This window comes from Diabrotica virgifera, chromosome 1 (genome assembly GCF_917563875.1).
Source record: "Diabrotica virgifera virgifera chromosome 1, PGI_DIABVI_V3a".
In the NCBI taxonomy this organism is placed as follows: domain Eukaryota; kingdom Metazoa; phylum Arthropoda; class Insecta; order Coleoptera; family Chrysomelidae; genus Diabrotica; species Diabrotica virgifera.
In genome coordinates, this window is record NC_065443.1 from 314,745,917 (window position 1) to 314,818,005 (window position 72,089).

The window sequence follows — 72,089 nt, forward strand, 5'->3', positions numbered from 1 at the left end:
GTCTTTAAATCCACATTTCTAATGAAGGCCCAGAAACTATAATTTAGAACCATATGCTGTTGCACAGGATTTGTATTAGCATTCAAAAAATAAGAGTAATCCATATCGATTTAATTTTTAAAAGTCGTCTCAAACAAATATTATTTACATGCATTGTTTTGATTTCGCAAATTAGGTGACATTGCTTCTGCAATGTAGAACACTCGTTTTGAAAAACAACGGAGTCAGCAATTATGTACTATTGGTATTTCATGGTCACATTCAAGTATGACATCATAACAAAACAATTACGATTTATTTATAGATACGCAGAAAGTAAAGCAGGGATCATTAATTATTAAAGACCGGATTATATGTTTTTTGCATATCGGTAACCATCTAAGATACAATCAAACGCTTCAGGATGTGGACGAATTATGATAATTAAAGGCGTTTGACACTAATTTAATTTTACATATTTAGAATATTTTCGGTTTTTTAACATATTTTGATGGTTTGAACATATTTTCGACCGTTTGACATATTTTGGCATATTTTTAACATATTTTGGCATATTTTTAACATATTTTGGCATATTTTGACATATTTTTGGCTGTAAACAGCTTGACACAGTTAACCATGTAACAATGGTTAGGTTTATAAATGATGCTTTCATGAACTTTTTCCTTCCCGACATTGTTCCAACTAACAAAATCTTGCTTATGGTTTCCGATGCTGCGTCATACATGGTCAAAGCTGGCCAACAACTAAAAGTTTTATAAAACTCTAACAAGAAGTAAAACCACTTCTATGTAAATTGGTATATTTATTAAAACTTAAAAATCCCAATGGATTGAATAAAAATGTCTCCAATTCAGAACGTTTTCAGACCTATCGGTCCATCATCAGTGAATCTACAATAAAATAAGTAATCCCACTATTAGAATTGAAAGATGGTTGAAATTTTTAAAAGCTAAAAATGTGGTTAGATTACTTACGTGCATACTTGCTAAATAGCCCCAGAACCAAACAATGGTTGAATTTAAAATTCAATTTACATTATTTAAAAATAATATTAAACAGGCTAAACGCCGATGTTACAGGATATTGCCTATGGGAACATGGTGAAACCCTACCAAAACCTCAATCAACCATCTTAGGCCAACTTTGACTATAAAGTGACACTAATGTCTAAGGAACTGTTTGAAGTGACATTGACAGTAGAGAAAAAGGTAGTCGATTTTCAATGATAATTAACCAAAAGGTCATGACCCACAACAAATGATAAAGATTTTAATATCTGAAAATGTCTAACATTTTAAATCTATTGGTTATTGAAAAGAAATTGTGATATACAAAATTAATTTAGAATATAAGATTATTTATATTGACTGTATACCATAACATTAGATTGATCAAATTGATAGAAAGAAAGTAAGCTGCTGTCAATAAAGATAAAAAGATAAAAATAGATGAAGGTGAGAAAAGAGAAAAATCAATATTAGTTGGAAAGTTATTGTACAAAATGAATAAATTGGTAGGCAATTTAATCTAGTCTATATTGTATTGGTGGTTGTATATGTAAAAGGAAAATATTGTTATTTAAAAATGCAAGTTTTTGTAAATAATGGATTTGAGTTAGGATACAGTCAAATAATTAAAAGTGTGTAATATGTGAATGAAAAAGAATTGTAATTATTATGAGATGGTTTATTTTTTAATTTTATTTCAAAAGTTTTGAGAGAATTCTTGTGACAAAGTGTTGGTATGGGAAATTAGAGATAAAGTAATGTATGATTATAGCTGTTAAGTCCAGTTGATACAAAAATGAAATTAAAATGAAAATAATATTGAAAGTGTACTGAATAAAATAAAACCAAAGTAAGAAAAAGAATATAGATATAATTAAATTGTAATGATAATGGATCTGAATGTGAGAACTGAAATCAAGTGAATGGATGTTAGTTGGAGAGGTAAAAGTTTTCTTGGAAAAGGTCAAAGACAAAAAGCAGAGGGCTGTGGTGTAAGGTATAAAGACAAGAATTTTAAGGGAAAGAGAGGGATAAAGAAAAGATGAGGTGTGGAATTAAACAGACCGAAGTAATGAAATGAAAAAGAAGTAAAAAGATAGTAGGGTGAATTAATGAGGTGATGGTTAATAGGGTTCAATAGTTAATAATGTTATTCGGGTAAAGGAGTTTGGAAGCAGTGAAGGAAAGAGGAAATTTTGAAAAAGAAGAGAGAGTAAGTTGAAAGAGAAAGAATAGGATAAAAAGAGGAAGTTGAAAAAATAGGAATTATGAGAATAATTGGCGGTGAATGGGGACAAAGTTGCGGTTAAGGGATGTTTGTCTATTGACACAGTTGGGACTCTTCTTCATGTCCTTGCTAATCTCCAAATCTTCGTATAAGTCTAAACGGAGTGTATTGTTTTGTTGAATATTGTGTATCAACTGGACACCTTCAGGAATCTTAAGTTCATGTTTATTGACTTTTAAATGGTGTGAAAAGGCAGAAGTGGTATCTCTCTTGCTGTGTTCAGCAGATCGGGTAGAAAGGGATCTGTAAGTTCTGCCGATGTAGGTGGCATCACAATCTGAACAAGAGAGTCTGTATACCCCACTCCGGTTCATATAATGGATAGGATCTTTGGTATTAGTTAAACTTTTGCTGAGAGTGTTATTAACTTTGAAAGATATTTTTATGTTGTCACAAGAATTTGAAATGATATGTTTGACTCTTTCAGATAATTTGGAGTTATTGAATGGTAAGGAGGCATAGATGGGAGTAGTTGTGGATGATGTAGAGAAAGCGGATTGTTGTAGTAATTTGAGTTCTCTTTTTTGTTGAAGTTTAGTGATAATGTCTGGGTCATAACCATTGTTGACTGCAATCTGTTTGATAATATTCAACTCTTTGTTGAATTCAGTTACGGATAAAGGAATAGAGTTTAATCTATGTATAAAACTGCGAAAAGCAGAGAGTTTATATGATAAAGGGTGATTAGAAGTAGAATGGATAACATGATCTGTCTGTGTTGGTTTACGGTAGATACCAAAGTTGAAGTGGTCATGTAGTCTGGTAATAGATAAATCCAGAAAGTTAATGGAGTTAGAAGATTCTAGTTCCATGGTAAAGGTGATATTAGGATGGATTTGATTTATTTTGTGAAGTAAGTTGTGAGCTGAATCAGAGTTACCAGAAATGAGGACTAAAATGTCATCAACATAACGGAACCAGTGTAAGATCTCTGGATTTTTTATGATATAGTTGGTTACACTGGTTCCGTTATGTTGATGACATTTTAGTCCTCATTTCTGGTAACTCTGATTCAGCTCACAACTTACTTCACAAAATAAATCAAATCCATCCTAATATCACCTTTACCATGGAACTAGAATCTTCTAACTCCATTAACTTTCTGGATTTATCTATTACCAGACTACATGACCACTTCAACTTTGGTATCTACCGTAAACCAACACAGACAGATCATGTTATCCATTCTACTTCTAATCACCCTTTATCATATAAACTCTCTGCTTTTCGCAGTTTTATACATAGATTAAACTCTATTCCTTTATCCGTAACTGAATTCAACAAAGAGTTGAATATTATCAAACAGATTGCAGTCAACAATGGTTATGACCCAGACATTATCACTAAACTTCAACAAAAAAGAGAACTCAAATTACTACAACAATCCGCTTTCTCTACATCATCCACAACTACTCCCATCTATGCCTCCTTACCATTCAATAACTCCAAATTATCTGAAAGAGTCAAACATATCATTTCAAATTCTTGTGACAACATAAAAATATCTTTCAAAGTTAATAACACTCTCAGCAAAAGTTTAACTAATACCAAAGATCCTATCCATTATATGAACCGGAGTGGGGTATACAGACTCTCTTGTTCAGATTGTGATGCCACCTACATCGGCAGAACTTACAGATCCCTTTCTACCCGATCTGCTGAACACAGCAAGAGAGATACCACTTCTGCCTTTTCACACCATTTAAAAGTCAATAAACATGAACTTAAGATTCCTGAAGGTGTCCAGTTGATACACAATATTCAACAAAACAATACACTCCGTTTAGACTTATACGAAGATTTGGAGATTAGCAAGGACATGAAGAAGAGTCCCAACTGTGTCAATAGACAAACATCCCTTAACCGCAACTTTGTCCCCATTCACCGCCAATTATTCTCATAATTCCTATTTTTTCAACTTCCTCTTTTTATCCTATTCTTTCTCTTTCAACTTACTCTCTCTTCTTTTTCAAAATTTCCTCTTTCCTTCACTGCTTCCAAACTCCTTTACCCGAATAACATTATTAACTATTGAACCCTATTAACCATCACCTCATTAATTCACCCTACTATCTTTTTACTTCTTTTTCATTTCATTACTTCGGTCTGTTTAATTCCACACCTCATCTTTTCTTTATCCCTCTCTTTCCCTTAAAATTCTTGTCTTTATACCTTACACCACAGCCCTCTGCTTTTTGTCTTTGACCTTTTCCAAGAAAACTTTTACCTCTCCAACTAACATCCATTCACTTGATTTCAGTTCTCACATTCAGATCCATTATCATTACAATTTAATTATATCTATATTCTTTTTCTTACTTTGGTTTTATTTTATTCAGTACACTTTCAATATTATTTTCATTTTAATTTCATTTTTGTATCAACTGGACTTAACAGCTATAATCATACATTACTTTATCTCTAATTTCCCATACCAACACTTTGTCACAAGAATTCTCTCAAAACTTTTGAAATAAAATTAAAAAATAAACCATCTCATAATAATTACAATTCTTTTTCATTCACATATTACACACTTTTAATTATTTGACTGTATCCTAACTCAAATCCATTATTTACAAAAACTTGCATTTTTAAATAACAATATTTTCCTTTTACATATACAACCACCAATACAATATAGACTAGATTAAATTGCCTACCAATTTATTCATTTTGTACAATAACTTTCCAACTAATATTGATTTTTCTCTTTTCTCACCTTCATCTATTTTTATCTTTTTATCTTTATTGACAGCAGCTTACTTTCTTTCTATCAATTTGATCAATCTAATGTTATGGTATACAGTCAATATAAATAATCTTATATTCTAAATTAATTTTGTATATCACAATTTCTTTTCAATAACCAATAGATTTAAAATGTTAGACATTTTCAGATATTAAAATCTTTATCATTTGTTGTGGGTCATGACCTTTTGGTTAATTATCATTGAAAATCGACTACCTTTTTCTCTACTGTCAATGTCACTTCAAACAGTTCCTTAGACATTAGTGTCACTTTATAGTCAAAGTTGGCCTAAGATGGTTGATTGAGGTTTTGGTAGGGTTTCACCATGTTCCCATAGGCAATATCCTGTAACATCGGCGTTTAGCCTGTTTAATATTATTTTTAAATAATGTAAATTGAATTTTAAATTCAACCATTGTTTGGTTCTGGGGCTATTTAGCAAGTATGCACGTAAGTAATCTAACCACATTTTTAGCTTTTAAAAATTTCAACCATCTTTCAATTCTAATAGTGGGATTACTTATTTTATTGTAGATTCACTGATGATGGACCGATAGGTCTGAAAACGTTCTGAATTGGAGACATTTTTATTCAATCCATTGGGATTTTTAAGTTTTAATAAATATACCAATTTACATAGAAGTGGTTTTACTTCTTGTTAGAGTTTTTTAACTATATGGTATACAGCCAACCTAGGGAACCTCCCTTTTAGTTTAAAAGTTTTATATCCCAATTTAATTCATGTGACGTGTTTGGCGCAGGGTTTAAACAGAGTGGCGGAAGAAATTCGAAATTCATTTCCTACATTTAATAATTTAATTAGCAACGTGAAGAAAATATTTTTAAAATCGCCTTTAAGGATTCAGATATATAAAGAAAAATTACCAAATACTCCTTTGCAACCGGAGCCTATAATCACAAGTTGGGGAAAATATTTAAAAGCTGCCTGTTTTTATGCGGAACATTTTCTCCCTATAAAAGAACTAATTTTATGTTTTGAAGAAACAAATATTGGTGCGATTTCAACATGCAAATCAATTTAGAAAACAGATCACTGCACAATGAGCTTTGTTTTATTAAATCGAATTATGAATTTGTTTATAAAACCATCCTCAATCTTGAAACTGAATCGTTTCCACTACAAGAGTCTCTTAATTTAATTCAGAAATTTAAGGAAAATGCTGAAGAAGTTTCTGGAAAAATTGGACAATCAATAAATAAAAAATGTATTGAAACTTTACAGAAAAATAGTGATTTAAAATTATTATTACAGGAAGCAAACCAAATTATTTGTGGCGATTTTGATGTTAATACCAATTTAAATGCTGAGATTGTTAATGTTATAAAATTTGCACTAATCACATCAGTAGATGTTGAACAAAGATTGTCAACATACAAATTACTACTAACGGATAGGCGACATAATTTTACTATTGAAAATATTGAAAAACATTTGATTGTGAATTGTTTTTATAAGAAGGAATAAAATGTAGAAACGTAAGTAATAGTAGTAGGTACTAGATAGGTATACATTGGTATATTTAGGTTAATTTTGTCACTATATGTACTTTTTTTTTTGTATACACCGTTCTTAGGCGTCAACGCCCTTCGGTAGGGATCTATGGAGGAGTATCACCAAGCCGGAAGCCCTTATCCCTTCCCGTACCGCTCCTCCATAGGCCGATCAGACGCCAGTTTATTCCAGACCAAGCCGTAGACTCTATTGAGTTTTATACTACGGCGTTGGCCTTTTATAAATTTCATGACCTAGCTGAGGCTCGAACCAGCGACCGCAAATCGCAAATCCACTAAACTTGTCGATCGACTGAGCCCCAGCTAACTGGACCGTCAAGACCGACCACTATATGTACTTACCGTTACTTAATAAACTTTTATACATTTTTTAATGCATATTTTTACTTTAAAATGTTTTTCACATATTTCACATATTTGGAACATTTTTTAAACTTTTAGGGAATATTTTCAACATATTTTACTTATATTTCAGACATATATATGCACATATTTCAGTCAAAACAGGAACATATAATCCGGTCTTTATTAATTATCCCTAATTCATTATTTAGCGGATATGCCAAGGGAATATAGACTTTGTCCATCAACTCGTTACTGGCATATTTAGTGTTGGCAAATAAACATGTCTGGTAAATAGCGTTCAACTTAATAAACCCCATCATCGGGGGTAACTACCCCAACTACCATACTATATAAGGAGTTGAGGACTATCACCTACTAGATGGACTGACGACGGGAAAAGAGTAGTGAGGAACTGGCTACAAGCGGCCCAGTGTAGATAACATTGCAAGAAATTGAGGGCGGCCTATGCCCACAAGTGAACGCGATTGGCTAAATGATATTAGCTAGACGATATCTAACTAAACTACTTTTCACAAAAACTGCTTCACTTATTTCCAGACCATTTTTAAAACGAACATTGGAATAATATATTTCCTCCTCAAATTTTCTATATAGGTATTCTAATATGTACGTATAATTTTAAGCAAAGTTAGAACGTAAATAGAATTGATACTAAAAATAAAATAAAAATTCCATTTTTATTCAGTTGCAATGCGAAGGCAAGACAATCTTATTTTTCACTTAGAATACGGAGCGCAGTCCAGTCCTCTGAGACGACGATTTTCGACTCTTGTTGGAGTCTCATCGGAGAGAACGTAGGCCTGCTACTCCATACTCCAATTGACCAACACCGAGAGTTCATCCCCCACACCGCAACTGACGTGAATGGACTAGGTGACTAGCGTCATCTGGCAATTGAAAGATGAAGTAGTTTTCAATCCTAATAGCAATATTAATAATATTTAATTATGTTGTTTTATATGCCATTAGAGTGAAAACTTAGTCTTTTTGCTAGTAGTTGCAGCTAGGGCATCTATGCCATTTCGTTCGTTGCAATCCGGGACTGCACGCTGGGGTTTGTTTTGGTTGGATCAGGGAGAGCAGCATATGTGCCTCCTGATGAGAGACTAATGAGTTTCGAAACCAATAGGGGTGCTTGCAGCACTCTCTGATTGGACTAGAATATGGTTCGGCTGTGTTTTCGTTTTGCAACGAAATTAAAAATGGTTATTCATTTTTGATTTACATTTACTCTGTGTGGAGTATGAAGGGAACCATTCTCGTTGGAACTTTACCGCGCTGAGCAGATGGGACGTGAATTGTAAATTGTAGAATTCCCTCATCTTCCTTAGCCTCAGCATCCGTATGGCTTGTAAATTGTAGAAGCCTCGGAGGTGTAACCAGAGAAGGTTCCCATTGTTTTCATTCTCGTGGGGTGTAGAATAGCATTATGTTGTTTTATATGCCATTAGAGTGAAAACTTAGTCTTTTTAATATTTAAAAATATTAAAATATTACTAAAATATTTTTAAATTGAAAACTTATTGGTCCATTTCCTTGGTAACACCTCCATGGCTTCTAAAGTTTGCAAGCCAGATGAATGCTGAAGCGAAGAAGAGAAGAGGGAATTCAAAAAACTTACAATTTACGACCCCGTCTGTTCAGCTGGTAAATTCCAACAGAAAATGGACCTAGTTACTCAAAGAAGTAACGATCAATCTAAAAATAAAATAAAAATTCCATTTTTATTCAGTTGCAATGCGAAGGCAAAACAATCTTATTTTTCACTTAGAATACAGAGCGCAGTCCAGCACTATGAATCGACGATTTTCGACTCTTGATGGAGTCTAATCGGAGAGAACGTAGACTTGCTACTCCATACTCTAAGTGACCAACAACGAGAGTTTGTGCGGTGTTGGGAATAATCTCTCGGTGTTGGTGACTTAGAGTATGGAATAGCAGGCCTACGTTCTCTCCGATGAGACTCCAACAAGAGTCGAAAATCGTCAATTCAGAGTGCTGGACTGCGCTCCCTATTCTAAGTGAAAAATAAGATTGTTTTGCCTTCGCATTGCAACTGAATAAAAATGAAATTTTAATTTTATTTTTATATTGGTCGTTCCTTCTTTGAGTAACTAGGTCCATTTTTTTTTGGAATTTACCAGCTGAACAGACGGTGTCGTGAATTGAAAGTTTTTGAATTCCCTCTTGTCTTCTTCGCTTCAGAATCCATCTGGCTTGCAAATTTTAGAAGCTATGGAGGTGTTACCAAGGAAATGGACCACTAAGTTTTCAATTTAAAAATCTTTTAGTAATATTTTAATATTTTTAAAAAGTATTAATATTGCTATTAGGATTGAAAACTACTTCATCTTTAGAATTGATACTGTTTCTCTTATGTCAACCAACACCAATATGGTAGAAATTACAATTGTCAAGTAAAACATGCTGTAAGAGTCCGAGAAAAACTCCAGACAATTCGATGTTGGCATAAATTGAAATAATGCGCTTGGAAACCAAAAGAGTTGTCATAAAATGATTAAATTTAAGGACATTTATACAGTTTAATGTGCACTGGCTGGTTTGTAAATAATTTAACGACATTAATCTTTTTCCATTAGTTGAGTAAAGTCCGCATCTGCACATCCTCAAAGTCTGTTTGACAGACGACAGCCAGCGGCGTATTAAAATTGACTTACTGACGCGTATAATAAGGGCACCGTCGGCAAAAGGGGGCGGCTATTACCTACAAGAAGAAAATATTTCAGCATCCCCATGCGGTGAAATTAATTACTACCTTGTTAAATCTCTTCTGGAAGCCCCCGCACCCTCGCGAACCCCTTTAGGTAAATCCTGCAGGCTCAAAATTTTCGTTTACTACTTAATTATTAATTTTAAGATTAAGTAGACGAGTTTTTCACTGCGGTACAGGCTTAAGACTGCAAAGTTTAGATCGGGAAGTCTAAAGTGTTTACTGTTTTAAAATATAGGTAACTACATAGAAACAGTATCCGTGAAGCAAAAGGGAAACAAACCCTTAAATTAATTAATAATTTATAATAGACTTTTATATTAGACAGTTGCTTTCAGTAAGAATGTAAAGCAGGCCAATAACTACAATAAAGTTTTATTCAAACTCAAAGCTATATTTTAATCAAATAAAAATAATACTAAAAATATAGCTATTTGTATAACAAGGGAGGAAAGTGATTCTTTTCCTCCCGAGAATGAAGTTTCATGAAGAATCATTCAAGGCAGGAAAAGGCACTTTGCTCCCATGTTATACATTTGGTTTTTCCACCTTCCTCAAATAACAAGTCATTTTTTCATTTTTACTTAATTTATTTATGTAACTAACCAACAAAATTTATTAGAACTAAAACTAACAAGTAGGTACAATATAACTGTCAACTGTCAAATATAAGTCAAATTATTAATGTAAACATTGTTAAATCAAAATAACAATTTACTTTTTTTACCATTCTGCAAAATACAGGGTGTTTTATAAATAAACGTTAAAATGTATAGATACTTACGTAATAGAAAATAGATATTGTACAGGGCCGTCAATAAGTTATATTTCATGAATGAAATCACTTTTACTTTTCCTCCCTAGGGAGGAAAAATACTTTTCCTCCCTAAGGAGGAAAAGTAAAAGTGACGTCATGGTATTTCATTCATGAAATATAACTTATTGACGCCCTGTACAATATCTATTTTCTATTATGTAAGTATCTATACATTTTAACGTTTATTTATAAAACACCCTGTATTTTGCAGAATGGTAAAAAACAGTAAATTGTTATTTTGATTTAATAATGTTTACGTTAATAATTTGACTTATATTTGACAGTTAACTGATATATTGTACCTACTTGTTAGTTATAGTTTTAATAAATTTTGTTGGTTAGTTACATAAACAAATTATAGTCTAAGAGCTAGTGAACCCTCCGACTAACGGTCGACCTGTAAGGCTAGAAATTTTTCTAGTGATAATTCATAGCACACCAAGGCTAAAAACCATGACCTGGCAGGCATCAGCGGTGCACGTGTATCTACCAGGTGAATCGAAAAGTGCAAATTTAGGGGGTAAAATAAACTTCCTCCTGTAAGGTTTAAATTTAAGTATGTGTTTGAGTAAGTCATTTAGAAGAAATGTGTACAATGACAGGCGATTCTGAAGAGCATAAGACCTTACCAGGCGAGGGGAAAAATTAGGGGTTTCTCCTAAAATTATTTTTTTGCATCGAACAAATTTTTTTTTAAGTTTTTTGAATCATTCCAAACAGAAAAGGTCTTTAGTGATTTTTCTCTTAAGTTAATAGTTTTTGTTATATGAGGGATTGAAAGTTTTGAAAATTGCGAAATCGGCCATTTTTAACCCTAAATCGGACATTTATCTAAAAATTTCAAAGTTGCCAAGGTAGGTAGATATTCTTTAAACATTGATTGATGAAATTCCAAAGAGTTTTTTGCAATACGATATCGGAAACCCCTTTGTTTTTTAATTGCTAATCAAGTTGGCGCGACACTGTAGTATAAGTGAGGACGTTTGAGTTGGCATAAATTCATTATCTCGAGAATGGGCAAATTTCAAAAGAAATCCTCAGACAGGTCGATTTTTATTTTTAAATTGGGACTTTTTAGCATATATATAATACTAGTAGCGTCATCCATCTGAGAGTTATGACGTAATCGATGATTTTTTAAATGAGAGTAGGGTTTGTGTGATAGCTCATTTGAAAGATTATTTCATTATATATTCACTAATATAAACATTAACATAATTATTTATACAGGGTGTACAAAAAATTTTTTTTTATTAAACTAACTTTGATTCAATTTGACAAATAGAAGAAAACATTTTTTTTGTACACCCTGTATAAATAATTATGTTAAGGTTTATATTACTGAATAGAGAATTAAATAATCTTTCAAATGAGCTATCACGCAACCCCTACTCTTATTTAAAAAAATCATCGATTACGTCATCACGCCAAGATGGATGACGTCACTAGAATTATATATATGCCAAAAAGTTCTAATTCAAAAATAAAAATCGACCTGTCTGAGGATTTCTCTTGAAATTTTCCCATTCTCGAGATAATGAATTTATGCAAACTCAAACGTCCTCACTTATACTACAGTGTCGCGCCCTCTTGATTAGCAATTAAAAAAACAAAGGGGTTTTCGATATTTTATTGCAAAAAACTCTTCGAGATTTCATCAATGTTTAAAGAATATCTACGTACCTTGGCAACATTGAAATTTTTAGATAAATGTCCGATTTAGGGTTAAAAATGTCCGATTTCGCAATTTTCAAAATTTTCAATCGCTTATATAACAAAAACTATTAACTTAAGAGAAAAATCACCAAAGACCTTTTTTATGTGGAATGATTTAAAAAACCTAAAAAAAATTGTTCGATGCAAAAAGAATAATTTTAGAAAATACCCCTAATCTTTCCCCTCGCCTGGCAAGGTCTTATGCTCTTTAGAATCGTCTGTCATTGTACACATTTCTTCTAAATGACTTACTCAAACACATACTTAAATTTAAACCTTACAGGAGAAAGTTTATTTTACCCCCTAAATTTGCACTTTTCGATTCACCTGGTAGATACACGTGCACCGCTGATGCCTGCCAGGTCATGGTTTTTAGCCTTGGTGTGCTATGAATTATCACTAGACAAATTTCTAGCCTTACAGGACGACCGTTAGTCGGAGGGTTCACTAGCTCTTAGACTATTAAGTAAAAATGAAAAATGACTGGTTATTAATTTGAGGAAGGTGGAAAAATCATATGTATAACATGGGAGTAAAGTGCCTTTTCCTCCCTTGAATTATTACTTCATTCTCGGGAGGAAAAGTAGCACTCTCCTCTCTTGTAATACAAATAGCTATTATTGAGACCAAGCTTCTGGTAATGGCTTTATGGTCTCTAGGTACTATTTACAGATCTATAATTTACAGGGGCAATCACAAAAAAGAATATGAACATACTCAGAGTCACTCAACACGCGATGGAAAGAGCAATGCTTGGCATATCACTTAAGGACAGAAAAACAAACACATGGATAAGACAGAAAACCAAAGTCACCGATGTGGTACAAAAATCACTAAAATTAAAATGGGAATACGCTGGACATGTAGCTAGGAGTGATCTTAATAAATGGCACAGAATAATTCTAACCTGGAGACCATACGAACACAAAAGACCCAGAGGCAGACCTCCTATGAGATGAACAGATGATCTGAAACGAATTGCCGGGAAAAATTGGCTACAAGTAGCGTACAACAAAAAACAATGGAAAGGAAGACTTGAAGGGGCTTATGTTCAGATGTGGACGTGAATGGCTAGACGAAGAAGAAGAAGAATTTACAGGGAGGTCTGTAATTTGCATCTAACTTCCTGCCTGTTCAGCGTGGCAAAATCTCAATGAAAACTTGGTCCCGAATACTTAGAAGTAAGACTAATAGGAAATAATTTCTCTGCAAAACAAAATCAAGAAACTGAACCAACTGAAATATAAAATGTCTCTTGATTTTGTTTTGTAGCGGAATTATTATTTTCTATGAATCTTCTAATTGAGTATTTGAGGCCAAATTTTCGTTGGAATTTTGCCACGCTGAACAGGTAGGAAGTAAAATGCAAATCATAGATCTCACCGGGCCTTCTTTGATTTCAGCATTCGGTTGGTTTGTAAATAATAGAAACCACGAAAGCCTTACCAGACACTTTTTTTCAATAAAAATTTTATTTTTAATATTATTTTTAATTTTATTAAAGTAAAGATTTGAATTGTTTTATGCAGATGTCTCCACAGCATACATATCATGTTATTTTGTTGTAATTCAATACTAGGAGTCGTATTTATTTCAGTTCGTCCAGAGATAGTCATATTACACTCTATGAAAAAAGCTAAGGATCTTGAAACCGGTAAGGGTGTTTATGACGCTCTCTCAACGAATTGAAATATTAGATGCCTCTTGATTTTCTTTTGCAGCGAAATTGTTATTTTGTATTAAAAAGTTCGAACACTACATGGCGATCACTTCCTTTTGAATTGGGATTTTCCGGTCCAAGAAAAAAATATAAAGTGAGACAAAAAATGTTGTAAATAAGAAACAAACGGAATAAAGAGAAAGACGAGCACATATATAGAGTGAGGCAGATAACTGGCCTATTAGAAATATCTCGAGAACTGAAGGCAACAGGATCGTGAAAATTGGAGTGTAGGGGTTTTGAAGCATGATCTATTAAATGAAAATATACCGGAAGTTCTTATAAATTCTTTTTTTTAAGGGCCACCCTGTATGTATATTTTTACATTTTTGGATTCTCCTCAATATCTTCTTTCTTAAAATATGAGGTTTTGTAATACTATACAGGGTATTTTAAAAGATATTTACGTTTTTTTATTAATTTCGTAGCAACATTCACACCCTGTAGAATTGTAACAGTTTGACATTTAAAAACTCTGCTTACGTTCAAGTGATTTTTAATATAGTCTATTATTGTTAATAATCATTAGTATGTATAGCTAATTTTGAAATATTAGTATACAGGGTTGGTCGAAACTCGGAATGAATATTTTCTGAGTTTTCTTAAATGGAACACCCTGTATTTTAGTATTGTAATAAAATGATATTTCATGGTACTTTTTTATTTTATAGGTATTTCCTATACCTAATTGTTTTAATTTGTGAGTTATTGGTGATTCAAGCTAAACATTAATTGCAACAAAAATACGTAAAAGTTTATTAGGTTGGCCGTAAAAATATTCAATCACAAATAATTTTTCAGAAATAAATACATATTAATCCAGACTGATCCTTAAAATTACCAATAATGGTTTAGGTATCAAAATACCTACGTAGTTAAGGTTGTTGGTGCGATTAACAATTAAGTACAAGTCAGGTAGCAATTAGGTATAGGGAATGCTTAAGAAATAAAAAGGTACCACAAAATATCATTTCATTACAATACTAAAATTTCGACCAACCCTGTATACTAAAATTAAAAATTTAGCTATACTAATGATTCTTAACAATAGTAGACTATATTAAAAATAATTTGAACGTAAGTTGAGTTTTATATGTTAAACTACTACAATTCTACAGGGTGTGAATATTGCTACGAAATTAATACAAAATCGTAATTATTTTTTAAAATATCCCGTATAACATTACAAAACCTCATATTTTAAGAAAGAAGACGTCGAAGAGAATCCAAAAATGTAAAAATATACAGGGTGTCCCATTTAAAAAAACCAAGTTATAAGCAACTTTCGGTATAACCGGAAGTAGCAAATAGATGAAAATATTTTCATTAAATAGATGACTCTTCAAAACCCACTATTTCAAATTTTCATGATTCTGTTGCCTTTAGTTCTCGAGATATTTCTAATAGGCCCTTTATTTGCCTCACCCTGTATAAACCAGGCAGGCAACAATGGAGGAACCACGGCTCCAACCAAAAATGATGAAAGTATCGGCGCTCGCTCTAGCCCTTTTATTCCTGCATTAATACTGTGTAGTGTAGACGATGGAGGAATTAACTGAAGCAGCAAATCCGACAGGAAATTTTTTTGTTCAAGGTCCAAGATTCAACACCATAAAAAAAGACAGAGAAAACGTAGCAGCACAGCATTCTTACTTGTATACCACGAGAGAAGTTGTGTCTGTTGAAGAAGACCTCGATCCTGTTGAAGGTAATCTAGCTTTTTCGATACGTGACCCTACCTTCTGGTTGTTGTTCCGTTCTTCATTTATTAGGATGTCGATGTCGAGGTAATTGTGGTGCTTCACTATTTCTACTGTGGACATAGAGTTGACATTCTATTATCTTTTTCTGGTTAATTAGCAGAAGCATTGGCCTCGTTACTTTTATATTGATTATTGATTTAATATATGAAATTTAACTATACTATTACTATACCTGTTTTTAAAATTTACTAGTAATAAAACTTAAAAGCAACAAAACATACTTTATATACAAAAAAACAAAACAAAATACATTGTTGCAAAATTAGTTCTTCAATTTTAAGATTTTTTCGATGCCATCATAGAGGTCGTTAGCGAATACTTCAGGTTTCTCGAATGCAGAAAAATGTCCACCATCTATGTCAGCAAAGTGAACACAATTTACAAAAATATCGTTGATAGCACCATCTGGTGAGTAGAAGTCGTATTTGTATCTTGCGACGGCCGTGGGTATCTCAATAGGGTGCCTAAAAACAAGACTCATCAGAAATAATAAAGCAACAAGCAACTATTCTTAAATATAAGAAATTACTATAGGTAAACTACTAAAACCTACTTAAAAGTAAATAAAACGTTGAGTAGGTACTATTATAGTATAATAGCAAAGAGAATCTAGTAGAAAGTCATCTCCGTTATGGTATACTGGCTTGGGGGGGAAGCGCCCTGAAAACACACATTCTCCCACTAGAAATCATACAAAGAAGATTTCTGAAAATTATTATGTCTAAACCATATACCTACTCTACAGATAGATTATACAGGGTGTAACAAAAATACAGGTCATAAATTAAATCACATATTATGGGACCAAAAATAGTTCGAATGAACCTAACTTACCTTAGTACAAATATGCACATAAAAAAAGTTACAGCCCTTTGAAGTTACAAAATGAAAATCGATTTTTTCGAATATATCGAAAACTATTGGAGATTTTTTATTGAAAATTGACATGTGGCATTTTTGTGGCAGGAACATCTTAAAGAAAAATTATAGCGAAATTTATGCACCCCATAAAAATTTTATGGGGGTTTTGTTCCCTTAAACCCCCCCAAACTTTTGTGTGCGTCTCAATTAAATTATTATTGTGGTATTATTAGTTAAATTCAATATTCTTAAAACTTTTTTGCCTCTTAGTATTTTTTCGATAAGGCAGTTTTTATCGAGTTGAGGCTTATTTTTTAATATGTTTACATAAAAATTTTATGGGGGTTTTGTTCTTTTAAACCCCCCAAATGTTTGTGTACGTTCCAATTATAATATTACTGCGGTACCATTAATTAAACACAGTGTTTTTAAAACTTTTTTGCCTCTTTGTATTTTTTCGAGAAGGCACCTTTTATCGAGATGTGGCTTCTTTTTTAATATGGTTCAAAATATACCTAAAAATGTAAATCATAAATAAATTTTCATATTATTACAGTCTCCATAATCGTACTTAACCATATACAAATATGTGGTGGATTTGACAAATATTCCAAATATCTCGATAAAAACTGACTTTTCGAAAAAGTACTAAGAGGCAAAAAAGTCTTAAAAACATTGTCTTTAACTAATGGTACTATAATAATAATTTAATTGGAACGTACACAAAAGTTTGGGTGGGTTTAAAGGAACCAAACCCCCATAAAATTTTTATGGGGTGTCCAAATTTCACTATAATTTTTTCTTAAGATGCTACTGCCATAAGAAAGCCACATGTCCATTTTCAATAAAAAATCTCTAATAGTTTTCGATATATTGAAAAAAATCGATTTTCATTTTGTAACTTCAAAGGGCTGTAACTTTTTTTATGTGTACATTTGTACTAAGGTAAGTTAGGTTCAATCGAACTATTTTTGGTCCAAGAATATGTGATTAAATTTATGACCTGTATTTTTGTTACACCCTGTATAAGGAGAGCAATATATTTGACTTAAAACAGTTATACTTTCTTTGTGTGTCTTTAAAATATCACACCATGAAAACCATGTTTTCATTATATTAAATTTATTCTACGTATCATATTTACTAAAACATAACTGTGTATTTACAATTAAAAAACGTACCAATCTATTTACTGCATTGTATTATATTGTATTATGTTGCTATTTATATTATTTTTTGCACGATTGATCATTTTTGACTGTTTACCGTGACAGATTTTACGTCAGTAGGTGACATTTACTCAATGAACTGTCAATCCGTATTGACAGTTCATTGCATTTACTAGCAACTCGACGGTAACTAATCTAACTCGACGGTAAGTACTCCAACTCGACGGTAAGTAATTCACTTACCGTCGAGTTAAAAAATCTCTTAATTTTAATTTATTTTTTGAAAGAATAAAGAAAACTAACGAATTATTTATTAATATTGAAACATATGGTACAATTTGTTAAATTATTTAATGAAATCCCACTTGTTTGGGCTGTGGTTTCACTTCTAACAGAAACTCCTGCAGAATCGCATACATTAGTAGTATTACTAGTATTGCACAATATTTTTCGGGAATAATTGCGGAACACCCTTCTTCCCAAGCCCGTTCAATTTCTGCAAATTCACTTTCGCTCATATTTTAATTTATAATAATCAAAATTGTACTTAAAATTATTGACAACTAAATAAAAACTCAATTCTTCATTGTTGTTATGCACCCTAGTTACTACCTAACAACCAAAGTATCTATCTTGATAAAATGAATGAAACTAGTCAATATGACGAAAATGTTTAATTTTATAATTTATAATGGTATCAATCGTGCAAAAAAACATTATAAGCATGTCGAACGTTAAGGGTAACCGATCTCAGACAATAATTGGAGTCGTCGTTCCTCTCCTCCTCCAAACAATTGTCTTCGATCGGTATAAAACCCTTACCGTTCTCCATACTTAATATACTATATGTTATTTAGGTTAGTCTGTTATTATTTATTATTTTATATCCTATTTATCGAAACAGATGTATCCACACCTCTCGGAGACTTTCGGGTTAATTTATTCACTTTATATGTAAATATCGAAAAAGTTTTTACCTATTATTGTTGAATAAATTATTATTATTATTAATAACTACACTGTTATATATGAAACAAATCATCAATTTCAAAAGTAGTTGATGGAATAATACAGGAATAAATAAACAATGAAACAATGATCTTAAAAAAGCATATATGATAGAGTTCCTTGATAGATTTTGTGGTGGGTACTTAAGGCACTACCGTTCTATCAGTTTGCTATCACACATACATAAACTTTTCACAAAAATTTTCAAAAAAGACTGTAGGCTAAGTTAGATAGAAGTTATTGGTCGAGAGAACGAGCTGGATTTAGTTCCGGATATAGCACTAACAACCACTTACTAGTAACAAAAAGCCTGGTAGAGAAGTCTGCAGAATGCAATAAACTATTGGCAGTGATATTCGTGCAACACGAGAAAGCATTCGGTACAATAAACCAGCAGAAAATGTTAAAAGCATTGACAGAATGCCGAATAGACCATCGCTACACTAACATGATAAAATATATCTACCACAATGCAACTGCTAGCGTAAGACTATCTGAACACTAAAAAAATAAATTCTATAAATTCTAAATAATAAATTGTATATTATACAACGAGGAGTACGACAAGGAGACACCATCTCACCAAAGCCATTCACAACCTTTTTAGAACACACTTTTAAGAAGGCAAATCTGAACGAATGTGTCACTTGAAATTCGCAGATGACACCGTCCTATAGCCGATCGTATGGATGATGCAATAGTAATGTTGAACAAATTATATCATGCTTCGTTAGAGGTCGGAATAAAGATTAACATGAACAAGATGTTGATGACATACAAAATAATGACTAATCTGGTGCTAAATCGTAATATTATTGTTAATGGAATGGATATTGAGCAGACTGCATCTTATAATTACTTGGAAAATGAAATTCCGTTGGGAAGAGACAACCAGACGTGCGAGCTCCCACGTCGCATATGATTAGCCTGGGCAGCGTTTGGTAAACTGAACTATGTATTTAAATCTGACTTACCCATATGCCTCAAAAGAAAAATCTTTGACCAGTGTGTGTTGCCTGTACATACTCACTTATGGAGCCGAAACATTAACACTCACAAAAAAGATAGTGAACAAGATTCGCATAACCCAGAGGGCTATGGAGCGCCAGATGTTGGGTGTCTTCTTGAGAGACCGAATCCCAAACGAAAAAATACGTCGTAGAACAAAAACAAAAGACGATGTTCAAAGAATTGCGTCGCTAAAGGAGAATTGGGCAGGAGACGTCGCCATACTGTCAGACAACCGATGGACAAAACGTATTATCGAGTGGAGGCCACGAGAAGAAACACTACGGAGCAGAAAACGCCCACGCCTCTTGGATAAAGAATCATAACATAAAAAAGAGTAAATTAAAAAATGAAGTAAAAGTCAGACTTACTCTCAATCTTTATTATAACTTCCGACGACCGGTTTCGCTCTTTAAAATTTGTAGAGCATCTTCAGGTCAAAGGTAACAAGTTACTTAACTAGTGAATTTACTTAACTAGCTTTTTATTTATTTATTGACGGAAATTTTATAACACAATGTAGGTGGGGTGGCGATTGGGCTATGCTGGTCTATTACGCAATCGAATTTAAAGCGGACTGTATGGAAATAATAACAAAAAAATTCTTACCTTATTTTAACTGGTAGGTCGAGAAGTCTTCAGTTATTAGTAAGGTGAAGGAAGGAGGGAGAAAGGGTTAATTTATTTTTTACTATAACTGAAACCGGCGTTTTTTGGCGACACTTGATAACTACAGGAAACGACTTAACAATTCAATTTGTTCTTACTTACTGACTACCACGACTAGTTAGTACTAACGAAAGGTAATTAAAGAGAAAACAAAAAATTTAGTACAATATCTGGGCAAGAAAATAGGCCAGGTACTTCGAATGAAATAAATTTAATGAGGCCAAAACATCCTGCCCCCCCGAGTTTATTTTTAAAATAAACGAAAAATCAACGAAAACTAATTTAATTTTAATATGCTAAGTCTGCACATGAACCTATCACCCTAAACTAAAATTTTAACTATCAAATAAAATAAAAAAATCCTCTCCAGTTTATTGACTGGGTAGAGGACACAGTTTAACGACTGGGCGCATGTAACTACCGTGCTTGGTTCGCACTTTTACGATTCGAACAATCCCATCTTTTCCAGGATACAAAGTCTCTATGACTGCCAGAGGCCACTGTAAAGGTGGGATAGTTTCATTTTTTATTATAACTACCATTCCCTCTTTGGGAGGGTTCGAGTTAGTGTTCCATTTTAAACGAGACTGCATAGAAGACAAATATTGTGAATGCCATATTTTCCAATAATGTTGAACAATGCAATCTAATAATTTATATCTTTTCAAAGTACTCATATTTTTATCAAGATCAATATCCATCGAGGGTAATGACACTAAAGGTTCTGTACATAAAAAATGCGATGGAGTCAGCGCGACTGGATTTTCAGGGTCGTTACTTTGAACACAAAGAGGACGCGAATTCAAAAGACACTCGATTTGTGTCAGAACAGTTAAAAATTCTTCGTAAGTAAGGATTTGATTCCCCACAACTCTATTTAAATGAAGTTTTACACTTTTTATATTGCTTTCCCAAATACCACCGAAGTGACTGCCATAAGGTACGTTCATTTTCCAAGAAATTTTGGTATTATTAAGTTCCTGTTGGAATGCATCTTTATAAGTTTTTGAAGTAGTTAATTGATATATTTCATCGAGGACTCTCTTGGCACCCACAAAATTTGTGCCATTATCTGAATATAAAACCTTACAATTTCCACGACGAGATAAAAATCTTTTGAAAGTGGCTAAGAAACAATCTGTAGAGAGCGAGGAGGCTAATTCAAGATGTATGGCTTTCGTACTTAGACAAACAAACAAACATACGTAAGCCTTTTGAGTTTTTACGCCACGATATTTTCCTATAGTAATGGAAAACGCACCAGTATAATCTACACCAGTGTGTAAAAAGGCTTTTGCCTGATTGACTCTTACGGCGGGTAAGTCAGCCATCATAGGATAGGTAGGTTTAGGATTAAGACGAAAACAACGATTACATCTCCAAATTCTATTTCTGATGGCCTGACGACTAGATAGTATCCAATAATTTGTTCTCAGAAGATTTTGCAACAAATACGCTCCAGCATGTAAATGCAATTTATGGAAATAATCTATTAACAAAATGGTTAAAGGATCGGCTTTGGGCAACAAAATCGGATGTTTTTGTTCAAAACTACATTGGGAGTTGGACAAACGTCCACCTACTCTAATTATTCCATTTTCAATAAATGGATTCAAACGACGTATGGAAGATTTTACAACGAGATTTTGAGAAAGGGCTTTATATTCTTCAGAAAAATGCTTTTGCTGGACAGCTCGAATTAATTCAATTTCTGCAATTTTTAAATCAAATAGAGATATCCGTTTATTTAAAGACAATTTTCTAAGAAATCTCAATACGTATACTGTGGAATTTAAAAGTTTCGACCAACTGGAAAAATATTCAATAAGAGTATACAGCGGAGAAATTACACGAGGGACATTACCAAAGAAGGTTTGTGATCTATATTCAGAATCACAAATCATAATTTCCTGTCCGTTGACAGACTGAATAGGCCAATATTCTGGCTCCAACAGTAACCAATTTGGACCAGTAAACCATGTGGAATGGTTGACTAACGAAGAAGGAAACAAACCTCGAGAGGCGCAATCAACAACATTTTCCTTTCCAGGAACAAAAAACCAATACTCTGACGGAACCATCTTATGAATTGTAACAACTCTATTTTGAACAAATATTTTGAGATTTTTCTCTGAGGACTTTATCCAATTTAATACAATCATGGAATCACTTAAGGCAAAAATTTTATCAATATTATGTCTAGGAGAATAAGTTTCAATAGCATGTGAAAGAAGCTTTGAGAGAAGAAGCGCTCCACAAAGCTCTAATCGAGGAAGAGTTATTTTAGACATTGGAGATACTTTAGATTGAGAGTACAGTAAAGTAACTTTAACTTGACCTGTACAATTAACAACCCTGGAATAAACAATGGCTGCGTATCCAGCAGCACTTGCGTCTGAAAATCCTACAAAAGACAACGACGAATTAGGTGTAACTGCTATATGGCGTGGAATTTGTATTTTGTATAGGACATGAAATTCATTTTGAAACTTTTCCCATGCTATTTCGATTTCTTTTGGTACGGTACTATCCCAATCTACCTTTAGAGTCCAAAGTTTCTTTATCCAAATTTTAAGCAAGAGGGTTATAGGATATAGGAATCCCAAGGGATCAAACATACGAGCAACAAGTGAGAGCATGTTTCTTTTTGTACAACGGGTCGATGAGGGTATTTCTAACCCAAAACTAAAATTGTCACATTTTTCTTCCCATTGCAATCCTAACACTTTGGAGACTGACTTATCAAATTGTTTGGTTTTGACCAATTGAAGGGGTTCGGGGATTGTCGATAGTAGATCGTTCGAGTTCGACATCCATTTGGTTAATTTAAAACCACCTTTTTGAAACAAATTCACTAACTGAGTGTGTGTAACTATAGCTTCAGAAACATTTGGAAAACTGCTAATAAAATCGTCTACATACATATCTCTTAAAATTGGGATGATAGCATCAGGAAAACTTTTAGATTCGTCATTACATAATTGTTTTATTACCCTGAGACTAAGATATGGTGAGGATTTTACCCCAAAAGTTAAAGTATTTAATTGGAAAATAGAAATAGGATCATTGGTATCAAATCTCCACAAAACTCTTTGAAACGAACAATGAGATTCAACCACTTTAACCTGCCTATACATTTGTTTCAAATCAGCGACAATTGCGATTGGAAAAAGACGAAAATTCAACAATATTGTGGTAGGATTATTTTGTAATTTTGGACCTTTTTAAAGAATTTCATTTAATGACGGTCCTTTACTAGTTTTCATAGAGGCATCAAAGACTATTCTACAAGGAGTGGAAGGGCTATCTCGTTTAAAAACACAATGATGGGGAATATAATACGACAACGAATCAATGGTTTGAATGGGAACTAAACTCATGTGCTTTTGGTCTAAATAGTCTTGAAAGATATCACAGTAAAGTTTTCTAAGTTCTGGGTTTGGTGCTAGGCGATTTTCTAAGGACAACAATCTATTTTTAGCAAGAACAAAAGAATCACCCAGTACATTAGGATCATTTTGGAACGGCAATGAAACTGTGTATCTACCATCTGCATCTCTACATACATTTTCTAAAAATAAATTTTCACAAATTTCATCTTCTGATGAACTATTAGTAACAGTGGGCAAATCCTCTAATTCATACATTCTTTCGACCAAGGAATCTAAATTCAACAAAGGGTTACAGACGAAAGACAAATATGTGTGGATTTTTTCAAAATTTGGTGCAGCTGAGCCCATGACTACATAACCTAAACTAGTCTCAATAGCTGATAGAGAATCTTCGCATGACACTCTATTACAACCAATGATATTTGAAAAGACAGATAAGCCTAAAATACCATCTATCTTGCCAGGAAAAAAGAAATTCGGGTCAGCTAATTTCAAGTGTTCTATACTGTTAATACAGTCTTTGTCAACTGGTTGATCTGGCAACTTATTAGAGATTGTGTCTATAAGCAACACTTCTATAGGATATTGTATTTTTTTATCAAAATGGGAAAAGATAACAATGTTGGTTTTACCTACTATCGGGGTGGTTGATCCTCCTATACCAGAAACTGTCAAATTTAATTTCGAATAACTTAGGCCTAATTTTCGGGAACAATCAAAAGTAAGAAAATTAGCAGAAGAACCACTATCTAACAAAAATCTAACCTTGTGAGCACTACCCCATTTATCAACAACTTTAACCATTATTGTCCCAAACAGACTAACAGAACTCGATTCTGATTCATTTGGGATATTTTTAGAATGGCGGACATGTAAACTAGAAGGATTATCAGAAGAACCAGAGGTAGGCTCAGTACTAGTGGAGGGAAATGGAACATTCTCATTAGGCCGAGTAGTATTTGGCTTATGCAACTTGGAATGGTGCCTAGCTTTGCACACAACACAAGAAAATTTTGACGGACAATTGGATACTCGATGCTTTGAAGAAAAACAATTTAAACATAAATTATTTTCCTTCACTAATTTAAATCTGGATTCAAATGGTAGCCCTAAAAAGTGCTTACAGTCTTTAATTAAATGTGGGCCTTTTTTACAAACAACACAATCTATGGAGGAATACGTATTCTGTTCTTGCAAATGAAACGATTTGTTCGGTTTTTGAAACGAAAAATTATTTTTGGAATTCCTTGATCTATCATTTTTAATAAGAGATTTACTACGTTGGCGTAAAAATTTCAATAAATCATCATAAGCGGGTAAATCATTATTATTTCTTATTAAATCAAATGAATCTATGGTATCTTGTGGTAATTTTAACATAGCTAAATAAGTTAAAATATGATCATCTAAATTATCGAGATTTAATCGTTTTAGTGCAGAAACATTAGTATCAAACTTTTCCAAAAATATTTCCAAATATGATGGATTATTAGATTGCAAACCGCGAAAATTAACAATTCGATCCATATAGAGATTAAACAAATATTTTTTATCATTATATCTTTCAACAAGCATATTCCAAATAATGTCATAATTATTAGGAATGGGTTCTATTGAGCTACAGCTTTTCAAGGCTTTCCCGGAAATACAACTCAACAAATACTGTAGCTTATCGGACTTGGGATATTCTATTTTGTTATGAACAAATTGTTTGAAATTTTCATAGAAAACAGGCCACAGAGATATATCTTCACCATCGAACTTAACTAATTCAAATTTGGGCATTTTAATAGTAGAATTATTAGTACTATTGGGATTATTACTCAAAACAGCAGGTTTATTTATTAATAATGAAGCTAAATATTCAATATTGGAGTAGAGATCATAAAATGCATCTAAATGCGTATGGTATGCAACGCCAGCATCTGGCTCCATCTCTTGTTTTAATATAACGATATCTTGAACAATTTCCTCATATTCTGATAGAGTTTTTTCGAAAGTACTATATCTAACTGCAAAGTTACGCATTTTTGAGGCATTTTCTGGATCTTTTTCTAAGGCCGACCCGGCATCGTAACATAATTGAGCCCTACGAAAGATAGTTTCACGTTTAGAGCATAATCGCTCCAATTTTAGTTCGTTTTGACTTTTAGGCATGTTTAATAATAAATATTGAAATTCTTTCAAAAAATTATCAATGATGAAGAAATAAAATGGAACAAAACCCAAAATATGTCAAGAATAGTAGTTAGGTGTATATATTTTTTCAACAATTACTAAAATTTTATTAAACTAAATCCAAACAAATTATTTTTAGGTTTGCAAAATATCCAAATCAAATATATTTACTTAATCAAAATCGATTTCACTAAGCGATGGGTTCAGAAGCAAAAACACGAATTCAATGTTCCAACTATAGTCGACCGAAGAACAAGGTTTTTCGATACACGACAAAAAAAGGGTACACTACGATTTAATTAGATTTTAACACGACAAATATACTATACCGATTACAATTATAATTTTAAATAAATTTATCCAATGCGGAAAATACGATAGATCAGATCTTGAACCGGCAAAGCAACAACGAAATTGATTCAAGACGATCCGGCTAGAAGGCCAAACTTATGGGGTGGCGATTGGGCTATGCTGGTCTATTACGCAATCGAATTTAAAGCGGACTGTATGGAAATAATAACAAAAAAATTCTTACCTTATTTTAACTGGTAGGTCGAGAAGTCTTCAGTTATTAGTAAGGTGAAGGAAGGAGGGAGAAAGGGTTAATTTATTTTTTACTATAACTGAAACCGGCGTTTTTTGGCGACACTTGATAACTACAGGAAACGACTTAACAATTCAATTTGTTCTTACTTACTGACTACCACGACTAGTTAGTACTAACGAAAGGTAATTAAAGAGAAAACAAAAAATTTAGTACAATATCTGGGTAAGAAAATAGGCCAGGTACTTCGAATGAAATAAATTTAATGAGGCCAAAACAGTAGGTATACCACGAAAATATAATTTACTACTATTTTCCTTTATCTGGTTCAATAGATTATTAATATCTATCCATAGCTTATATCACTTAAAACATAGTTGCCATTCACAACCAATTACTATATTTACTATCTTACTATATTTATATTCCTATTTACTTTCTATTCCAATTCTCCACCCTTTAATTTATAATGTTTTATTTACCTACATTGTTGTTTTAATTCATATTTTAATTCACATTCACATTTTTACTTTTATTGCTTTTTATTAAATGACGGCTAATATAGCATTTTCACTACAATTTGAAGCTTTCGATCTACCTACTCTTATGCGAAAAATAATCCTACACGAGCAGTACTCGTCAAAGATCAAGTACGGACCTTAAATATTCAGTTTGCAACTGCACATCCAGTTCTTACATACACAATAAATACTCGCTACATTTGTGATCCAAACGTTGTCAACTTACATCTACTAATAAATAGAATTATTTAATATATATATAAATATAAATAAAATTAAAACAAAATCTTTAAAATCAACACACATTAAAATTGTATATATGTCATTCACTAATTTGATCTGCACAAACATTATAACAGGCACATATTTGTTGGTTGACTTACACCAACTATCTCATCACCCTCAAGAATTCCTAAATCCCATAAATTTGTTTACCTTTGCTGCATCCTCCGTCTATTCCACCATATCCCGTTAACATAACTTCAACAGAAACATCATGATAATAAATACTGAGTTGTTAGCACCTTGTATCCGAATCATTTTGTAACTTGTTACCTTTGACCTGAAGATGCTCTACAAATTTTAAAGAGCGAAACCGGTCGTCGGAAGTTATAATAAAGATTGAGAGTAAGTCTGACTTTTACTTCATTTAAAATGAACTCTCACATGCAACCCATTCAAGAAGTAAATTAAAAGTATATAAACAAAAAATAATGAAAAAATTTATACTTACTGGAGGATAGCTTTACGATTAGTTGCTTTGTTAAAGGTTTCTGCATATAATCTAAAAGAAGTAGTGGCAGCACTATTAAGCCAATAGAACATTATGTTATCCAACAAAGAATCGTAGGTGTAACTCTCCGCAAGGCCACCTTCTTCCAGTAAGGCTTTTTGATGGTTTGTGGCGCTCACAAATTTTTCTAAAATATATGCTGCCAAACCAATTGGAGACTCATTCATAGCAACACCTAAAAACATAAATAACAGATATAAATATTAAGAAAATATTTTATTGACTTTTTGACGTACGAAGGAAGAAAATTAAATAAAGTATAAGGAAAAGAAGCAAATTAACCAACAACAGAGACAACAAAATTATTCAAAATCGGAAAGGAAGAATAGACAGCGAAAGATAGAACCTAGAACCTGAACATGATATGATGAAGAAACTTCTAAAAATAACTATAAAATCCTAAACAGCGTTGCACCATTGAGTCATAGATCAATAATTTTCAGCTTTCCACAATCGATTGCCGTGTGGATTGCTTAGGTAAAAATCGAAAATTATGGTTCAAGGCAAGTGAGACTTAAATCGGCCCTATCTATAAGCAGAGCTTAGCTAAGCTGGAGCTTAAGATTTGTTGGTGCAACCAAGCATAAATAGTAAAGAAATAGAAACATGAAGCAATATCACCAGTAATAATTACATTAAGATTATAAACAAGAAAAATACACATACTACAGATATAGACATCCTAGTTGAGTAATCACGTGATACCAAAATGGACGAGTTCTATACCCAGTCAATTACAAAATACATTAGATACAATTTGAGAAAAAGATCAAAGAGTAGGTACTAATAACAGGTGCCTAGACTGCTAGGATAGGAAATGATATAAACAAAGCACAGAGATGCATGGGAGAATACGGAGAAATGGAAAGAAATAGAACGGAGATAAAATGAATCAATTACGCATTGCCAATACTATAATAATATAGTATGTATTATGTAAACAACAAATAAATCGCACATATACCTTTGTAATTGAGGAAAGAGAAGCAAGAAGCATAATAGAATACGTAACATATTCAGAAGGATTTGAAACGCCGATAGAATAAGTAAATGTAATAAATGAAGCAAGACTGAACAAAGTAGATTCGTAATAGCAGAAAAAATAAAAACTCCAGATATTGACTTAAGGAGTATACCTACAGTCTATACAGGTCCGGCCCTAGGGATTTTGCCGCCCTGGGCAAGATCGGCGACCGCCGCCCCTCCCCCTTAGTATACCCAAAACTCAAAAAATTCATTATGGCTAATTTGCTGAAATCTATCACTTAATTCATTAACGGTTGTGTCTATAATTTTTAAATAGAAGTCAACTTTATATCGTGTCTCTGGATCTGGGTCCATACTTTCATCTTCAGCCTCCTTTTTGGATTCTTAATATCTAACTTTGATGAGCACTTTTGCGTCTGTCATATAGCCCTGGAATTTTAAATCAGTTCCGAGAGACTTAAAATGAATTTCCGATTTTTCTAATAATCTGATAGCTTGATACGCTACCATATCAATACTCTGCATATGCGACTACGTTGACGTGAAGTAAAATGTCATGCCATATTACCACAGAGCAAAGAAAAGTAAAATCACGGATTTGATTTGCCAAACAGCTTGCCTCATGAGCAATTATTTTATCGCTGTTTTTATTCACAGTGATTTCTACAAAAGCATCGTAAATTTCTTTAATTTGGTCTCTAATGGGAGTAATTGCATCACTTTTTCTACTTTCCCATATAGTTTCGGACAAAGGTTTCAATGTTAGGCTAGAAATATGATTTTTCAGCATAGTCCAACGATGCATAGATGCTGAGAAAAACTTGTAAATTTTGTCACTAAGGAAAAGAAAGAAACTGCAAACTGTGAGGATTTAGCAGCATACTGTGAGGATTTAGCAGCATCGTTCACGACTAAGTTAAGTGAATGGCTAGATTATGGGACAAAAAATGCTCTAGGATTCATTTTCAAAATTCTGTTTCGAACTCCCAAGTTCTTCTCTTCCATGCTTGCCCCATTATCATACCCTTGTCCTCTCATATCTTCCAAAGGTATTCCCAGTTCATTCTGGGACTCTGTAACTCCCAAGACAGTGGTGTCCACTACAGGCACAAATCCAAGAAAATGTTCTTCAATTTTAATACTTTGTGAACAAGAACCTAAATCGAAAAATTGTACAACAATAGTCATCTGTTCATCTGTTTCAGCCCAGCAATATCAGATATACAATCTAAAATTATGCTATAATACTTTGCTTATTTCAAAAAGTTTAAAATTTTGTTTTTGATTTGGTCATGGAGGAGCTGAATAATTTCGTTTTAAATACGTTTTCCCAAGTAGGGATGCTGCTTGTTACTTCCATTAGTTATTCTCCTAATGTGCTCTTGTAACACAGAATCAAAATTTTTAAAGAGCTCAAAAATTTTAAAAAAGTTACCATTGTTTTGATGAAAATGTTTATCAGAATCGCCCCTCATTGGATGACACTGATGTGCTAAGAACTGTATTATTGATATATCGTTGTATTACATTTTTCCAATGACCAGTTTCTGAATTTAGAACTTTTTGTGTTTCTTCATTTATGATTTTGCCCGATTCTAGTCTAACTAGTTCTACCCACTGTCACTTTGACTGTAGATGAGCTAGAGACTTGGCGTGGCTGGACAAAGCTTCAGCCATATGTTTCTAATTATTATATCCATTTTCAGTAAAGTTAATTTTAAGTGAATTTCAGTGAATTTCAGTGAATTTAGTTTAGTTCTGATCCTACTGTTCTTATGCGATGAAGAAGAAGGCGGTGTTGTCGATTTTCCGTAGAATTGCAATTCCGAACCTTGCAATTGTTATTGTTTCACTTACTTAATTCTCGTTTTTACAGTTGCATTTTTGCCGCTCTTGTTCATAATATTGATTTTTTATAATATTAAAAACATAAGTCATTATTTCTTCAATTTCAAAAATTAGCTGTCCTCTAAAATTTGCCGCCCCTGAATTTGCCGCCCTGGGCAGCCGCCCAGTTCGCCCACCCCTGGGGCCGGGCCTGAGTCTATAAAAAAATTAATGAAAATAATATACTAGTAGGCTAAGAAATCTTGTGGAATTAAAAAAATAATGAAAAACCCAAAACAAACCAAATGAAAAACCAAAAACAAACCCAAAACAAACCCACTGGACAAACCCAGTAAAAGTGGCACTGATAAAAAATACGAATGAAAAAGATACTTGCAAACAAATAAAAGCATCCAAGGGACAAATATAACAATAAAAATAAAAATACCAAAAATACAGTAAGAGATGCGAAACAAAAATTCATGCGAATGACAGTAGATCATTTTTCTTTAAATGAGATCAAAGCGATAAGAGGGAGAAAGAGAACAGAAATATAGGTAAAAAGATGGAAATATCAAGATACAACATAACCACACGAAATGATAAGAATCTAGAAAGGTAACGTTACACCTGTAAATTTAAATTAAGGATTATAAAAAGCCTGAACTCAAAATGTTATATAAAACTCAAGGGAAAAAGAGTACATGAAATGGAGAACAGAGAAAGAAGAAGTCATCAAAGCAACAAAAATAATTAAAAACGGAAACGCTAGAGGAGAAGATGAAATACAAATGATGAAATGGATTGGTTACGAGGCCATAGACTGGTTCTAGATCATATGTAATGAACTCTATGAATGAATTTAAATTTATGTATATATATTATAAATTACTTTACTCTACTTACCTAATGTATCGGGCTTAGTGGCCTGTTCGTGAAGATATCCAGTTTCCCTTAATGTTCGTTCGAAACCCTGCTTCATTGGTAACACTTTATTCCTGTGTTCTGGACGAACATACCAACTAGACAAAGATGGGAACAGACTGGCCAAGAACAGTTTTATATAATGGCGAGCACTTGTAACCACCGGGAAATTGCAATGGAAACCTTCGATCACTTCCGGATAGAGTACGACCATGTTGCGAAGAATGATGGATCCAAAATCACCGCCTTGTACATAGAATTTTTGGAATCCTAAATGATGCATCATGTTCTTAAATACCAAGGCAATGTTGTCCGGGCTGAGACCTGGTCTCACTGCTGGTTTGGAAAAACCAAAACCTTATAAAAAAATAAAGATATTATTTTCTAACATAAATTTATTTTAAAATGCAGGCAATATCAAGTATATATATTGAAATTTACTTGATATTGCCAAATCATGATATGGGAGAGAGATATGAACTTCTGCAACTAATCTTGCAAGGAAAACTAGAAGGAAAATGAGGACCAGGAAGGCGAAGGGTTTCATATCTGAAAGATCTACGTACCTACGTGGTTCAACACAACAACCACAAATCTTTTCAAAGCAGCAGTATGCAAAGTACAGATTGGCATGATGATGGACAACATCCAAAAAGAATAGGCGAAAGAAATTACTACAAGAAGAAGAAGAAGAAGTTCCCAAAGGCAGCTAAACATAAGACAAAAGAAATGTAAAACTATAATTGGTCCCATAATAATACATGGAAGTGGGAGAGGAGATACCAGTAGAATAGGGACAACCAGCAACTCCAAAAATTCTATGGAAAGGAAAGCATACTAAGGGACTACTACATGCAACCTGGGAAAGGCCCTATAGCAGAAGGTCAGTTCGTAGCCCAAGAAAAAGATCAAAGGATGCAGTAACGAATGTTTTACGTAAGATAAAAGAGGAATAATGGGAGATTGCTGTACAAAACTAGCAAGGGTGGAGGAAAATAGTAAACGCAGCTGATTCAATTAGACTTGTAGAGCCATTAATGAATAAGGAGAAGATAAGCTGAAAATAACGGCGTGAATTAAATATCAAAATTCAACAATTTTTTTTTTGGTCACCTGGTAGATCTTTTTTTATTATTTAAGTACCATCTCCGCGAAGGAGGTCGGCAATCATCATAGCTATTCGGATTTTAGAGACAGCTGCTCTGAAAAGTTCATTTGATGTACAATCTGTACCTTTCTCTCGGGTTGCGCAGCCACGATATTCTGCGTCTCACTATGCTTCTCTTTCATTGAATCTTTCCCTGCATAATCAATTGGAGCAAGTTGTATCTCGCTACGCGTGTAATATGTCCGATATATTCTAATTTTCTTATTTTGATGGTATTTAAGATTTCCATTTCCTTATTCATCTGTCTCCTCTTTGGCTGTGACGTGTTCTGACCACGATATTCTCAGAATTCTTCTGTACCTAGCCAACCTAACTCTTAGCTCTAACTTCAAATCTCTTGTGCAGAGCACTTTTCTCATTTCGTTAAAATTTGCTCTAGCCTTTTCTATTCTGATTTTGATTTCCTGGAAATAATCACCTGTGGAGTTGATCATTGTTCCAAGATATGCATATTGGTCGACTCGTTCCATATTAGATCCGTTTATGAAGAGATTCTCGTTATTTCCTTGAGTTTTCGATATTCTCATAAACTTTGGCTACTGCTACTAGGTAGATAAAAAATGTAAATATATTTACATTAATAATATGTAACTTAATAAATAATGTTAAACAATATAAATTAATTTTAAAAAGCAGTGATAAGGCATGTTTAATTAAGGTTCTTCAAATTTTTTCAAACATATATTTTTGTTCTGCAAATTTTTTCAGATGTCTTTCAAAGTCGTTGGAGCAAATTTTTGATCCACAGCCTCCCTTATTATTAGACTTAGGCAAATATGCAAATGGATTATTTTGCATATAATGCATAAAAAATGCAAAAATTTCCAATTTTGTATATTTTTATATGTATAAGTGTGCATAAAGCGCATATGATTTTAAATTTTGGTTGTAACTATACATATAATTTTATATTACTGTAACAAGTAGCTTGGAAATCTCAATATTTAATTTTATTTTATAATCTCTTGGTACATATTCCAATTTTGGGTACCTGAATGTAGTAGCTAATAAAAGAGCGGCTTATTATTATGTACCTACACAGTTTTATCACGTTTTGGTTACAAAGGTTCCAAAGTCAGCCAGTTTATATCTCTAGGTAAAATTTTTTATTTTGACGGCCCATTTCGCTTTTGTTGTAAAATTAGCCGTGAACACGTGTCTTCGCAATTGTGAATAATGATTGTGCTTTGAAAATGCCGCAAATAAACAGTTCAGTGTCGTGGTGTCATACATAAAACCAAACTATAGTTTTGTTCAGAAAACTATTACTCAATTAGAATCCTCCAAATAATTATCATTGTTAGACAGTACATTTTAAATAAAAGAATATGAATCATCGTTTCAAAACGTCAAAAGTAATACATATTGGATAGGAAATTTTTCAAAAATTTAAAGCAACTATCGAAAAAAACTGTGGTTATTACCAGATTCTTTCTCAAGTGGTTCTAGTACTAGCTGGGACATTTTTCGAAGCACTTAATTTAGAACCAACTATTATCGTAAATTTGAACAATGCCCCAATTACATCAGTTAATCTTGAAAGAAGTTTTTCTATGTAATCAGATAGAAGCCATAAGTATTTGTTAGAAAATTTGGAATAGCATTTGATAATTATTAATTATTACCATAATTCGAAATAATATCAATTATTTATTTGTTAAAATACTTAAATATTTAATTAATTAGCTTAGTTAAAGAATATATATATATGTTAATTAATACACTATGTGGTGATATTGTAAATATGTTTTTTAATTACATGCATATTTTTTAGATAAACGTGCATATTTTTGGGTAAAATACTGCATAATTATGCGCATGTTTCATACCTTTTTATTTGCATATTTGCCTAAGTCTACTTATTATGTTAAGCTTACCTGGAATATGTGGAGCTATAACTTCAAAAACAAAGTTTCTTCCCTTTTGTGGTGTTGTTAACAACGGAAATAATTCATAGAACTCCCTTACGGATCCCGGCCACCCATGTAAAATTAAAAGAGGCAGCACTTTGATATCAGACGAAACTTTGGGTTTAATGTGAATGTAGTGCAAGTCTAAGCCCTGGATATTGACTGTGAACTGTGGATATTGGTTCAAGTACTTCTCCCTTTCTCTCCAGTTATATTTCGTCCTCCAATAGTCGACTATGGTCTTGACTAGATTGGTGTTGATGCCATATTCGTGGACGATTCCTTCGAGAGGAGGAGTGAAAGGTCGGTGGTGGTCAAGGCGGTATTGAAGATCTTTGAGTACCTATAACAGTAAGTAGATAAAATTAATGATAATGTCAGTTTTGCCTTTTTGCGATAGATGATATTGAAAACTAACGACTAAAGTGAGACGGAATTCTCAACCAAATTAGGTACCAATGGTGGGAATATATATACTTTCTAAATTAAAATTAATAAATTGCAGTTGAATTATAAATTGTAGATATTATATACAAACAACATGTATTTATTCGCCAACAACGCAAGGCAGGCAAGAAAGTATTCTAACTGAATAGTTAACAAAACACTATTAATTTTAGTGTCAAAATTGTGGAGGTAAATAATTGTTTTTTAAACTTATTCGCCCTCGAAGGGAAGTGTTCTAACTTCTTGTTGCTTCATCTAGAGGTCGCCACCATCTACTTTCAATCCAAGTTCTTTTCTCCACGTAAAGAATTCAAAAGATAATATGTAGAGAGTAAGAAGAAATAATATCTTTGGTAACTTCTTTTTGCTTCGTATATCATCATCACCATCATCATAAGTCACATCGTATTCTACCAATTTTCTTGCAGCTTAATGATTGTCCAATATTTCGATGAACCTAGGAATAAAGTGGGATACCTATGGCCAAAATGCTAGCGTTGTTCAGCGTAGCTTCAAAGAGAACTGGCTAGTACCTTCATAGCCAAAAATAGATAACCAAAAAAAGTATAGCCGGTAAAACCATAGTAATCTGTATGAAAACCACACAAGTGCTACTAACCTCGAATAGACCAAGTGTTACATCAGGGTTAGCAATGGAGAGTCATGAGTCACTAACTCAAGCTTCGGATGGTAACAACATCATCCTGAGGTGGGTTAAAGAACACAATGGGAATAAAGGCCACCGCATTGCTAACCAACTACCTAGGAAGGCGGCAGGCTTAGGACTCTTAGGACCTATTAATCTTTTTGGTTCGTCAACTACAACATTCGCGAACATTGCCAAACTGTGTGAATGTCCTGAGTTATTGTCAATACGAGAGTACACGTTCGGCGAACCCTAACCTACACCTGTGCATATAAGGGAGATATCTTCTGGTGACTTATCTACCTTTCTGGAAAAGGAAGGATGGACAATGAGGTGAGAAATGTGGAAATTGGCTCGCCCTACTCTAAAGATAAAGACACATACATCATAAGTTGGTAATACTGTAATATACAAAGCTTTCATTTTTTGTAAAAATATAAAAAACTCCTTCTTTACTTTTACAGAACTTTTTCTGTATTTTATATAAAAGATATGACAGCCGCAATGAATATAAAAATGTTCACGATGAATTCCTTCTCCGTACCAAACAAAACAACTCGAGTTAATTTAACATCATGTATATTATTTAAAAGTTTAAAGAAAATGGTCCTGAAGGGAGTCGGTGAGGGAGAAGGGAGAAAATGGAAAATGTTATTCTGGCGCTTTCCCGAACGTTTCCCCTGACAGTGTCTGCATGATGATGATTTTCTCAGCTAATTAGTTTACAAGTTTGTGAATACGCATACTTGTAGAATAAATTCCGTCAAGGATGAGTAAAATCTGGAAGTTATTGTGTTAGTGTGAGTAGCAAACGCGAGGAGTTGACGCAGGAGTCTAAACAGCTCCTCTTTTCATTTTCCTGGAGAAAATTAAGAGAGTACTTGACGAATGCAACGCAATTTTGTTATTTTTTACCCATGCTACAGACAGTTTAATGTTGCGTTGTTAATTATACAATAAAACGGTCTTAATAGTGACAATACCCTTGATGGCAAAAATCTACGGAATACTGTGAATATGGTCAATTTGCGTGTTAGCCCAGTAAATGACCGGTTTGGCGTGTAATTTTCAGGGGCAAGACGGATTTGCTTGAAAATTTGGAATTTACGTTCTACTTACCCTATATTTCAAAGTTGAAATTGCGCCGTTGGTTGCTTTTACTTGGGGGGGTGAAATTTACCCCTTCTCGGGGGTGAAAAAACATATGTTTAAAATAAGTCTGAAAATGGATAAATTGACTAATTCTAAGCAACTTTTGTTCTATAACGTTTTTTAACTGCTTTAATACTTTTCGAGTTATTTGAGAGTGAAAATGTGCATTTTTCAACAAAAAAAAACACGTTTTCTGGCAGTGTTTCGCAAATAACTAAAAAACTAAGTACTTTATCCAAAAAAATATTCTTAGAAAAAATGTAGCCTGTAAAAAAAGGAACAAATTGGTGTATTCACTTGGACTATAAACCTAGAAGAAGCAAAGTTTTATATCATGAAAAATACGTTCTTACTTGTAAAATTCCGAATCGAATGTTTCAAGCTGAAGTAACCAAAAAATGAAGCACTTTTCGCAGAAAACTCATAAATACTCTTTTAAAGCGTCTAAAAATATATTTATTTTTATTTTTCATAAAAGTTTGTAGCATCAAAATTATGCGAGTTGCGCTCAAAATAAAGTTGGCCCGTTTTTTTTATATATAATAAGTCGTGAAAATCTCCCCCTGTTTAACATGCCAAATGAAATTAATCGGTACTGCTTTACCATTTACTTTATATATGTATTGCTAATATGATCTGTAAGTTTGACCGGTTTGAAGTGCTTATTTTTGGAAAAATTTGGTTTTATATTAAAAAAAATAACTTCAAAAGTATTAGTGTTACGAAAAATCTCAAACAGTAAAAAAATATAGTTTTTACTCGCATAAACACTCCGTTTTTTTTTAAATTTTATGTAAGATAAAAATTGGATAAGATATGGCTGTTCAAAATTTGCATACACTGGTGATTAGTAACTCGTTCAAGCCCTTTTAACTCAAACTCCTTTAAAAAATAAGGGATTAAAAAAATATATTTACGTACTCTTATTGCCCTTAGAAAAACCTACAAACTGGTTTTTTTAGCACTTTATAGCTTAAAAAGTAACCTGATTTTGAGTAAAAAACCAACAACATACACGATGGGGCATTAGTGCGAGGAAGTCCAATTACTTGTTTGTAGTAAGAGATATGAAAAAATTATTTAGATAAAGTCGGGGCACAGATAGGACCATACCCTAAATATATTTTCAAATATACAAGGCCACTCGTATTGACAGGGTGACACAAACCTATGTTTTTTTAAATGGAATACTCTGTATATTTTTGCATTTTTGGATTCTCCTTGATGTCTTTTCTCTTAAAATAAAGGATTTTGTACTATTATATGAGATAGTTTAAAAGATATTTATCTATGGTTTTTGTAATTTTAATTTATATTTTAAAATAACTTACATATAAAATCAGAGTTTGTAGTGAATTTTGAGAGTAAACTATATGTAAGGCCAAATACTTACCATGCCGGGTTAGTATAATAAGGTTTATTTTCCTGGTTTTTCCCTCGTGACTTATTATGAGATCACTAACACGAGAATTTTGATCAAATACTACAATTTTTACTACAAAAGTTAAAGTTGATTTACAGAGGAAAGGACTATCTTCCAATAAAGTTGTCGAAGCAACGCAACTCATAAATATTGGCAGTATCATTTTAGTTATCGAATTTATAATGTATAATTCAAGCAATTGAACTCCGTAATTATGTTAATGTTTACATTACTGAATGGAGAGTTAAATACCCTTTCAAATGCGATACCACACGAGTTCTATTCCCTATGTATAGATAAGGGGTGGGGGAAGTGGAAGGGAGGGGGTTGACAAATGACAGATGTATGTACCGTAAAAATGTGTCCCCATTAGATCAAAAATCAACCTGTTTCGTCATTTCGTTAAAATCTAATAAATACTGCCAAATATCGAGGTGGACTGTTTTCTTTGGCCCACACTGTATACACAATGTAACTATTCGAATTTCTTCTCAAGGGGTCATTTTTATAACGGTAGAAATTATGTGGCAAAAAATTTAATCAGTAAAGGAATCTAAGTTTAATGTGACCGTATAATTAGATAATTCCAAATTGCTTGAATTTACAATTATATGATTTTTTTATCATAGTTTTCACCCCTAAAAAATTAAAATCAACTAACGGCAGTATTCACATTTTGAAATAAAAGGTAAATATAACCTAAATCCAAATTTGAATGCAAATCAGTAACGACATGGTATTCAATTACATTGTTTGTTTGAATTGTAACTATTCTAGGGGGTGAAATTTAAGGGTTAAACTGTGACAAAATCTTAAACTATGTTATTTCATGTTAATTGACATTCCCTCATTTTATTAAAATATGATTTGAATCAATTACCCGCTTTAATTTACAATTATACGATTTTTTTTATAATAGGGGTTGTTTCCTCCCCTAAAAAATAAAAAGCAACCGACGACACAAATTCAACTTTGAAGTGGATGGTCAGTAGAGCCTAAATCCTAATTTTCATGCAATTCGGTGCTGCCACTTAAAATTACACGGTATCGCCGAATTTCCCGTTCATTTACTGGGCTATGTGTACGTACACATGTAATTAGAAAAATTATTGAAAAATCTTTTATAAAACGTATAAATTTATTTAAAAAAAACCTCAATGAGCGACATCTAAATCACGGAATGTTTTCGATCTACATAGATCATCATAAGTGCTGATACAGGTAAATCACATGCTGAGCCACCAAAAATACATGGGTAAGAACCCTTTAAATATTAGCGAAATATATGGCTAGCTATATACATATAGATATTTGATAATATGTATACAGCCAGCTACACCAAATTTTTTTCTTGTGGAACATGTAATTAGTTATGTGCTGTGATATTTTATGACTGTTTATAGTAGAACTGCTGTATGTGAAAGATATTTGAATGCATATTTTCTTCATTTTAAAGATGCTGATGATGATGTCTACCTATGTAACTTTTTCTTCTGCGTTAATGGTTTGTCACCTGGTGCCTATTCTGGCATCAAACTTTTTCCTCCTTTCGTATTTCGTTAGTTATTTAGTATGTATTTCTTTTGAAATTATTCAATTTTTATTTATTTTCTTATTGGACATGGTTCACGCCATGTGTTCGACGGGCCACTAAGTAGAAAATCCACTCACAGACTTTTTCGATGGACTTCACCTTCCGTCCCATTACCACCAACAAAATACCACTTATCCTAATATTATCTATTCCTCTAGCACCTCTCGTGTTTAGAGAATCCCTACACCGCGAGTAAAGGGAAGGCAGTCTGTGCGCGGGGGAAGTAAGTTGAAGATATCCAGGTTTGTTCCATCTAGCGGCCAAACCAGTCAGAAGCTATCAGCAAATGGTCGGCCATCGCGAGTAGACGTAATAGCACTGATAGCTTTATTACACAAAGGTGTGACCTATTAATGTTCTCTCACTGAACAACTATTTGCTGACGATTTCTGACTAATAGTTTAACTGTTATGTGAGCTCCACACTCTTGCCGAAGTCGATCGAGGTTCAATAAGTACGAGAGTGTAGAAGGCCACCTTGTGTAACTTTGCCTCGCTTCGTTCCACTTCCGTTTTCTGTCGGTCTGGCGCGTCCGAGTCGAAGGGATCTTTGTCGGTATTGCACCGCTTGAATGTGTTCCTCGCGAAGTAGAACGAGTGTGTAGAGAGGGTACTCCGGTCAACTTTGGCGAAGTAACTTCGCCGAGAGTATGGAACCCACTTTAGTTGGAACAGATCGAATAACCCGATAACTGTTAACAGAATATTAGAACGAAACGAGCATTTCTTCTAATACCTACGCCTTCGAAAGAAGATAACATTCGTCTTCAGATCATTGGATGAACTAAGAAACTTGGGGCCGACAACAGCGAACTGTTGCTGGCCTCGGTAATAAAGGAGAGTTTAAACTAAAGGCTAGCAACCTATCTTTCAGAAAAATCAATATTTTAAAAGTTTCGATCAAGAACTTCGAAACCCGGATGGAAATTAAGCCGACGAAAGCTACGCAAAAAGGACGATATGAAACGATACAATATAGATAAATATCCTCAAAGAAACAAAGAAAGTAAAAGGGAGCGAAGAAATATAATACTGAGTATATTGTATTGTGAGTATATTGATCTGTACTGCGGTTTTGAAAATGTTGTGAGACCACAAAGAGGGGTCTCCATTGCATTCCATTAATGTAAATTAGTATAAAATTGGTTTTCTGACTATTTCTAAACAACTCAGAACTCACTGGTGTTGGACCTGATATTTAAATTATAGAATACCAAATTATTTTTTCCTTAAGTAGGTATTTGAAAACAGTCAAATGAGATAAAACCTCAACAAGCATCTATCAATTGAGTTACGTTTGAGACAAAGAATAAATACGACAGGACCAACAACTATACCTTTGGGTACGCCTCGATCAATACAATACTTCATAGTTTTGAGTCACATGTGTGTTTTATTGTAATAAATTGTTTTGATTGGCTAGGTATTCAACGTGTGTTTTAGTCTTTCATTCTTCTTCTTCTTATATTTGTTGTAGATCTGTCGATCTGTTAAATCCGACGTTGAAGTATTTCTTGAGAGGTAGACTGTCAGCTTTCTCTCCATCTTTTTGGTGGTCTCCCCGGTGGAGGCTTGCCTGCTGGTTTTCCTTCTAGCGCAATTCTTGGTAGTCTGTACTCCTCCATTCTTTTTACATGACTGAACCATTCTCTTCGTCTTTGCCTGCCCCATCTGACTACATCTTGCATTCCACATTGTTCCCTTGTACATTCTAATAATAGTAATTAGCAGGTCGAGTCTAGTAGGCCCATGGTTGTATTGACCATTCTCCTCCATCGCTTCTTATCCATTACTTTCATCCTCCAATTTGTGGTGTTGAGTCTTTTTTAGATCATTTTCTACATGCAATTTTCTCCTTTTTTGGATCGACCTCTTCTCTGATGTCGTTCTATTGTACTTGGCAGTAGCATTTTTATCAAAACTAGTAAATAATAGTTTTTATTCCTCTTTATAAGCAATTATGCTTGTTAAAAAAAATTAGAAAATCTACGGTTTCGTTTTGATTAAATATTTATTTAATTTATATTTAATTTATATTGACAATCTACGGAATGGTCGGAATGGTAAAAATCTGTCTTCCTTAGAGCCTCCTTGACAGCAGGTAGACCAGAAATAGTGCTATCGGGGGACGGAGGAAGACAGATTTTAATCAAAACGAAACCGTAGATTTTCTTATTTTGTTAATGCCATACTCTGCATAGAGTACAAAGACTCGTTTCATATGGGCTCTCTGAACCGCAAAGTGGAATGTTTTCCTGGCGGTGCCTTTTGGTATGTTATACCTGGGTTAAGCAGAAAGCTTGAATTGAGTCGAAATTCATTTAAATTATGCTTGTTCCTGGGATTGATACCGTTCTGAAAAGTTGTCAATCCATCTTTTGTGCAGTCGGCCTATTTTTATACCGATTGGTGATTTATCTCTTACTATTTTGACGAAGAACTGGAGTGGAAGACATCATAAAGCGCATTACGAAGTTGAAGTGGAAATGGTCAGGACATGTCGCAAGACAAAGAGACAACAGATGGACAAGGAAGATCTTAGAGTGGCGGCCAAGGGCGGACAAACGAAGTCGTGGAAAGCCACCTACCAGATGGACCGCCGATATAAAGAGAATAGCGACAAACTGGATTGCAGCTGCCCAGGACAGAGAAGGGTGGAGATATCTTGAGGAGGCCTATGTCCGACAGTGGACAAATTTGGCTGTGTGATGATGATGATGATTTTGACGACACGGGTTTTCCCCATTCTGCTTATGTGGTTATTCCATTCCTTTTTTCTATCCCAATATTCCACTTGTTTATACACTGTCCGTTACATCTATCAGTATATTTCCTGTAATGCTTCTCAGTAGGTACTCTCATCTCTGCTGTTTCCATTAGTATTTGTGTTCTCGCGGTATAGGGTCTTCTTTCTGATACATATGTCATTATTGGTCTTACACTGGCTTTATAAATTCTTGAATTTAGCTCAGTTTCAATTCCGCCATATACCCCTCCGTGGCTCAGTGGTAAGAGCGCCTGCCTTTGGATCGAAAAAATCCGAAACGTTGTGGGTTCGAATCTCACCAGGGTCAGAAATTTTTCATTTATTATAAATTAATAAATGAATATAGTTTCTGTCCTTGTGGGATCAGTACTCACCGGAGGGACCGCAGACGTTCGGATACAATTAGCGTCTCTTTGCAAAGACAATGACGTCGACTTTGCAAAGTAACAAGACACTTACTCAACACACACACTACACATGACATTCGGTACCTAACTGTTCAAAATTACCGTACCTACCATGCCAATGGCCATTAGTTGTCGAGGCATTAGCTAAATAAAAAAAAATTCCGCCATATATTTTTTAGTAAGGTATACAGTATATACAATAAGGTATACTGACAGTAACTGTCAGTCTATTTGACTTTCCTACTCGATTTCTCACTTCTTTGTCCAGGTATCCATAGCTCAACAGCGTAATTCCAAGGTATTTTATTTCCATTAGTTGTTCAATACTGATGACAAGTTATATGTTACATCGGATTGGTTCTTTACTGATTACTGTTGTTTAATTTTTCTAAGGTGAAATTGTTATATTGAACTTTTTTACTATTATACGAAATCTGGGGACTAATCTTTGCAGACTATCTTCATCTTGCGCTATCGATATTGTGTCGTCTGTGTAACAGTTATTTTGTATCCCTTTAGGTACATGTGAGCCCATCGCTATGTTTACAATTTGGTTATTTACCACATATTTACTTTTTTTCCTGTTATTCACTTATTTCGTCTGTATGATACCTATTCTGTATTCTGTACCTATCACTCTGATTTATTAATTATATATTTTGTACCTACTTACAGTTGTTAAAATATACATTTATTTTTTTCACCTACTTCTATACGTTTAATCACTATTACCGAAAATATGGACCCACCTCCGGCCGCTTGGAAAATTAAAAACAAATTGAGCTTAAAAAATATATAGAAATGAACAAAAAAGTTTAGTGTGACAGAAATGCAAAAAAAAATAGTCGGTATATAATATTTTATAAAAACTTTAAGGTAGATTTAAAAGTCTTATTTTGCGATACATCTATACTAAATACCATAATAATAGATTCGAGTATATATCGGCGTCCCAGGTGTTTCCTCCTTATATCAGATTATTTTCAAGCTATCGCAGATCCAGTATCCAAATGAGTCATCCCCGTTGCCAGGTCATAGAGGGTTTATCACTACCCTGAGAGAGTGTTGCGACATATGCGATTTTGAAGTAGATATCACTAAAATCTCATTTTGCGTGAGCCTAATCGTAATTAGAATTCGGGCCCTTTCGGTGTCCCTGTTAAGTCGTTAATCCCGCTTAATTAAACTGTAAATAAATAAAATACTGGACGACATTTTGGGGCAGGGTCTAGATTTAAATTTAAGACCTGGCAATTTATTTATTTCTATCAAGTTGACATAGTGTGATTTGAATTTTTTGCTGCTTCATCTCAGACAAGTTAGACCAGTTCTCTCTCTGTCTCTCATTTCATCCTTCCTTGTAGAATATTGGACGCTTATGCGTTTCTTCGCCAATTGCTGGCTGGCGAGTTCAGCGCATGTTTCCTTTTTTATTTTCTGCATTTTATGTATTTTCTGACTTAAACCGCGAAAACAAGACCTGACACCACAAGGACAAAAAGACTGATGGGAACGTGTGAAATGAAAATAGTCCGAGATAGCACAGGAAAATCATTATAGTCCAGGGCGCATCTGTTTTGAGATGGACGTTGAGAGGTGACTCAAATTTTTTGTAGAAATTGCTTGAAAATAACACAAATAATAATATTTGAGTTATCCTCCCACTCAAAATGGTCCGGAACATTGTTTAAATAATCAAAATGTCAAAATATGAAGGAAAAATTCGGTTTTTTCATTGGTTTTTTCATTATAACTTTAAAACTATTCATTTCTGAGAAAACTTGTACTGACATAAAAGTTGCGTAATTAAATTTTCTATAACATAGAATTGGTTAAAAATTTAAAAAATAGTCACCCTTGTTGCAAAATAGCAATAAATGCGAAAAAAACCATACAAAAACAAGTATTGGCATTTTACGTTTTTCAACCATTTATGCTAAACTTAGGACCTTCATATTTTACCCAGAAAATCTATATGATATAGTAAAATAACACTGTAAATTTCATTAAGATCGGTTTAATAGATTTTACAAAATAAATTTTGCAATACAGCTTTCGCAAAAAAAAATTCATTTTTTTTAAATATTCCAGGACTGAAAATAAAGCAGATAGCAAGTTTATTTTTTTTTTACTTATAGTAGTGTACTGTACCTTTCATTTGCAATTTGCAAAATTAAAATTGATTAATTACAACGGCGTCAGGAATTTTTTTAAATAAACATTAATTTTTGGTGCTACGCGCAGGACAGCGATGTTAGATTCACACAAGTTGATTTCCACCAAAATTTCTTTCAATCTTTATCAATATATTATTTTCTTACTCTATATTTTGTTGTATTTTAATATTTTAATTCCACAAAAATCAAAATAATTTTATTATTGTTTGTGAAATATTGTTTAAACAATTGCATATGTTTAAAAATAATAAACTTTTATTCTCCAAGTTAAAATATATGAACAAAGAAAGTTTTTGCTAAAAAAGTGTTATTTCAAAAGATGAGTATGTGTTTTTATTTTGCAATAAACAAATTTATTTACTTATATCGAACTGTCATAAAAATTAAAATGTATCAATCATTATCAAAGGTCACTGGAATGCCCAATCAGAGCAAACTATCCACTGTCTTGCGCGTAGCACCAATAATTAATATTTATTTAAAAAAATTCCTGCGCCATGGTAGTTAATCGATTTTAATTTTGCAAATTGCAGACGAAAGGTACAGTATACTTCTATATGCAAAAAAAAATTCAACTTGCTATCTGCTTTATTTTTAGTCCTGTAACATTTTGAAAAAATGAATTTTTTTTTGCGAAAGCTGGATTGCAAAATTTATTTTGCAAAATTTATTGAACCGATCTTAATGAAATTTACAGGATTGTTTTACTGTATCATAAAGTTTTTCTGGGTGAAATATGAAGGTCCTAGGTGTAGCGTAAATGGTTGAACAACGTAAAATGCGAATACTTTTTTTTGTATGGTTTTTTCGCAATTATTGCTATTTTGCAACAAGGGTGACTATTTTTTAAATTTTTAACCCATTCTATATTATAGGAAATTTAATTACGCAACTTTTAAGTCAGTACAAATTTTCTCGGAAATGAATACTTTTAAAGTTATAATCAAAAAACCTTTTAATCTAAAAGACCTTTTTGAGAAGGAGGATAACTCAAACATTATTATTTGAGTTATTTTCAAGCAATTTCTGCAAAAAAATTTGAGTCTCCTCTCAACGTCCAAATGTAGTAATATTTTTACAGATGCTCCCGGGCCTATTATGGGATAGACAACCTAGCACAGGCCTCAAAATGACTGGACACTGAAAAGAAAAAAAGAATGTGTGTGAACTTTGTACCTACGCACGTAAGAAGTTATACTTCTATTATATGATTTCAACGAAATCAATATACTTTCGAACAGTTTATTTATGTTTTATTAAAAGATTAAACTAATTTTTACTTTGTACTTTCCAAAAATTTTTATTAATACAATACCACAAATAAAAAAAAATATATAAAACACCTGAATTGGAACCGGGGACCTGTTGATCTCCAGTCGAACGCTCTACCACTGAGCTATACTCCTTTTGTTTGTGGGGGTGCGGACTAGAAGATTTCAGCCAAAGTGTCAAATAGACCAAGTGAAGTATAAAAGTACTTTAAATATTACTTATTATCTTATTCCCGAGGTAGACAAATCCAAAGATACAAAAATTATAATAAATATATTTACTAAAAACACTAATATATTCTTTCCATTCCTTTTTTAGAGTCATACATACTTAACTTAAATCATTTAGCAACGAACTCCATACTGTCTGTGTGCGCATGTGCGCAGAATTCACTCCCAATCGCGCCTAAGTATAACTTCAAAAAAGAATGGTATGGGCATATAAGAAGAATGGGAGAAGGAAAACTGGTAAAGATAGCACGAGACAGATTACCAAAAGGTTGAAGCAGTATAGGAAGCCCAAGGAAGAGATGGAGTGACAACCTGGATATCTGACGAGGGGGCATCCGAAGATGGAACAGGCACGAGCCTATTAAGGAAGCGGGAAGAAGAAGAAGGAAGAATGTTCTGTATAAACTGTGTACTATAGTTCATACTATAAATAAAACTAATAATCAGTATTTCCTCCATTGGCCTGTACGCATACCTTTGGCATACTGCCAATTAACTGGTTGAGCTGGGTTGCGGAATCCTCTCCCATTCTTCACGAGCAGCATCTTTTAGTTATTGCACTGTAATAGGGGGGTTGCTTCGCTTCTTGATGCGTGCTTTGAGAATGTCTGAAGCATTTTAAACGATGTTCATGTCAGAGGGAATCGAGAGTCACTGTCTGGTGGATACTCCTTCTTCTTCTAGGAAATTTTGTATTGCTTCTCTTCGATGAGGAAGTGCGTTGTCATGCATAAACTCATATCCATCACCCACTGCCACTCGAAATTGACGCACGACAGGATTTAAAACCTCCTAGATGTACACAGCATCAAAGACTGTTCTCTCCAGAACCATCAGTGGCGTCCGTGTACCGCTCATAATACTGCCCCCTTCAAATGGGGCACGCGGTTGGGCTGTTTCTAGTCGGCTTATCATCCTGGGGCCCTCAAAACCAGTGTTCTTCGCGAATCAGAAATTAAGCCAATTTTTGATTCATCAGAGAACATTACGCTATTCCAGTTAGGACCATGATGTACTATTTCTCTAGCCCATTGCAACCTTACTATTATGTGTTGGTAGGTTAGTTTAAGAACACACAAGGGTCTATAATACAAATTTACCGCATTTAATCTGCGTGTTATTGTTTGCCGTGAAATATTCAGTCCTTCAAGCCTAGTAATTTCTTTGGATATACCACTTGTATATTTCAGACGATTTTTTCGAGCTATGAATGTTATCTGCCGGTCTTATGCTGCTGTTTTACATCGACTTCAGCCACTTCTAAGGGTCGCCAACTTCTTGAAAATTTCAAGATCTTGTCTTGATTTCAAGACAAGATCAAGACAAGAAGTAATTTTAGATTTCAAGACAAGACAAGAAATTTTATGTCAATACCAAGATTTCTTGTCAAAAAAAAAAACAAGAAATCTTGAAATATCTTGAAGTAGCTAATAATAAAAACTAGATTTTATTTTAAATAACAAATTTAGCACATTTTTAAATCGGAATTGATAAGCCATGAGTTAAGGCAGATAACATTTCTTATGGAGTCAACGCCTAGCTGATTTCTTGGCTTTGTTATTGTTAAAGTTGCTCTTGAAAATAGCCTTTCCGCAGGTACAGATGCTGCTGGCGATCCGAGAAAATCCTTGGCCATTTCGATTATGACGGGTAGATATTTTCGTGTCTTCTCCACCAATCAAGTACATATGTATATCCTCAGAATCTTCTGACCTAGGCTCATTTAAGTATTTTTCAGTATCATACTTCTAAGATTGTAAGTTATCATTATCAGCTTTATAGGTAAGTAATATCTAAATCAAATTCGTTATCTTCTTTTTTCAGACTAACTACTGGCTCTGGTATTGAATTGTATAGATTATAGATCATTCTGGGATTTATTAAAGTAGTTAGCTTTAAATACATATTTGTTAAAATTTTTGTACTGCCTCTGAGTATAGAAGCTTTTCCCAAGATGAAGAGGAAAATGCCTCTACTCTATGGCGAGGATTCAAAATAACAACAATACAATATATCCATTTAGTTTTGTTATAGTGGTTCAGTATTTTATCTCTCGCAGCTTGAATGCAGTAAATTAATTGCTCATCTGTAGCGTCTCTATCAATTTTATTATTAAGTTCATGAGCCCATATTTCCAGTTTGTTCAAAAGTAAATTTATTCCAACTACCACCAATGGGAGTGTGCAATATTTTTCCCCTTCGAAAATTGAAGAAAGTGTTTTAAACCTTCTCAGAAACCTACTGACAAAATTTACTGATCAGAACCATTCTTTATCTAACATTTTTCAATTATTTAGATTTTGGTTGTTGTCACAAAATATAGTTTTAAGCATTTTTTACACTAAAGCCCCATATTAGCATCTCGAAAGTTGAATGCCATCATGTAGGCACATCTAGTTCTGACATAGTCATCTTTTACAATTTATCACCTCGCAAGCACTGTTAAGTTTAAGCTGCATTTGAGTTTTTGATTTTTTATTTACAAGGTATTCAATTTTACTTTTTTACTAACAGGACAGTTAACAAAATCTAAAATAGTAGCATTTATAGCATTTTCTACTTCGATCTCATCCTCCAAATAATCAATGTCCTTTTCGATGTCTAAACTGTCTCGATTAGGCTCAGCAATTTTTATGAAATCCTGGACAGCTAAGCTTAGAATATGTGCGAACCATACAAAATGCTTAATGTAAGCATGCAACTACACATCAATTTTGAGTTCGTCAGGAAACCAATGCAGATCAGGGACTTCACCCAGTGGCAGTGAAGGCCGTGTTAGCACGCAACGCAATAAAAAGGTCGCCGTGGAATCACACGACCGGGTAATCAAGAAATTTCAGGATTTTGAAATTTCTTGAGCCAAGACAAAATGTAAAATGTCAAGAAAACTTCAAGACAAGATTTTTTTAATTTCTTGATTTTTTCTCAAGACAAGACAAAAAGTTGTTGTCAAGACAAGAATTCTTGTCTTGTCGACCCCTAGCCACTTCTGGGGAGATCCTTCGCGTAACTTATCTTGTATTTTTTTTTATTTTCGGTACAGCACTCTGAGTAACATCAGCAATATTTGCGATACCTATCACATTGAATAAAGCCCTGTTATAACAAAGCAATTACTCTAGACAGAGTCACAGTAAGAAGAAGGATTACATACAATCATAATAGGTAACAAATATTTTTTGTCATTTATTTCATTCTGAATCATCAGGAAAACTAGGATAAACCACGAGCACGCGACTTTTATAGGTACAACGTTTAATTTTTAGTCATATTGTAAAATGTAAAATATTTATTTAAAATAAATTTTAACATACAAAGTCTTTATGTATCACATTTTGTTAAAATAACTACATATATCAAAGAAGCAAAAAACCTAAATATCGATATAAAAACAACATGTAATAACGGCAAAAGCTCTTTTGGTTTTGTTTTTAATTATAAACTTGTTTTATATTCCATTAATTTTCCCACTTTTAATTAAATTGTACAATTAAAAATCTCTGATACGCAATTTTGTAGTCCCGTTCTGTATTTCTATTTTTATAACATTCAACACAAAAATAACCTTGAAACTGAGATGAACTGCTCGTCAAAGGTTGTTATTTATTTTTTAATAACTGATTTCTTCTTTGTATCATTTTTCTGAAAGTCATCTAATGTGTGGTCAGAGTTCAATATTTTAATAAATACATAATGTGTGACTTTTGTTTACAAAATATTACGTTTACGGATATAATAGTAACTCTATTAATGATGATGTAAATAGTATATAAAAATACCATCATAATATGTAAATAGTATGTAAAAAGGTACCTATGTAAACATTATAACATAAATATCATTAAGAATAATTGTAGGTGAAGAATAAACAAAGAAACAATGAAAACTAATAGAAACAAAAAACAAAACAAAAGAATGCTACGATTAGAAGTGCCAAAAAATAGCAGAGGCTATTCAAACAATCAGAATAAAAAATTGAACAAATAGTAATGCCAGTAGCAAAGAAGAATAGAGAAAGTGAGGAAAATTATAAAAAGAACATACAGAAACAAAAAGAGGGTATCAGCAAAATAACCCATACCTATATGAAAAATGATTAAGGGGTGTTACTAAATGAACCAGATGACATACTAAGAAATTGGCCAACTTACTTTACGAAACTGTTAAAGAAAAACGAAGAAGAAAGGCGAATATGAATAATTCATGAAGTTAAAGACAATAAAAAAAATAGTAATAGAAATACTGCAAAATAAGAAATAGGAAATGAAGTAAAGGAACTAAGAAAACAATAGAAGCTCATGAATAACGGAAATATCGGCCGAAATGATAAAAGCAGTAGGAAAAAGGCTACACGAAGAGTAAAAATGCATGAGACACACATGCCAGGAGAGTGGGCTATGGAAAGGATATGCCCAATGCACAAAAAAGGTGACAAAATAGCCTAATAAAATAAATAAAAATCAAAATGTAATTCCTTACAGGTTGGAATAAATTTTTTATCAAAGTTTAGGTGAATACAAAAGATATTTTCAAAAAAGTATCCAAATCATATGAGGGGATCATTGTTTAAATAAATAAAAAGTGGTAATTTTTGCACAATATTTACTTTTTTAATTGCTCAGGTAATTTACATTTTAATGAAGGTGTTTAGGGTTTTTTTCTACAAAGCTGAAGGACAAATCTTTCACCTAAGACTTAATAAATTAAATTTGACCCCCTATTTATTTAAATAATTATATATAAAATCTAAAAATCAAATTTGCAATAAAATATTGTTTGCGTTTTAAATAAGCGCTATAAATTTATTTTATTTAATAGTAGAAGTTGCGCTATGTTACCAGTATTAAACAAAAAAATTTGGTTAAAAAATATTTAATAATTTATGAGATATTTAATTTGTTTATCAATTGTTACTATATTTTCAATTGCAAAAACGCTGTTGTTACCAAAAGAACATATAGTCCAGAGAAATAAGATTTTTCTCGTGACACATCCCCCTCCAGGCCGAAACCAAATTTTTTGAGTAGTATGGACATCTATATTAATAACCTTTATGTTTCCTACAGCCGATTTTGATGATATACAAAGTTATAAACAAATGAAGATCAAAAAACGGTAAATTTTCGCTTTTTTCGTCTATAACCAAAAAGTTAAGCATTATAAACAAATTTGAGAGTAAGAAACTCATAAACTGTCTAAAAAATTTCAATATGACGTTCCCTGAATATGTCTATCCTTATTGGTTGCTTAGAAAATTGCAAAATAAATCATAAATTTTGAGTTTTTATAAATATTCATAACTTATGTAAATATTAACTTAGAACCTTCTTATTACACGAATTGCTGAGACCTTTGGGGCATAAATTATATTTTAAATTTCAAAGCAATTGGTCAAATAATTTAAAAGTTATTTAATTTGTTTATCCCAAATTCATTTTTTTGCAACACTATAAGTCAGAAAAATAAGGTTACAGTAAGACTTCTGACAGTTTATGGAAGAAGAACATTTATCCTATTGACTTAATTTAAAAAAATGACAAAATATAATTTTAAACAGTGTAAAATTATTTTGCAAAAACACGTCAATTTTTTCCTTACTTACAAAACAATTAGAATAACTTTTTAACCGTTACCCGTAGAAAAATTATTTTTTCATATTTGGAAAGACTGAATTTTTATACATATTTAGAAAGAAAAACAATTGTCCTAGGACAATTAGGGAAGAAGTTAGCCCCCCCTCCTTTTTTTAATTCACATGTTTTTGCAAAATAATTTTGCAGTATTTAGAATTCTTTTTTGTCATTTTTTTTTAATTAATTTAATAGTATAAATCTTCTTCTTTCATAAAATATCTAAAGTGTTAGTGTAACTTCATTATTTTCTGACTTATAGCGTATGATTTAAGCACCAGAAGTCCCAGCATTTCATGTAATAAGAACGTTCTAAGTTAATTTTTACATAAGTTATGAATATTTATAAAAACTCAAAATTTATTATTTATTTTGCAATTTTCGAAGCAACCAATAAGGATAGACATATTCAGTGAACGCCATATTGAAGTTTTTTTATACGATTTATCAGTTTCTCACTCTAAAATTTGTTTAAAATACTTAACTTTTTGGTTATAGACGAAAAAAGCGAAAATTTACCGTTTTTTGATCTTCATTTGTTTATAACTATGTATATCATCAAAATCGGCTGCAGGAAACATACAGGTTATTAATATAGATGTCCATACTACTCAAAAAATTTAGTTTCGGCCTGGAGGGGGTTGTGTCACCAACAGGATATTTTTTTTCCTTATTTCTCTGAACTAATAAACCTGCTTAAAATCTCATTATGTACTTTTATTTTTATGTACGATTTCGATAAATGTATTAATAAATTCAAATTTCTGTTTAACTCCCCTCTAAAATGAGATTTGAAAATTGTTCTAATTTGTTTATAATTTGATTTTTTAATAACGTCGTGGGGATTAAACATTTTGAAATCCTGTTCCAATAATCGGGTTCCTGGGAATTTTTCACTAATTAACACATTTTTTTGTCGTTATTTCTTTTTCTTTTTTTTTCCTTATAGTAAAAGATATAGTTTTGCTTATAGAGGGGGTTTCATTAGGAATGTCCAATCTCTGAGTTGTCGATTCTAGACCTAACAATATTAAGATTTAACCAAAATCACTTTAATAAATTGTGGCTCCTTATTGAGTTACAGGGTTTATTTAAAAATTTAAAAATTATTTTTTCTCAGTATTTTAAAACTATTTGACATATCCTTTTCATACTTGGTAGAAAGTGTGGGTATTATACACCCTATGAAATTATGTTAAATACAGGTTTCCGGCTATTACCAGAGGCGTACGACAGGCGGACAGGGGAAAGCAAATGGTTGACCCTTCCCAAATTCTAAGTCACGGTGAAATTGCCATTTTAGCACAATTTTTAAATTCTCCAATACTGTCTATGTAAATAACATCCTCTTTACTCGTAACGATAAAGTTATTAGTTTTCGAGATATTTGAAGTTAAGCATGTAACGGCACAGTTATTTAGTTATTTTGATTAATATATGGTGCCGCTTAATTTTTAGTTTCAAATATTTCAAAAACTAATGATTTTATCGTTAAGAATGAATAATATACTCTTCAGTCTTAACGATAAAATCATTAGCTTTCGAGATAATTCAAATTAAAAATTAAGCGGCACAAAACCTTACTCAAAATAAAATAACTGTGCCGTTACATGTTTAACTGCAAATATCTCGAAAACTAATGACTATATCGTTACCAGTTAAAAGTAAGTTATTTACATTAAGAATATGGGAGAATCTAAAAATTGCGCTAAAATGGCAATTTCGCCAGTGACGTAGAATTTGGGAAGGGTCAACCATTTGCTTTCCCCTGCCCGCCTGTCGTACGCCTCTGGTAATAACCGGAAACCTTTATTTCACATAATTTTATAGGGTATCGTACCTACACTTTCTACCAAGTATGAAAAGGATATGTCGAATAGTTTTAAAATACTGAGCAAAAATAATTTTTAAATTTTTAAATAAAACACCCTGTAACTCAATAAGGAGCCATATTTTATTGAAGTGATTTTGGTTAAATCTTAATATTTTGAGGTCTAGAATCGACAACTAAGAGATTGGACATCCTTAATAAAACCCCCTCTATAAGCAAAACTATATCTTTTACTACAAGGAAAAAAAGAAGAAGAAAAAACGACAAAAAAATTTTGTTAATTAGTGAAAAATTCCCAGGAACCAGATTATCGGAACAGCATTTCAAAATGTTTAATCACCCTGACGGTATTAAAAAACAAATTATAAACAAATTAGAACAATTTTCAAATGTCGTTTTAGAGGGGAATTACATTGAAATTTTAATTTATCAATATATTTATGGAAAATATATATAAAAATAGAAGTAACGAGGTTTTACATAATTTAATATTCTTTTGGCAACAACCGCGTTTTTTGCAATTAGTAACATTTGATAAACAAATGAAATATCTCATAAATTATTAAATATTTTTTAACCAATTTCTTTTTGCTTAATACTGATGATATAGCGCAAGTTCTCCTATTAAACAAAATAATTTATAGTGCTTATTTAAAACGCAAAAAATACTTTTTTGCAAATTTGATTTTTAAGTTTTATATATAATTATTTAAATAAATTGGGGGTCAAATTTAATTTAGTAAGTCTTAGGTCAAAGATTTGTCCTAGAGCTTTGTAGAAAAAGACCCTAAAGACCTTCATTAAAAAGTAAATTACCTCAGCAGTTAAAAAAGTAAATATTGTGCAAAAATGACCCCTTTTTAATTATTTAAATAATGATCCCTCATATGATTTGGATAATTTCTTGAAAATATCTTTTGTACCAACCAAAATTTTGATATAAAATTTGATTCAACCTGTACGAATTTACATTTTGATTTACATGTAGTGTAATCTTATTTTACTAGACTAAAATGGGATATGGAAACTATAGGGGCATTACGATTTACGATAGTGTAAAGAGACAACGAACTATTGAAAGAGATGGGCCTACCAAGTAACATCGTCAGGATAGTAAAAATGACTATGACGACCGTGAGTACGACTATAATAACGTACCTAGGTTGAAAGATTACGTTATTACCGGCGACGGTAGAAGGTCCCTGAAAGCTTATGTAAGGTTTATTTTAATAAGTTACCTAAAGGAGTGAAAAAGAAACAAATTTAGTGTGATTTTCAATTTCAAATATTTCATTTAACAAACTTCTTATTTATTCTAAGGGACTTTCGGCCCTCCATAATAATTTAGTCTTTCATTCTGCGTTTAAATGTTTTTAAAATATTTATTAGTTTTTTCAGGATTCGAAAAAAATTGGACACCATGTCCTTGGTGATATTTTCCAAATCGAACATTCGCTATCTTTGTCATACAACGCACTGAGACAAATAGAATATGATGACAAGACACAGTGACAGTTTTAAATATTTGGCATGGCGTCGGGAATATTTTGAGTTGTTGATTAAATAATATTGATATATAGTGTATTTGATAAATAATTGATTTAAGACGTGAACTTTATAAAAAGTTATTTATTGTTTAATATTTTATGGAAGATCCAAGCAGAGAATACATCAGGATATATTCTGTGATCCAAGTATTTTTTTGTTAAAGATGTTCAAAATTGTAAGCGTTTTTGTCGATTGAGTATTAGTTTTTGTTGTACATATAAATTATTACAATCACTGAATACATAGTGAGTGAAAAAATTATCACATTTATTAACCGAATTAATAATTTGAAATTATACAAATAACAGTTATCCAAGAACATTAAAAAGCCATCTCTTTAAAGTTAATGATGGCATTCCCAAGTAGAATGACATTCTACTATACTAATGTTTGCTTGTCCATACCAGTGTGCATTTTACTACACGTAATTTGCCGTGTAAAGACAGAAAAAATAGGGATAGCCGTAAAATATTTACGAATTATGTACCGATGGCCTTAAGACATGGAATTAATGAAATGCTATTCATCGTTTATTCTTTATGTAAGATCCAAGCAGACAATACCCTAGGATATATTCTGTGATCCAAGTATTTTGTTGTTAAAAACGTTCTCAAAATTTATTTAAGCTTTTCATAGTGACACTATATTATTAAAAAAATAACTATTTCTCTTTTCTCGTGTATTAGATTTTATTGTATAGTATATAAATTATTGTAATCACTGAATACATAGTTAGTGAAAAAATAATCATATTAATTAATTGAATTCAAAAGCCAGCTCTAAGTTAATGATGACAATGTCATTGTCAACTAATCTCCATACCAGTGAGAATTTTATTAGATGTAATTTGCCGTGTAAAGAAAGAAAAAGTAGGGATAACCGTAAAATATTTGCGCCTACGCTCTTAAGTTGATCGTTTTTGAGTAATAAACAATAATTTTTTAAAACTGAAAAAAAAAAAGAAAGAATTTCAAGGATCAAAAACACAAGTAAAAAATATCATTTTTGTAATAATCAAGTCATCAAGTCATAATCAATTCATTAAACTAAAACCTTCTTCTATCAGGTCTCGATAAGACTTTTAGCCACGTTTTATTCTAAAATATATATTTTTAATTATTAATGAGGAATTTTCCTTATGGGAAGAAAACTAAAAAAAAAAACAATGTTTTAAAATTAAATAAGTCCAAAATACCCACCAAGAACTGACAGAATAAGGTTCGAATTTGAATTTAGGTATAATTTAAGGTGTATAATTTAATGAATTAGGTATAATACTTCGTAATTTCAAAAATTATATTTTTACTTGTGTTTTTGGGCCTTGAAAATTGTCATCTTTCATTATTTTTTCAGTTTTAAATTGTGTATTTTATTACTGTAAAACAATCAATTTACGAGAAAAATTACAAAAGACCTTGATTCTTTTTTAGAGAGGTCCACTATTTATAATATATAATATCTAGTTATCTAGTTGACACTTACCTCATCTGATACGCTAATAGTAAAAGGTTTAACTTCCGGTTTGACAGATCCAGGAGCCCCAGGACCCCACCATGTCTCTTCTAGTTTTTTAGGTAGAGGAGGATGGCCCATGAGCCGTTTAATCTTCTTGTATACGAAATACGCAATCACAGAAAATAACAATAAGAGAAACATATCGATTGAAAAATTGCCGGCACAACACTGATGTCAAACTAAATTTTTCAGTTACGAATGTTTGTTACGATCCACCGGTATTCATATTCTTAATAATGGCGGTTTAAATAATATTCAAGGATATTAATAATTGGTAGATAATAATGAACAGGGTCGGGCTAAGAGCACTTTTCACTGCTAAGTGCTAAGCGGCGGCTGATTTAAGATTTAACTATGGAGACCTACACAGAGGAGAGGAATCGAGATAGGACGACCTTGAAATTTTTGTACACGATTTTGCCTGTTTGCTTGGTTTCTCGCTAGGGCGGCGGTGGCGTAGAGATAGATGCTAGTTTTGCATTTGAGTGAATGTGAAAATTTCGAAAATAATTAATTATTCGTAGTTAATATAAGATTATTGGTTTTGGTGGTTAATATTATTTAAATATGAGTTCCAAGAAAGCTTACACTAAAAGAACTTGCTTCGTACCGGGATTTATATCGAGTTATCGTTCCGATAAAAAATTCAAAAGGGAACTTAATGAAGTTAATAAAGACTTTTTATAAATATTTGTCTTTATGTTATTTATAACGTTCATGGAATATACCTATTCGTTTGTATGTTATTTCCTTCGGTGTAAATAAAATTTGTGCCTATTATTGGTTTTTATTTTAACCTGAAAATTATAGTGATAATAGTAGGAGGATCTTGGAAAGTTTTTCTGTCGAAACAATGCATTTTTTGAGAGAAAATATTTCACAAAAATTAACATTAATTTTATAAAAGTCAGACTATCGTCTGCGTAGTTTATAGACATATATTTTTATTAACTAAATTTAAACATCTGATAGGTAAGCTTTCAGAATATAGATAAATGATAGTATTCAAAAGAAAAAGCAGTTTAAATTTTGAAAAAAAGAATAATTAAAAAAAAATTTATCAATAAACTTCAAATTATTTAAATAACTTTTTAAACTTTTTAAAAACAATTACGTACAGTTAAGTCAATTTTTTCAACTAACAAACTTTTTGATATCAGTTACAAAGATATTAAAAAATTAATTTGCAGTTGAAATACCATTGGTATATAAATGTGGCAGTTAGATAATGTGACAAAATATTTCCGCTTCAAAATAAGCTGTCCTACATATTAAAGTAATGACAAATTTAAATTTGATGTCACATCTCCATCTACAATGGTATAAAAAGAATACACTTTTTACCACACGTCGATATGTTATAAGGTTAAAATAATTTATTTTTGGCATAAAACATATTCAGCTACAATCCACCAATAAATTAATGTCTAATTACGCTAAAAACAAAAATAAAATGAGTTAAATATTAAATAAGTCCATAAGAGCTAATGTATTTGTAGCAGCTATTCGAACACTTGCGCCTCTAGCGGCGATTGCTGAAAGTTGAATTAGAGGTTGAAAAGTTAGCCCACAAACGATGCATTGCGTTTCCACTCCTTCTTACAGGTCTCCATAGATTTAACACATAACAGAAGATATGACATGGAGCAGGTAGGCGGGGCCAACGTAGCTACGTCACTCTGTGAGTAGATCAGCATTATATTCAGTGTTGTCGTATAGTAAACACTGTTTAAAAAATAAAACGGGATAATACCCGAAGGTTGGCTGTATACCATCTAGTTAAATAAAATTAACATGAAGTAAAACTCCCTAGTGTAGTTGGTATATTTAATAAAAATTCTAAAAATTTTTAAAAATCCAAACGGATTACGTTCAAAACGTTTTCGGACTTATCAGTCCATCATCAGTGAACTCTCTGTCCTTGCTAAATAGCCACAATGCCAAACACTGGTCAAGATGTATGTTCTAACTACATGGTGAAATCTGATCTACAATTTGGCTTACATTGGATGCTAACGGATCAGTACTAGGAACATGATGCTCTACTCCATTAATTAAGAGATTTTTTTATTATTAGGTCTACATTGAACTACGTTTAGTCTGTCAATGATTGAATTGACAGACTAAACGTAGTTCAATGTAGACCTAATAATAAAAAAATCTCTTAATTAATGGAGTAGAGCATCATGTTCCTAGTACTAATCCGTTGGCATCCAATGTAAGCCAAATTGTAGATCAGATTTCACCATGTAGTTAGAACATACATCTTGACCAGTGTTTGGCATTGTGGCTATTTAGCAAGGACAGAGAGTTCACTGATGATGGACTGATAAGTCCGAAAACGTTTTGAACGTAATCCGTTTGGATTTTTAAAAATTTTTAGAATTTTTATTAAATATACCAACTACACTAGGGAGTTTTACTTCATGTTAATTTTATTAAACACTGTTTATTTTTGTGTTTAAGATGAATTTTACTTATAATTTGTTACACTTTTATCAAAAATATTATATTCATAGTTAGATTTGAATAGTCCTTAGGAGGTGTGATCATAAATATAATTAATGAATAAGAGAACTTAAGTAATAAAAAAATATAACTCATGGGCTTCATGACTATCGCAGCTTTAACTTTTTTTATCATTTAACTTATTACAATTTTATTGTTACCTTTATTTCATCGTCAGTACATGTATTATACAAGGTGTATAATAAATATTTTATATATAGGGTGGAAGGCCCTTATGGAATAAAATTATTTCTGTCCTTGTTTTAAAACATTTTAAAAAACGGTGAAACCCGTTCATTTTTATATATAAATGTAGGCTTTTTAAAGCTAAATTTAAATTTAAACAGGGTGATTCACGCAAGCCTGGTATAGTTCATAAGCTTTATTTTTAATGGAACACCTTATATATTTTTATATTATTAAAAGCTACTTAACGGCCTGATTTCAACGAACCATATCATGTATGGTGTATTATGAATAATACAGGGTGAAATTTTGAAATTACAGTGTATGGAAACCACTTATGGAGTAAAATTGTTTGTGTCATTATTTTAGAAAATTATAAAAACTCTAGGATACGTCAACTTTTCAATTTAGATATGCTCTCTTTAAACATTAATTAAAATATACGGGGTGATCCCCACAAGTCTATCATAGTCCATGATCTTTAATTGTAATGAAACACCCTGTATATTTTTATGTTTTTCGAATTTGCTAAATAACTTCATCACAAAAAAGTGTATTGTATAGGGCCTATTATGAATAATACAAGATGACTTTAAAATTATATAGGTTAAATTTTCGTCAATATATTAAATAGGTACCTACATAAAATGTTGAATTTATCTAATAATTTATCATACTTTAAATAATACTAAAGTATGTATACATATAATAATGGTATTTTTAAAATTAGCTAAATAAAAACATATATTTTCTAAACTAAGTATAAATAATATTTATTTTTTTTTGGTTTTGTATTTTTAATGTCTTTAAAAAGAGTCTCTAAACGAAATTTATGAATAATTTAAAAATTTCACCTTTTCAAAATTTCACCTTGTATTATTCATAATGGACCCGAATACTACATTTTTTTTTAATGAAGTTATAAAGTAGCTTGTAAGCACATAAAAATATACAGGGTAAACCATTAAAATCAAAGATCATGGACTATGCTGTATTTGCGTAAATCACCCTGTAAATTTAAATCTATGTTTGTAAAGCGCCCATTTAAATTTAAAAGTTGACCTGTTCCGGCATTTTTTGTAATTTTTAAAATAAGGACACAAACAATTTTATTCCATAAGTGGATTCCATAGTTATTAATTTTATCCTGTATTGTTCATAATTCACCCTACACGATATAGTTAGTTGAAATCAAGTTGTTAAGCAGCTTTTAAAAATATAAAAATATACAGGGTGTTCTATTAAAAATAAAGCTTATGGACTCTGTTTGACTTTTATGAATCACCCCGTAAATTTAAATTTGTGTTTAAAAAGTGCAGATATTTATTTAAAAATCGACGAGTATCAGCGTTTTTTATAAGTTTTCGAAACAAGGACAGAAATCATTTTATTCTACAAGTGCCTTCCACACTGTATATTAGACCTATGTTGAGTAATAATAAAAAAATCATGTTTCTGATTGATTTTTATTATTAGAATATATTCTCAATAATTATATTTAATCATACTAAAGAAAACATCACTTCTAGAAAGTTTCACAACTGATATTAAAAGCTAAAATCTCCAAATCATAATGGCAATGCATTCGAAATTTAACGGATCTACTCACAACGTGACGTCATGCGCGACCTGAACGAAATTAGGAACCCTACATATCATATCATGATTTAACACTACGTATGATCGATTACTTGGTAGGCACTATTTCTACATTTGATAATTTTTTCTGAGATATACTAGTTCTTCTTTAAGTGAAACAGAAATAAATAAACAAATAAATAAACCAATAAATAAATGAATGTGAACAAATACATAAATATTTGAATAATTAAATTTTTATTAACAGACTTGCCATTCATCATCATCATCAACCTCTTCCGTCCACTGCTCTGGACATAGGTCTCTACCATGTTTCGCCACTAACCACGGTCCTGTGGAGTAGTATACTGCCGTCCTTAGGAAAAACACCGCATATGCAAAAATTATGAAAATTGAGTTAGGAGCGAAAATTTGATCTAGAGGGTTTATATTACATGATTATTTAAAAAAAGTATCCCAACTATATATTCTGAAAGAAATACTAAACCTAGCATCTACAAAAACATGCGTGGAACTAAGGAAAAACCCCGCAACTACAACATTACTTAGGTAAAATCCCGCATATACTTGTCGGAGCCTGCAATTACTGTGTTTATTCTAAGCAATATCTAATTGCGGTGTTTTTGCTACGTAATTGGCGCGGTTTATCAATTTATTTACTTTCTTTTCAACTTGTGTATGGTGCGATTGTGTTAGTTTGTGTCTTAAGAAACAACGTAAAATTTTTAATGTTGAAAATCAAGTAGAGTAAGTAGTCTAGATTAAAAAAAAAATGCTTAAATACTTTTTTTTTAATTTGCTTAAAAAGTTTTTTTGTAGGTACATAAGTTAAAACAATTTAAGATGTTTTAATCATATTCATTGAATTTGTAAAACAACATAATAATTTAATTCACCTACAATTACATTTCCTTGTATATACATATTGTAAATTCTGACGCTATAGCTGCTCAAGATATTTGTATTAAGTATTTCGAACCAGGACACACCTTCATGTCCGCCGATAGTTTCCACCATTAGGTGGAACTGTTTAAAAAAAGAAAAAAAAACCTACGATTTTAATGATTTTGTGACAGCTGGTGGAAAGGCAAGTTTAAAAAAGGTTACAATAAAAAGAATGCAGTATACAGATTTTTTTAAGTGGGAAAATTTCGCGTCACAAACAAAAATTAAAAAAAATAGAGAAACGTCCTTACTTGGCGAAAATAACAAATTGTTGCCAACAGGGGATTATTTTCTATAAAAAGTACAAGTTAACAAATAAATCCGATAATATGTTTGAAATAACTTTTCTTCAAAATAAAGTTTTACATAAAAAACTTCCCAATCCTCAGGCATTTACGTCTCCTTGTGGAGTATCAAAAAATAAAAAAGAAACCCTTATTAAAAATCTAAAAATCATAATGCCTTCAGATAGATTACAATTTTGAGAAAACCTTGAGTAAGATAAGAATTAATAAAATAATTTCTTTGTATATTTAATTTTTTTTATTTTTTTTTTAATTTTGTTTGTTAGGGTTTAATCGGTATAATAAATGTGTTTTTTTATTAAATATGTAGATTTAATAAATTATTCAAAAACTCATTTTGTTGTTTAACTATATTTTATGTAACATTATGCTAAGAAAAAACATCGCATATACATAACATCCGTAGATGCTGTAGTTTTACTTAGCAATTCCTAATATTACTTTCAATTTTTTTTCCAGTATCTGCCATAGTAGGCATAAAATTAGGATACATTACTGCTACTTTTTTTTAAACACAGTTTATTTACAGACTTATTGATATAAAGTAAAATCGTTTCTAACCGCATTGTTGTAACAATTTTAGCACCTTTTAAAAGTTGCAGATTCTTTGAAGTCCATTTACTCATTTTTATAAATACTGTAGATGCGGTGGTTTTCCTTAGGAGGGCAGTATAATGTATCATCGTCATCATCATCAGTGGCGTTACAGCTCTTTATGAGCTAAATCCTTCTTCAGAACAATACTCCATTCGCCCCTGATGCTCTAATTCCAATAGATTTTAAGTAATTTTCTAAGTTGTGTTGGTACCTAAGATGTTTTCAAGACAATGGAATGGACAAACATGGGAATAAACATAAATGGAAAGAAACTAAACCACCTAAGATATGCAGACGATGTAGTAGTCATAGCATCAAGTTTTGAAGAACTACAAACCATGCTAACCGAACTAGCAAATGAATCCGAACAAATAGGTCTAAAAATGAATTTTGCCAAAACAAAAACAATGACAAACACACAAGACAATAGAAGCGCAATACTAAACGACACCACAATAATAGCGGTTAATGATTATATATATTTGGGACAGATTATAAAAATAAATAAGGAAAACCAAACAGCGGAGGTAAAAAGAAGGGTCAGATTAGCCTGGGCAGGATTTGGAAAATTAAAATGGGTCCTAAAGAATAAAAAAATACAACAATACTTAAAAACAAGAATGTTTGACCAGTGCATACTCCCAATTCTCACATACGCATGCCAAACATGGACCTTGACCAAGGCAAACATGGATAAAATAATAAAGACACAAAGAGCCATGGAGAGAGCAATGTTAGGAGTAAAATTGACAGACAAAAAGCAAAACAACTGGGTCAGAAATAGAACAAAAGTCAAAGACGCAGGTCAACATATAACCAGGCTAAAATGGAGCTTCGCAGGTCATAACGCTAGACAAACGGACAATAGGTGGAATAGCACGATACAACAATGGAGACCATGGACAGGAAAGAGAGCAAGAGGACGACCCCAGATGAGATGGGGAGACGACATTAAAAAGATAGGAGGAACGCACTGGAAACAGAAAGCACTAAACAGAAGCGAATGGAGGAAACTGGGGGAAGCCTATGTTCAGAATTGGACGAATTAAAGGGCAAAAGAAGAAGAAGAAGAAGTTGGTACCTAAGTCTCGATCTTCCTCCTGCTCGTTTTCCTATCGGCCCTCTTCGGTCAAAAACTTTTCTGACTATGGCATCTTCCTCTCGCTGATTACATGACCTAAGGCGTGCTAACTTAATGAATTTTACAACGCCAGGTTCTCCAAAACTTCTATACATCTCAAAGTTGTAACGCCTGCGCCACAAACCTTCTTATTTTATGCCTCCATATTGTTATGCTCTACTTTATCTCTTTATTTAGATTGATTAGCAAATTCTTAATTTAATTAATTAAACCTTCCCGGAAAACATTTTAAAAACATTATTGTTCTCGCCAAACGATATGTCCACTTTCTAATCCCGAATTGTTTGTTATTGTACCCATTCACTTCGTCGAATAATTATCACTAATCGTTTTCACTTTCCCGAAAAACTGTTTAATAGCTAAATTAGATTGGGATGAGAATCTATGATCTAATGGTCTTTGATATAAATTTAATTTTCTTTTTAAATGATGAACTATAATTTTTTGAATTTAAAAAAAAACACAATTATACAACAATATATTCGTCTTAGGATTTTTCTCTCAAAACGTTTGACCAGTTCTTAGTCATTCTGTGTAAGTGCCCAAGTTTCTGAACCTTATGTTAGCACTGGTTTTATTGGTGTTTTGTAGACAGTCAATTTAATTTTTCTAGGTATTTTTAAAGCCATCTGTTTACTTAAGGCCGATGCCGCAGTGCAGGAGGTTTGGTAGGATGGTGGATGGTAGATACCCGCCTGGCGACAATCCAGCTACTTATATCACGAATAATACAACGACGGTAGCCGCAGTGGCCTTCCACTACCATCTACCCATCCGGTGGTCCGCCAGGCGTCTATCCACCCATATCAGTCGTGTTTGATAATCCATCCGGGTAGCCTCGCTATAAATATATTACATATAAGGAGGAAAGCGTAATAAGTGCTGTTTATAAAAGAAGGGCAATCATTTTTTGCATAATCACATTTGTAATACACCCCAGAATAAGGTTCAAGAAGTCGGCCACGAGAAAAGTCCAAATTTTTTTTAATCAAATTGCAAAAATTATTATTTTTGGTCCGGACAAACCTTTTTTAACTTTTTTAGAGCATTCTGGACAAAAAAGGTCTCTCGTAATTTTTCTCTGAAGTTGATGGTTTTCGAGTTATCAGCAATTTAAAATTTGAAAAGCGCGAAAATGGCTATTTTTAAGACTTAATAACTCGGTTAAAAATTATTACTATGAAAGTCAGAAAGTGACTAAATCAAATTTTAAAGCCCCCCCCTACATGAATTAATGTATTACTAAGCTGTTATTTTTAAGTATTAACAATAAGCCGTAAGATCGTATTGACGCGGCTAAGTCCGAGTAAGATTCCCCATTGGACTGCCGGAATGGTATCTCTCTCGCACTCACCATAGACGGCCGCCTAATACGTGCTGGCCCTTATTATTATTACATAAAAATAACAGCTTAGTAATAAAATAATGACAAAATTTTTTTTTACGTTATTTGCCATTATAATTGCCGAAGATAGTAACATTTTTTCGCAACTTTAGAGAGAGGCATGATGTCTCCTCAGCAGTCAGTTGGATACTGACTTCATTTCACTCTATTCACTGCGTCCAGGATGCAGCGACCCTCCACCATCCACCTTTAAAATCCACCATCCAAGCCACCATCTAGCATCCTGCAGTGCGGCATCGGCTTTAGGGATAGTAATAGTTATTGGCGAGCACTACTTTTCTTTTAATTTCTTCACTGACATTGTTATGTTAAGTATTAATGAAGGTGTCGACACCTTCCAGTTCTAGGTCGTCAATTATTAATCTTGTAAGTGTCGGGTTGCTTGACCTAGTGCAGCACATACGAGTATATTTGGTCTTTTGAACATTTATATTTAGCCCCATTCTCTGTGCAGATGCTCTTAACGACCGAAATGCTTCAGTCAGAGATTCTCTGGATCAACCTATGATGTCTATGTCATCTACGTATCCGACAATTTGTACTGATTTGTTAAAGATAGTACCATTCGTATTAATTTAGGATTCTCGAATTATTTTTTGTAATGCCAGATTAAACAAGAGACACGATAGTCCATCACCCTGTCACAGTCAATTTTTGCAATGGAAGGGTTTTGAAAAATCGATTTGGATTTTTACCATGCTCTCTGCTCCTGCGAGTGTAAGTTCAGTTAATTGGACAAAATGAAGCGGTATTTGAAATTCTAGCATAGCAAGTAGAAGTTTACCTCTATTAACTGAGTCGTATGCGGCTTTGAAGTCCACGAATATGTGATGGGTGACGACGCCGAACTTTAGGGTTTTTTCAAGTATCTGCCTCACTGTAAATATATGGTCCGTTGTTGTTTGATATATTAGTGTTTCGTAATTTTTTAAGTACCGATTAGAATTTAGTATTATTTTTGATCATTTAGATACTTAAACCGTGTCTGGAAATACAAATGTCTTGACAGGTATCCATTTGCAAACAGCTATTTAAATATGATAAGATATAGATTAGGTATACCTCTAGGTAGTAATTATACTTTATATGTATTATACTTTATTCCATAACAAAGTTCAAGCATCATTGCCTAAATGAAACAAAAAAAATATTATTTTTTTAACTGATAAGGAACTATGTATTTATATCAAAAGATATCTCCGATTATTTTTATCAATACTTAGGTTAGGTTTAATATGAGTAGGTGCTAAATAATAACTCTCTTTCATTTAAATTCCAATCCCATTCCTTTATCTTTGGTGGATACCTATTTCGGTAATATTTTTTCAAAAGAGAAACTTTAGTTTGTTCAAAATAACGATACAAGAGCGAACGCATTACAGCTTATTCAAAAACAAAACACATTCAATGTTTTTCGATAAAAACATTTAAGCTCTTTTGAGAAATGTACCTATATCGCAGTAAAAGCGCATTCTTCTTTCAAAATGTGTTTCGTCCTATTTATATTTTTTTGTGGCCTGAAAATCTATCGCCTTAGGCCTACAAATTGTAAACAACTTTTGCAAAAAACTTTTAATTTTGTATCAGAAGAAAGCTTTTGTACTGGTTAACAATTTTAAAATGATTCATTAAATATTTTGGCAATTTTGCTTTGTAATATGATGCTTACATCAACCGTCTGTTTATGATTTACTACTTACATAGTTACTTAAAATTTTTGGCCCTTTTAGCCCAATAAATGAGCGTTTTGGAGTGTAATTTCCAGGGGTAACTCCGAATTGCATGAAAATTTGGATTTAGATTCTACTTACCCTCCACTTCAAAGTTCAATTTGTGCCGTTGGTTGCTTTTACTTTGGGGTTGACATTTACCCCTTCTCGGGGGATGAAAAACGCGTGTTTAAACTAAGGCCGGAAATGGATAAATTGACTTATTTTAAGCACCTTTTGTTCTATAAAGTTTTTTACGTAAGTCAATAATTTTCGAGTTATTCGCGATTTAAAATGTTGATTTTTCGACAAAAAAACTACGTTTTCAGACTGTTTTTCCCAAATAACTCAAAAAGTAAATATTTTATCGAAAAAAATATTTTAAGAAAAAGTGTAGCCTATAAAAAAATGAAAAAAATGGTGTACCAGTAAAGTCTACAAATTGAGTAGAAGCAAAGTTGTAGCTCATGAAAAATACGTTCTTAATCGTCAAATTCCAAATCGAAAAATTCAACGCGAAATCTCCAAAGAAAGAAGCGTTTTTCGGCAAAACCTTATTAACATTTTTATAGTATCAAAAAAAGCTTATTATTTGTTTTTTACAAAAGTTTACAGCATCAAAAATGAACGAGTTACACTGAAAAAAAAAGTTGGCCCCTTTTTTTTGGTAAAAAAAAATCGTGAAAACCTCCCTCTATTTAGCACCCTAAATGAAATTAATCGTTTGGCTTTACCATCTCTTTTAACTGTATGTATATTGTTTATATAATCTGTAAGTTTGATTGGTTTGAAGTGCTTATTTTTGAAAACATTTGGTTTTATAGTAAAAAAAAAAATTTCTAACAATTTTTGAAAAATTTCGTTTTTTCAAAATAACTTAAAAAGTATTAGTGATAAGAAGAATCTTAAAGAGTAAAAAAATGTAGGTTTTGCTATTATAAATATGCTAGTTTTATTTTCTTTCTCCGTAAGACAAAAATTGGTTAAGATATGGCTGTTCAAAATTTGCATACACTCGTGATTAGTGACCCATTCAAGCTTTCTCAATTATAACCCTTTCAAAAATAAACACTTTAAACCGGTGAGACTGACAGATCATATAAAAAATAGATAGGTAAGTAAATTGTTTGTAAAGCGGAAGCGATTAATTTCATTTGGGGAGCTAAACACGGCAAGATTTTCATGATTTTTTACAAAAAAAAAGAGGGCCAACTTTATTTTGAGCGTAACTCGCTTATTTTTAATGCTAAAACTTTTGTTAACAATTAAAACAAAGCTTTTTATAAACACTTTAAAAAAATGTAAATGGGTTTTTCCCGAAAAGTGTTTAATTTTTCGGTGATTTCACATTGAATTATTCGATTTGGAATTAGACGAATAAGAACGTATTTTTAGTGTAAACAGGAATAAACACATTATCAAAAGAGCGCCGATGTGTTTTAAATTCATTTTTTTCGAATCCTGCGAACACTAATAAGTACTTTTGAAAAATTTAAACGCAGATTGAAAGATTACGTTATTACCGAGAGCCGAAAGTCCCTGAAAACTTCTATAATGTTTATTTTAATAAGTTTCAGGGATGAAAAAAAAAAAGAGAACATTTGGTGTGGTTTTAATTTCAAATATCTCATTCAAAAGAAACTTTTTGGTTATTCTAAGGGACTTTCGGCCCTCAGTAATAATGTAATCTTTCATTCTGCATTTAAATTTTTCAAAAATACTTATTAGTTGTCTCAGTATTCGAAAAAGGAAATGCATTTAACATACATTGGCGGAAAATTTTGCGCCTACGCCCTTAAAAAAACAACTATAATAAATCCAAATTCCATTTCGTCATCCTCTGACGCACTTCTGTTAGTAACAAATAATAGCATTAGACCTTTACTTATTTCATTTTCACCCCCTGCGGCATAAATCTACTAGCAACCCTCCTTCGGGACAGGATTTAGAGAAAAAATATTAGTGTTCTGCTAATCATAAGTAAACAGATCAATCAACGGAATTCAAAACCCAGTGTGTTGCATGATCAGGGTTGGGGTGATAAGGCCAAGGGTGTACCATTAGTTTTATGGAACAAGCCCCAATAGGAAATAATCAGGCGGGTAGTATCAGAATATATTTTTTAATTCAGAAAAATATATTGTTCTGAAGCTATTCTATTGGCGCATTTTAATGCAATTTGCTCTATTTGTTGGAAGTAAGCCACAATTTTACTTTTAAATTAAGTTTATTTGAAAATATTAAAAAAAATTCTTTACAAAAGAAATCTCTAATTTAAAACTTCCTTTCGGTCTATTACACAGAACGTTTTTCGAACTAAACAGTTCAACAGTTCATCATCAGTGCTCAAGCATGTAAAGTCTATCAATAGCACTGATGATGAACTCTTGTGTGCGAAAATGTTTTGTGATGCAGCCCCAAGGGAATTTTTAAATTAAATATTCGTTTTATAAATGATTTAACTTATTTCTTATGATTAATGATATACAGCCGTGTACAGGAAATTCTTTTTCATTGTGAAGTTTATTTGGCGTTTCGATTTTCACCTCCACTTTAATAATTCTTTAATATTTTGTACTTTTGGGAACGATTTCCGAAGTGGGAGTCAAAACGTCAAATAAAAATAATTTTAAAGTAAAATTGTGCCTTATTCCCAACATAGATTGTAAAAAAAAACAAAAAGCCTAAAACCAGAGAAATTGTAAATAACATAAAATAAGAGGTATCTACTGAAACACATTCGTTAACCCAGGCCACAGGCAACAAAATCGAAGGGGTCCAGAGAACAATGGAATGATCGTGACTTGGACTGACTCTCAGAGATAGGGTTACAAACGAGGTTATAAATGAGAAAAGAAAAAAGGATGTCATGGAGCGTATAGCATGGCTGAAGTAAATTGGACAGTCAATCTGTCCAGATTGAATGAATAGAAAAAATCACAGAACGGAGACCACGAGCAGACAGTAGAAGAAGTAGACTACCTACACGATGGAGAGATAATGTCAAAAGACCGGCAGAACTGAAAGGAAATAGGGTAGGGCAGGCTTATGTTCAACTACACCATTGTTTTTCAATATTTTAGTCCCATTTCCGCTCTTTTCCATTTATCCTTATCATCCGTCGATCCCGTTTACGTAGGTAATTGTTTGGTTATGTAAGTCATATTAGGGTCGTTTGTGTGACCTGAAAACTCTAGACCTTGACCAGAAGGTTACACAAGCTTACTTACTAAAGATAGCGGCAATTATTTTTTAAGCGAAAACTTATTTAGCGTTGTTTTGCACATTTTGGATGGGGAAAAAGCTTTGATTTTGTGTCAGGTTTTTGCAACATCGCTACGATCGTGTCCCTATATCATAGCTCCGTTGTTATTGATCCGATTGGAGGCATGTGATGCGTTAAATGAAATGGGAGGGGATAACGATTATATGTCAAAGATGAAAAAAAAACAAGGTGACGACCAAATGGGCCCTACCCAGCATCTTCGTTATTAATGAATGTACAATGAAAATAGATTTACTATAAGATAAATTTTGATTTATTGACTTGAAGAAGGCCTCTGGCTGAGTACAAAATAAACGACTGATTGAATCCTGACTTGCGATATAGCAAGTCAAGAATATATTAAAATAGATAAAACTGACCAGTACCGACTTCTGTCGGTACTCCACCGAGTGCAATAGTACTTTTTTCTCTTTAACCCGACACCTGCCACGTGGGGTGCTACTAGCACCCCATAACACATTTTCATCAAATATTTGGTATTTTAAGTTTGGTAACCGTGCTGTGCGTTATAGTAGCTTTCTATACTAATATATAGCATACATAGAACTGTTTGCGTTTGAAGTGGTTATTAAATTTCTGAACTTGTAGCTCTAAATAAATCTTATTTTTTTTTTAGATATTTTACTTCACTTCATTTATTATGGCTTGGTACTTGCTAATTTGCATATAACACCTTTTTAATTTTATTTTTTAACTTTTTTAATATGCAGTGCGTCCATAAAGTAACGCATAAATTCATTATTTCGTAAACCGGAGACTTTATGGAAAAATCCCGAAATAGGCCGAAATTTTTATTTTTAAATTACGATTTTTTGGCATACATATCATACTAGTGACGTCATCCATCTGGGCGTGATGACGTAATCGATGATTTTTTTTAATGAGAATAGGGGTCATGTAATAGCTCATTTGAAAGGGTATGTAATTCTCTATTCAATAGTATAAACATTAATATAATTATTTATACGGGGTGTCCAAAAAATGTTTTTTTAAATTAAATTAATTGGTACAAAAAATGTATGTAAGTAATTTGTTTAATTCTAACTATATTTTATTGGTGCCAGAAAACATAAAAATGTTTTATTTAAAAAATAAACATTGATTTTCGCTTAAGC

The 72,089-nt window shown here is 32.4% G+C and overlaps 2 protein-coding genes across 2 annotated transcripts; one reads left to right on the forward strand and one right to left on the reverse strand.

The window, feature by feature from the left end:
• Window positions 1–3,329: 3,329 nt before the first annotated feature.
• LOC126886377 (uncharacterized) lies at window positions 3,330–5,766 on the forward strand. Its single transcript, XM_050653286.1, has 2 exons — window positions 3,330–5,500; window positions 5,585–5,766. Exon 1 carries the CDS (start codon window positions 3,368–3,370, stop codon window positions 4,199–4,201), a length of 834 nt encoding a protein of 277 aa, XP_050509243.1. The 5' UTR covers window positions 3,330–3,367; the 3' UTR covers window positions 4,202–5,500; window positions 5,585–5,766.
• Window positions 5,767–15,902: 10,136 nt separating this feature from the next.
• On the reverse strand, window positions 15,903–57,572 carry LOC126886384 (juvenile hormone epoxide hydrolase 1-like). The gene is made up of 5 exons (XM_050653290.1): window positions 57,261–57,572; window positions 34,623–34,998; window positions 31,560–31,934; window positions 27,780–28,014; window positions 15,903–16,160 (listed from the first exon to the last, which is right to left on the reverse strand). The coding sequence occupies exons 1-5, from the start codon at window positions 57,432–57,434 to the stop codon at window positions 15,959–15,961; spliced, it is 1,362 nt and encodes a 453-aa protein (XP_050509247.1). The 5' UTR covers window positions 57,435–57,572; the 3' UTR covers window positions 15,903–15,958.
• Window positions 57,573–72,089: the final 14,517 nt, after the last annotated feature.

Coding starts and splice junctions, on each gene's coding strand:
- LOC126886384 (XM_050653290.1), bottom strand. CDS start 57,434: ATGTTTCTCTTATTGTTATTTTCTGTGATTGCGTATTTCGTATACAAG. Junction 31,935..34,622: donor TATAGCTCCACATATTCCAG/GTAAGCTTAACA, acceptor TTTTTTTATAAG/GTTTTGGTTTTTCCAAACCA. Junction 16,161..27,779: donor AATCGTAAAGCTATCCTCCA/GTAAGTATAAAT, acceptor TCTTGTTTTTAG/GCACCCTATTGAGATACCCA.
- LOC126886377 (XM_050653286.1), top strand. CDS start 3,368: ATGGAACTAGAATCTTCTAACTCCATTAACTTTCTGGATTTATCTATT.